The 72,089-nt window shown below is 39.2% G+C and overlaps 3 protein-coding genes across 6 annotated transcripts in view; 1 reads left to right on the forward strand and 2 right to left on the reverse strand.

Moving 5' to 3' along the window:
- Nucleotides 1-41,433: 41,433 nt before the first annotated feature.
- LOC130998848 (PRA1 family protein B3-like) lies at nt 41,434-42,473 on the reverse strand. The gene has a single exon (XM_057924251.1). It carries the CDS (start codon nt 42,333-42,335, stop codon nt 41,697-41,699), a length of 639 nt encoding a protein of 212 aa, XP_057780234.1. The 5' UTR covers nt 42,336-42,473; the 3' UTR covers nt 41,434-41,696.
- Nucleotides 42,474-44,910: 2,437 nt separating this feature from the next.
- LOC130997965 (uncharacterized) lies at nt 44,911-52,897 on the reverse strand. 2 transcript variants are annotated; one of them, XM_057923403.1, is made up of 10 exons: nt 52,787-52,897; nt 52,575-52,672; nt 50,371-50,568; nt 50,170-50,252; nt 49,247-49,300; nt 47,570-47,812; nt 47,416-47,478; nt 45,779-45,847; nt 45,623-45,668; nt 44,911-45,284 (listed from the first exon to the last, which is right to left on the reverse strand). In XM_057923403.1, exons 2-10 carry the CDS (start codon nt 52,606-52,608, stop codon nt 45,223-45,225), a joined length of 852 nt encoding a protein of 283 aa, XP_057779386.1. In that variant the 5' UTR covers nt 52,609-52,672; nt 52,787-52,897; the 3' UTR covers nt 44,911-45,222. The 2 variants fall into 2 exon arrangements, with proteins under 2 accessions (XP_057779386.1, XP_057779384.1); XM_057923401.1 differs by having other exon boundaries at nt 52,575-52,878.
- Nucleotides 52,898-70,683: 17,786 nt separating this feature from the next.
- LOC131002029 (uncharacterized) overlaps nt 70,684-72,089 on the forward strand; it is a 3,795-nt gene continuing 2,389 nt past the window's right edge. Inside the window, exons 1-2 of one of the 3 annotated variants that reach the window (XM_057928703.1) lie at nt 70,684-71,380; nt 72,071-72,089. The exon at nt 72,071-72,089 is cut by the window's right edge and continues 153 nt beyond it. In XM_057928703.1, coding sequence (XP_057784686.1) covers nt 71,045-71,380; nt 72,071-72,089 — 355 coding nt within the window. In that variant the 5' untranslated portion in view covers nt 70,684-71,044. Of the gene's footprint in view, nt 71,391-72,070 lie in introns of all 3 variants that reach the window. The other 2 variants (XM_057928704.1, XM_057928705.1) reach the window with 2 other exon arrangements.

Here is a 72,089-nt window from a genome sequence, read left to right on the forward strand (position 1 = left end):
AATATAGAATTAAGTACTAATTGAAGACACCTGAAATTTGTATATTCTACTCTCCCTGTCCCATTAATATTGTCCCAATTACTACATTTTACTTGTATCGTCTTATATTTTTTTAGCAAAAAAATAATTATTAAAAATATTATTAATGATGGACCCAACTCACTTTATATACTAATTAATTACACTTTTTTTAATCTTTGTGCCCAAAAGTAATATTGTCTCCGTCTCACAAAAACATGAACATTTGTAAATGACATATTAGTTTTAAGAAATATTAGATAAAAGTGTATTGTGAGTGAAAAATGTATCCATTTTATGAAAAGTAGAGACAAAAAATAAAGAGATTATGGTGAGACGATCCAAAATGACAAAATGTTCATATTTTTGTGAGATGAATGAAGTAGGTCATTACTAATAAGAAGGAGGGAGCATTAGATATTCTTTTTATTTGGTCATTATTAATTAGAAGAAAGAAAGTGAAAATGAAAGAAAAATCATAAGGACAAGTGGACAACATTGTCCTTTCAAACTAAAAATGAGTAATTTTTATAATAAATATTTTTTATCTTTTGATTTTTGAGGTACGTAAAAACTATCATTGACTATATTTGTAAAGACCACGGAATATTACAAAATTATAATAAATCTAGAATATTGTTGTTCTTGAAATCCCCTATATTGTTTATCGTTCTTTCATGTGCTTCTCAAATTTTTGGGGGTTATGAAAATGTAGACTTGTAGTTAGTATTATTTATTTGTAGAATTTATTAACTGGGGTTGTAGGAGTAATATAGCCTTATTATTATTATTATTATTATTATTATTATTATTATTATTATTATTAAGTAAATTTGTAGACTATGAATAGAATTACTCTTCGACAACATGTACTTTATTAAACAGTTAAATGGGCTAAACTGCTGTTTAGATTTGAAAATAAGTTATGTATTTTTGCTGCGAAGATTGTTTGGGCTAGCAAAAACAAATAAATATGGGTCCATCTTTGTATCACAACCACAAACTTAGAATTCAAATTATTCTAGACACGTATTAAATATCTAATGCACTTAACTTCCAATTCAAATTCACAAGTTCCTCAACAGGAATTTAAACTATCAAATGAATTTCCAAACTCATTCATTTATAGGTAATTAAAATTTATATCCTATTAAATCATGTCACATGGAAATTAATAATCAAATATTGAATTATACATTTTATTTTGTATTTGATTAAATCAAATATATTTTCAAAATTTAATACTAGATATGTATTTAATATTGGAATATATAAATTTATTGGGCAATGAAGAAGTGTGATATTGTTGGAAATATGGTTTTGGAAATATGGTTTTATGCCATATCTGAAAATTATTATTTAATTAAATATTTATTATTTAATTAAAATAATTATTGGATGTTAATCTACATCTCGAGTAGATCAACGTGATATACTTGAAGTCTCAAAACCGATTTCCGATGAGTGAGATATTGTATGTCAAAGTTTGGATGTTGAAGAGGGAAAATAAATGTTATCCCACATTGGAAAACATAGAGATGTTTTTCATGTATAAGAATAGCAAAGCACATGGAGTTGATAAATTGACTTGTGGGCTTGCTAGTGGGCTTGATCTAAGTACTAGCCTCGCGCACACACACACGCGCGCCGCCGCCGACGATCGATCGGACGGACGGACGGACGCCGCCGGACGGGCGGGTCGGGTCGGGTCGGGTCGGGTCGGGTACGGGCCGCGGCCAAGGACTTGGATCTTGGATCTTGGATCTTGGTGCTTTGGGGTGGTGTTTGGGGCCCAAACTATTTTTTGGACCAACTCCACTGGGCTTTTTATTTTTTGGCCCAACTAATTGTTTCCTGGCCCAGCCCACAACAACCCAGCCCACAGCAGCAGAAGAAGCAGTAGCAGTAGCAGAAGAAGACTAAGAAATACTGCATTCTGCCATTTCTACACACACATTCTCTGCACAGCACTTGTGCTCAGTTCTTGATCCTATTTAGTTCGCCGGAGCTCGCCGGATTGTGGTGCTACATCCGACGAGACGTAGTCGTTTTACCTTTGGGGAAGATACGCCAAACCGAAGAGCACTACCGGGGCGATAATCTTCTTGCGGGAAGAGATTCATCTCGACTCGACTTTGTTTATACGTATAATTTATTTATACAGTGTATTTCAGTTGTATCAAATTATTTGATTTGTAATTTCTCAAATTATTTACTTTGTAATATTTTCAATTATTTTGAGTCGTAATTTCTCAAAATAAATATTTTGTAATATCTCGATCGTGTACCCGGTTCTAACAATCGCATGAAGATTATTTCTCTGCCGTTGATACACGTTCGAGAAATGGCTCACACCGACGTCAATATGGATGGCTCCACCACCTCTGCAACCATCGGTTCAACCACGTCGTCAATATTTTCCTCGTTTGCATCAACGGGGGCTTCATCGTCAACATCTAGAACTATTGGTCTTGCCGAGAAACCATCAACGTTCTCAGGCAAGAACTTCAAATATTGGCAAGAGAAGATGCTATTCTACCTCACAACCGTGGGGTTTGCCGGATTCTTAATGGAGGATAAACCTCCAACCCCGAGTGAAGGGGAAGGGGAGACAAGCCAAGAAATTCGTGCCGGATATTTGAACTGGTGTCGCGGCGACTACTTGTGCCGTAACACCGTTCTCATGTCTCTGGACGAACGGCTCTACCGTGTTTTCAAGGTTCATGAAACCGCGAAACACTTGTGGGAGGCCCTTGATCTAAAGTATCAAGTGGACAAGGCGAATACTACCAAGTATGTCGTTGCCAAATGGTTGGAATATAAAATGGTTGACTCCCGACCATTGATGGACCAAGTGGAAGAGTTCCAAAATCTTTCACATGAGGTTCAAGCCGAAGGGATGCCCTTGGCGGATGCATTGCTCGTTGCAATCATCATAGAGAAATTACCTCCTAGTTGGAGGAAATTTCAAAACCTTTTGAAGCATGAGCGCTCGGAGATGTCCGTGCCGATATTGTTATCCAAGCTTCAAATGGAGGATCACGTGAGAAGTCGTGATCAAAAGGGAAAAGCTCCGATGGAGGCAAAGGCCAATCTCGCCGAGAAAGGCGGTCCCTCCAACAAACGTGGTCGCCCTAACCCTAATAATAAGGGTAAAGGGAAGCAAAGCGGTAGTCAACCATCAAAGTTTGATGGTGTATGTTATAATTGTGACAAAAAAGGTCACATGGCTAAGGATTGCCGGAAGCCAAAGCGGAAGAAAGCAAATGGCAACGTGAACAACGTCGAGAAGGACTTCGACGATTGGAACCACGATGACTTTGCTGCCATGATCTCCGAGGTGAATCATGTGGACAACCCGAACGCTTGGTTCGTGGATACCGGCGCTACCGTCCATATATGCATAAATCGTGAGTTGTTCCACAACTACAAGGAAGTGGAAAACAAAATGATAATGGAGGCTAGCGAGCGGACATCCCAAGTCCTTGGCATGGGAGATGTGATTCTTCAACTCACGTCGGGCGTGGAGATCACATTAAAAGACGTATTACACGTTCCAACTGTCCGAAAGAATTTAATTTCGGGCTTTAGGCTTACGAATAAGGATTTTGAATTGTTTTTCAAATCTGACTATGTTGTAATACGCAAGTGGGGAAAGTTCCTAGGGAAAGGCTATGCCTCCGAAGGACTTTTCAAACTTGGTGTAAGAGCTTGTAAGCCTGCCAAGGCTAAAATCAATAAAGATGCATCAACCTCTTCTGCTTACTTGATTGAGTGTTCTGATTTATGGCATTGTAGACTTGGACATGTTAATCTAAATGCTATAAAGAGATTAGTAAAAATGAATTTACTAAAAGTTGATGAATACAACTCACAAGTAAAATGTGAAGTTTGTGTTGAAGCCAAAATGGCTAAGTTACCGTTTAAATCGGTAGAAATGAGCACTCAACCATTGGAACTTATTCACACCGATGTTTGTGATTTAAAGTTCGTGCAAACTAGAGGTGGCAAGAAGTACTTTATCACCTTTATAGACGATTGCACAAAGTATTGTTACCTTTACTTATTGAAAAGTAAAGATGAGGCTATTGAAGCTTTTAGAAGATGGCTATTGAAGCTTTTAGAAACTTCAAAAATGAAGCCGAGAATCAACTTGGATGTCGAATTAAGATGGTTCGAAGTGATAGAGGTGGAGAATATGTAGCTCCGTTTGCTGAATTATGCAACGAAAGTGGTATAATCCATCAAATGACGGCTCCTTATTCACCACAATCTAACGGCGTTGCTGAACGCAAGAATCGAACTCTTAAGGAGATGATGAATGCCTTGTTGGTTAGTTCAGGGTTACCCCAGAACATGTGGGGGGAAGCTGTCTTAACGGCTAACTATATCTTGAACAAGATTCCACTCAAAGGGAAAGATGTAACTCCCTATGAGCTATGGAAAGGAAGGAAACCTTCGTATAAATACCTCAAAGTGTGGGGGTGTTTAGCCAAGGTAGAAGTGCCTTTACCAAAGCTAGTTACAATAGGACCTAAAACGGTGGATTGTATCTTCATTGGTCATGCACTTAATAGCAGTGCCTATCGTTTTATAGTGCACAGATCGGAGATACCTGATATACATGTTGGGACAACGATAGAATCAAGGAATGCTATATTCTTTGAAAATATCTATCCTAACAAGGATAAAGGTACATCGAACTCTAATGATGGAGTTGATGGTGATGCTACAGGTTCTAAACCTATGGAAGTAGCTAGTAATTCTACTCAAGTAGATGATGCCACGGGTTCTAATCATGTACCACCTAATAGGAAAAGACCAAGGTCTAAACCTATGGATGTAGAACCGAGACGTGGGGAACGAGTTAGAAAAGCGAATGTCTATGGACCGGATTATGTTGTCTTGATGCTAGATGGCGAACCGGTGACGATTAAAGAAGCTATGTCTGGCTCAGATGCAGCTCTCTGGAAAGAAGCCATCGATATTGAGATTGATTCCATTATGCAGAATCATACTTGGGTGTTAGTGGATCTACCACCTGGAAGTAAAGCTTTAGGATGCAAATGGATCCTAAAGAAGAAGTACAAATCTGATGGTACTATAGATAAGTACAAAGCCCGACTTGTCGTTCAAGGTTTCAGGCAGAAAGAAGGGTACGATTTCTTCGATACCTATTCACCTGTGACCAGACTAACATCTATTCGGATGCTTCTCGCTAATGCTGCCTTGCACAATCTCGAGATTCACCAAATGGATGTGAAAACTGCGTTCTTGTATGGCGAGTTGGAAGATGAAATATATATGAAGCAACCTGAAGGGTTTGTAGTACCTGGGCAAGAGCACAAAGTATGCAAACTTCAAAGGTCTTTATATGGGTTGAAGCAAGCACCGCTTCAATGGCATTTAAAATTTGACAGTGTATTGTTGTCAAATGGATTCAGAATCAATGAGTGCGATAAATGTGTCTACATTAAGAATTCTAATAACGGATATGTTATTATTTGTCTTTATGTAGACGACATGCTCATCATGGGAAGTAATTCCCGAGTGATTCAAGAAACCAAAGGCATGCTAAGTAAAAATTTTAGCATGAAAGATATGGGCTTAGCTGATGTTATCCTTGGAATTAAAATTCTAAGAAGACCTGATGGTATTACTATAACACAATCTCACTACGTTGAGAAAGTGTTAAAGAAATTCAACGCTTTTGACAAGCCAATAGCTAAGACACCATGGGAACCTAGTGTGCATTTGAGTGTACACAAGGGAGAACCTGTTGACGCGTTAGAATATGCGAAGATTATTGGGAGCTTATTGTATCTAACAAATTGCACTCGTCCCGATATAGCATGCTCGGTCAACAAGTTGAGCAGCTTTACAGCTAACCCTAGTAATGAACATTGGAAATCTCTTGAAAGGGTTTTGAGATATTTGAAATATACTCAAAACTATGCGATTCATTATACTAGGGAGCCCTCTGTACTTGAAGGGTACTGTGATGCAAATTGGATATCTGATGCCAAAGACTCGTTTTCAACGAGCGGTTATGTATTCACTGTGGGGGGTGGTGCTGTGTCTTGGAAATCCAAGAAGCAAACATGTATTGCTAGATCGACCATGGAATCAGAATTCATAGCTTTGGATAAAGCTGGTGAAGAAGCCGAGTGGCTTAAAAATTTCCTCGAGGATATTCCATGTTGGTCGAAACCTGTGTCGTCCGTAATAATTCATTGTGATAGTCAAGCTGCTATCGGACGAGCACAAAACCATTTGTATAACGGTAAGTCGAGACATATTCGTCGACGTCATAATACCGTGAGACATTTGATCACTAGTGGAGTTATCTCAATTGATTATATAAGATCAATTGATAACATAGCGGATCCTTTGACAAAAAGTATCCATCGAGATCAGATGTATAAACTGTTAGGGGGAATGGGTTTGAAGTCCACAAATTAAGGATAATCATAGTGGCAACCCAACCATGATGACTGGAGGATCCCAAGAACTTGGTTCAATGGGACAACTAAGCTATGAAAATCCGTGTGTTGAACACTCGAATTGCCTATTCCTTGTAGAACAGTGAGTGTTCGGAAACCTGCACGTGGTGAGGTTAAGTCTTTGACTTTTAATGACTCTAGAACTCCTCGAAGAGGACAAGTATAGCAGGATACTTGAGTTAAGAGTCACCTATGTAAGTGTGAAGTGGGGCCGCTTCGATTGAAACACTTATGAATCCAAAGAGGTGTTCCAAGGCCTGTAATGGACACAAACGTGAGAACGAATAAGGATTGAAGCAATATTGTGTCAATATTGTTGACTAAGTATACACCGAGGAGGACTAGTTCAAGGAACACAATCCACTAGGCCGCCGGTATACTCGATAACATTGACTATGGCAGGTTCAAAGCCACAAGCTACCTTTCCAAATGCAATGTTGTATCTTAAGAGGACTGAGCTAAGTGTTTGCATACTTTCGCATACTGATTTCTCACTCATGTGGGGGATTGTTGGAAATATGGTTTTGGAAATATGGTTTTATGCCATATCTGAAAATTATTATTTAATTAAATATTTATTATTTAATTAAAATAATTATTGGATGTTAATCTACATCTCGAGTAGATCAACGTGATATACTTGAAGTCTCAAAACCGATTTCCGATGAGTGAGATATTGTATGTCAAAGTTTGGATGTTGAAGAGGGAAAATAAATGCTATCCCACATTGGAAAACATAGAGATGTTTTTCATGTATAAGAATAGCAAAGCACATGGAGTTGATAAATTGACTTGTGGGCTTGCTAGTGGGCTTGATCTAAGTACTAGCCTCGCGCACACACACGCGCGCGCCGCCGCCGACGATCGATCGGACGGACGGACGACGACGTCGCCGCCGGACGGGCGGGTCGGGTACGGGCCGCGGCCAAGGACTTGGATCTTGGCAATTGGTGCTTTGGGTGGTGTTTGGGGCCCAAACTATTTTTGGACCAACTCCACTGGGCTTTTTATTTTTTGGCCCAACTAATTGTTTCCTGGCCCAGCCCACAACAACCCAGCCCACAGCAGCAGAAGAAGCAGTAGCAGCAGCAGAAGAAGCAGTAGCAGAAGCACGCCAGCTTCGACTTCTGCATGACAGCTTCAATTTTGCGGCTGAGTTCTTCAACGACTGTTGCCACCGGCCACTTCTTCAACCTTTACGGCTTCCAGCCGTCGGAGTAGAATTCAAGGTCTTGAATTCATACTTACCACATGCCTATAAATAGGCCTCTGGAGAGCTTGCAGAAGAAGACTAAGAAATACTGCATTCTGCCATTTCTACACACACATTCTCTGCACAACACTTGTGCTCAGTTCTTGATCCTATTTAGTTCACCGGAGCTCGCCGGATTGTGGTGCTACATCCGACGAGACGTAGTCGTTTTACCTTTGGGGAAGATACGCCAAACCGAAGAGCACTACCGGGGCGATAATCTTCTTGCGGGAAGAGATTCATCTCGACTCGACTTTGTTTATACGTATAATTTATTTATACAGTGTATTTCAGTTGTATCAAATTATTTGATTTGTAATTTCTCAAATTATTTACTTTGTAATATTTTCAATTATTTTGAGTCGTAATTTCTCAAAATAAATATTTTGTAATATCTCGATCGTGTACCCGGTTCTAACAATCGCAAGAAGATTATTTCTCTGCCGTTGATACACGTTCGAGAAATGGCTCACACCGACGTCAATATGGATGGCTCCACCACCTCTGCAACCATCGGTTCAACCACGTCGTCAATATTTTCCTCGTTTGCATCAACGGGGGCTTCATCGTCAACATCTAGAACTATTGGTCTTGCCGAGAAACCATCAACGTTCTCAGGCAAGAACTTCAAATATTGGCAAGAGAAGATGCTATTCTACCTCACAACCGTGGGGTTTGCCGGATTCTTAATGGAGGATAAACCTCCAACCCCGAGTGAAGGGGAAGGGGAGACAAGCCAAGAAATTCGTGCCGGATATTGGAACTGGTGTCGCGGCGACTACTTGTGCCGTAACACCGTTCTCATGTCTCTGGACGAACGGCTCTACCGTGTTTTCAAGGTTCATGAAACCGCGAAACACTTGTGGGAGGCCCTTGATCTAAAGTATCAAGTGGACAAGGCGAATACTACCAAGTATGTCGTTGCCAAATGGTTGGAATATAAAATGGTTGACTCCCGACCATTGATGGACCAAGTGGAAGAGTTCCAAAATCTTTCACATGAGGTTCAAGCCGAAGGGATGCCCTTGGCGGATGCATTGCTCGTTGCAATCATCATAGAGAAATTACCTCCTAGTTGGAGGAAATTTCAAAACCTTTTGAAGCATGAGCGCTCGGAGATGTCCGTGCCGATATTGTTATGCAAGCTTCAAATGGAGGATCACGTGAGAAGTCGTGATCAAAAGGGAAAAGCTCCGATGGAGGCAAAGGCCAATCTCGCCGAGAAAGGCGGTCCCTCCAACAAACGTGGTCGCCCTAACCCTAATAATAAGGGTAAAGGGAAGCAAAGCGGTAGTCAACCATCAAAGTTTGATGGTGTATGTTATAATTGTGACAAAAAAGGTCACATGGCTAAGGATTGCCGGAAGCCAAAGCGGAAGAAAGCAAATGGCAACGTGAACAACGTCGAGAAGGACTTCGACGATCGGAACCACGATGACTTTGCTGCCATGATCTCCGAGGTGAATCATGTGGACAACCCGAACGCTTGGTTCGTGGATACCGGCGCTACCGTCCATATATGCATAAATCGTGAGTTGTTCCACAACTACAAGGAAGTGGAAAACAAAACGATAATGGAGGCTAGCGAGCGGACATCCCAAGTCCTTGGCATGGGAGATGTGATTCTTCAACTCACGTCGGGCGTGGAGATCACATTAAAAGACGTATTACACGTTCCAACTGTCCGAAAGAATTTAATTTCGGGCTTTAGGCTTACGAATAAGGATTTTGAATTGTTTTTCAAATCTGACTATGTTGTAATACGCAAGTGGGGAAAGTTCCTAGGGAAAGGCTATGCCTCCGAAGGACTTTTCAAACTTGGTGTAAGAGCTTGTAAGCCTGCCAAGGCTAAAATCAATAAAGATGCATCAACCTCTTCTGCTTACTTGATTGAGTGTTCTGATTTATGGCATTGTAGACTTGGACATGTTAATCTAAATGCTATAAAGAGATTAGTAAAAATGAATTTACTAAAAGTTGATGAATACAACTCACAAGTAAAATGTGAAGTTTGTGTTGAAGCCAAAATGGCTAAGTTACCGTTTAAATCGGTAGAAATGAGCACTCAACCATTGGAACTTATTCACACCGATGTTTGTGATTTAAAGTTCGTGCAAACTAGAGGTGGCAAGAAGTACTTTATCACCTTTATAGACGATTGCACAAAGTATTGTTACCTTTACTTATTGAAAAGTAAAGATGTGGCTATTGAAGCTTTTAGAAGATGGCTATTGAAGCTTTTAGAAACTTCAAAAATGAAGCCGAGAATCAACTTGGATGTCGAATTAAGATGGTTCGAAGTGATAGAGGTGGAGAATATGTAGCTCCGTTTGCTGAATTATGCAACGAAAGTGGTATAATCCATCAAACGACGGCTCCTTATTCACCACAATCTAACGGCGTTGCTGAACGCAAGAATCGAACTCTTAAGGAGATGATGAATGCCTTGTTGATTAGTTCAGGATTACCCCAGAACATGTGGGGGGAAGCTGTCTTAACGGCTAACTATATCTTGAACAAGATTCCACTCAAAGGGAAAGATGTAACTCCCTATGAGCTATGGAAAGGAAGGAAACCTTCGTATAAATACCTTCAAAGTGTGGGGGTGTTTAGCCAAGGTAGAAGTGCCTTTACCAAAGCTAGTTACAATAGGACCTAAAACGGTGGATTGTATCTTCATTGGTCATGCACTTAATAGCAGTGCCTATCGTTTTATAGTGCACAGATCGGAGATACCTGATATACATGTTGGGACAACGATAGAATCAAGGAATGCTATATTCTTTGAAAATATCTATCCTAACAAGGATAAAGGTACATCGAACTCTAATGATGGAGTTGATGGTGATGCTACAGGTTCTAAACCTATGGAAGTAGCTAGTAATTCTACTCAAGTAGATGATGCCACGGGTTCTAATCATGTACCACCTAATAGGAAAAGACCAAGGTCTAAACCTATGGATGTAGAACCGAGACGTGGGGAACGAGTTAGAAAAGCTAATGTCTATGGACCGGATTATGTTGTCTTGATGCTAGATGGCGAACCGGTGACGATTAAAGAAGCTATGTCTGGCTCAGATGCAGCTCTCTGGAAAGAAGCCATCGATATTGAGATTGATTCCATTATGCAGAATCATACTTGGGTGTTAGTGGATCTACCACCTGGAAGTAAAGCTTTAGGATGCAAATGGATCCTAAAGAAGAAGTACAAATCTGATGGTACTATAGATAAGTACAAAGCCCGACTTGTCGTTCAAGGTTTCAGGCAGAAAGAAGGGTACGATTTCTTCGATACCTATTCACCTGTGACCAGACTAACATCTATTCAGGATGCTTCTCGCTAATGCTGCCTTGCACAATCTCGAGATTCACCAAATGGATGTGAAAACTGCGTTCTTGTATGGCGAGTTGGAAGATGAAATATATATGAAGCAACCTGAAGGGTTTGTAGTACCTGGGCAAGAGCACAAAGTATGCAAACTTCAAAGGTCTTTATATGGGTTGAAGCAAGCACCGCTTCAATGGCATTTAAAATTTGACAGTGTAATGTTGTCAAATGGATTCAGAATCAATGAGTGCGATAAATGTGTCTACATTAAGAATTCTAATAACGGATATGTTATTGTTTGTCTTTATGTAGACGACATGCTCATCATGGGAAGTAATTCCCGAGTGATTCAAGAAACCAAAGGCATGCTAAGTAAAAATTTTAGCATGAAAGATATGGGCTTAGCTGATGTTATCCTTGGAATTAAAATTCTAAGAAGACCTGATGGTATTACTATAACACAATCTCACTACGTTGAGAAAGTGTTAAAGAAATTCAACGCTTTTGACAAGCCAATAGCTAAGACACCATGGGAACCTAGTGTGCATTTGAGTGTACACAAGGGAGAACCTGTTGACGCGTTAGAATATGCGAAGATTATTGGGAGCTTATTGTATCTAACAAATTGCACTCGTCCCGATATAGCATGCTCGGTCAACAAGTTGAGCAGCTTTACAGCTAACCCTAGTAATGAACATTGGAAAGCTCTTGAAAGGGTTTTGAGATATTTGAAATATACTCAAAACTATGCGATTCATTATACTAGGGAGCCCTCTGTACTTGAAGGGTACTGTGATGCAAATTGGATATCTGATGCCAAAGACTCGTTTTCAACGAGCGGTTATGTATTCACTGTGGGGGGTGGTGCTGTGTCTTGGAAATCCAAGAAGCAAACATGTATTGCTAGATCGACCTATGGAATCAGAATTCATAGCTTTGGATAAAGCTGGTGAAGAAGCCGAGTGGCTTAAAAATTTCCTCGAGGATATTCCATGTTGGTCGAAACCTGTGTCGTCCGTAATAATTCATTGTGATAGTCAAGCTGCTATCGGACGAGCACAAAACCATTTGTATAACGGTAAGTCGAGACATATTCGTCGACGTCATAATACCGTGAGACATTTGATCACTAGTGGAGTTATCTCAATTGATTATATAAGATCAATTGATAACATAGCGGATCCTTTGACAAAAAGTATCCATCGAGATCAGATGTATAAACTGTTAGGGGGAATGGGTTTGAAGTCCACAAATTAAGGATAATCATAGTGGCAACCCAACCATGATGACTGGAGGATCCCAAGAACTTGGTTCAATGGGACAACTAAGCTATGAAAATCCGTGTGTTGAACACTCGAATTGCCTATTCCTTGTAGAACAGTGAGTGTTCGGAAACCTGCACGTGGTGAGGTTAAGTCTTTGACTTTTAATGACTCTAGAACTCCTCGAAGAGGACAAGTATAGCAGGATACTTGAGTTAAGAGTCACCTATGTAAGTGTGAAGTGGGGCCGCTTCGATTGAAACACTTATGAATCCAAAGAGGTGTTCCAAGGCCTGTAATGGACACAAACGTGAGAACGAATAAGGATTGAAGCAATATTGTGTCAATATTGTTGACTAAGTATACACCGAGGAGGACTAGTTCAAGGAACACAATCCACTAGGCCGCCGGTATACTCGATAACATTGACTATGGCAGGTTCAAAGCCACAAGCTACCTTTCCAAATGCAATGTTGTATCTTAAGAGGACTGAGCTAAGTGTTTGCATACTTTCGCATACTGATTTCTCACTCATGTGGGGGATTGTTGGAAATATGGTTTTGGAAATATGGTTTTATGCCATATCTGAAAATTATTATTTAATTAAATATTTATTATTTAATTAAAATAATTATTGGATGTTAATCTACATCTCGAGTAGATCAACGTGATATACTTGAAGTCTCAAAACCGATTTCCGATGAGTGAGATATTGTATGTCAAAGTTTGGATGTTGAAGAGGGAAAATAAATGCTATCCCACATTGGAAAACATAGAGATGTTTTTCATGTATAAGAATAGCAAAGCACATGGAGTTGATAAATTGACTTGTGGGCTTGCTAGTGGGCTTGATCTAAGTACTAGCCTCGCGCACACACACGCGCGCGCCGCCGCCGACGATCGATCGGACGGACGGACGACGACGTCGCCGCCGGACGGGCGGGTCGGGTACGGGCCGCGGCCAAGGACTTGGATCTTGGCAATTGGTGCTTTGGGGTGGTGTTTGGGGCCCAAACTATTTTTTGGACCAACTCCACTGGGCTTTTTATTTTTTGGCCCAACTAATTGTTTCCTGGCCCAGCCCACAACAACCCAGCCCACAGCAGCAGAAGAAGCAGTAGCAGCAGCAGAAGAAGCAGTAGCAGAAGCACGCCAGCTTCGACTTCTGCATGACAGCTTCAATTTTTGCGGCTGAGTTTCTTCAACGACTGTTGCCACCGGCCACTTCTTCAACCTTTACGGCTTCCAGCCGTCGGAGTAGAATTCAAGGTCTTGAATTCATACTTACCACATGCCTATAAATAGGCCTCTGGAGAGCTTGCAGAAGAAGACTAAGAAATACTGCATTCTGCCATTTCTACACACACATTCTCTGCACAACACTTGTGCTCAGTTCTTGATCCTATTTAGTTCGCCGGAGCTCGCCGGATTGTGGTGCTACATCCGACGAGACGTAGTCGTTTTACCTTTGGGGAAGATACGCCAAACCGAAGAGCACTACCGGGGCGATAATCTTCTTGCGGGAAGAGATTCATCTCGACTCGACTTTGTTTATACGTATAATTTATTTATACAGTGTATTTCAGTTGTATCAAATTATTTGATTTGTAATTTCTCAAATTATTTACTTTGTAATATTTTCAATTATTTTGAGTCGTAATTTCTCAAAATAAATATTTTGTAATATCTCGATCGTGTACCCGGTTCTAACAATCGCAAGAAGATTATTTCTCTGCCGTTGATACACGTTCGAGAAATGGCTCACACCGACGTCAATATGGATGGCTCCACCACCTCTGCAACCATCGGTTCAACCACGTCGTCAATATTTTCCTCGTTTGCATCAACGGGGGCTTCATCGTCAACATCTAGAACTATTGGTCTTGCCGAGAAACCATCAACGTTCTCAGGCAAGAACTTCAAATATTGGCAAGAGAAGATGCTATTCTACCTCACAACCGTGGGGTTTGCCGGATTCTTAATGGAGGATAAACCTCCAACCCCGAGTGAAGGGGAAGGGGAGACAAGCCAAGAAATTCGTGCCGGATATTTGAACTGGTGTCGCGGCGACTACTTGTGCCGTAACACCGTTCTCATGTCTCTGGACGAACGGCTCTACCGTGTTTTCAAGGTTCATGAAACCGCGAAACACTTGTGGGAGGCCCTTGATCTAAAGTATCAAGTGGACAAGGCGAATACTACCAAGTATGTCGTTGCCAAATGGTTGGAATATAAAATGGTTGACTCCCGACCATTGATGGACCAAGTGGAAGAGTTCCAAAATCTTTCACATGAGGTTCAAGCCGAAGGGATGCCCTTGGCGGATGCATTGCTCGTTGCAATCATCATAGAGAAATTACCTCCTAGTTGGAGGAAATTTCAAAACCTTTTGAAGCATGAGCGCTCGGAGATGTCCGTGCCGATATTGTTATCCAAGCTTCAAATGGAGGATCACGTGAGAAGTCGTGATCAAAAGGGAAAAGCTCCGATGGAGGCAAAGGCCAATCTCGCCGAGAAAGGCGGTCCCTCCAACAAACGTGGTCGCCCTAACCCTAATAATAAGGGTAAAGGGAAGCAAAGCGGTAGTCAACCATCAAAGTTTGATGGTGTATGTTATAATTGTGACAAAAAAGGTCACATGGCTAAGGATTGCCGGAAGCCAAAGCGGAAGAAAGCAAATGGCAACGTGAACAACGTCGAGAAGGACTTCGACGATCGGAACCACGATGACTTTGCTGCCATGATCTCCGAGGTGAATCATGTGGACAACCCGAACGCTTGGTTCGTGGATACCGGCGCTACCGTCCATATATGCATAAATCGTGAGTTGTTCCACAACTACAAGGAAGTGGAAAACAAAACGATAATGGAGGCTAGCGAGCGGACATCCCAAGTCCTTGGCATGGGAGATGTGATTCTTCAACTCACGTCGGGCGTGGAGATCACATTAAAAGACGTATTACACGTTCCAACTGTCCGAAAGAATTTAATTTCGGGCTTTAGGCTTACGAATAAGGATTTTGAATTGTTTTTCAAATCTGACTATGTTGTAATACGCAAGTGGGGAAAGTTCCTAGGGAAAGGCTATGCCTCCGAAGGACTTTTCAAACTTGGTGTAAGAGCTTGTAAGCCTGCCAAGGCTAAAATCAATAAAGATGCATCAACCTCTTCTGCTTACTTGATTGAGTGTTCTGATTTATGGCATTGTAGACTTGGACATGTTAATCTAAATGCTATAAAGAGATTAGTAAAAATGAATTTACTAAAAGTTGATGAATACAACTCACAAGTAAAATGTGAAGTTTGTGTTGAAGCCAAAATGGCTAAGTTACCGTTTAAATCGGTAGAAATGAGCACTCAACCATTGGAACTTATTCACACCGATGTTTGTGATTTAAAGTTCGTGCAAACTAGAGGTGGCAAGAAGTACTTTATCACCTTTATAGACGATTGCACAAAGTATTGTTACCTTTACTTATTGAAAAGTAAAGATGAGGCTATTGAAGCTTTTAGAAGATGGCTATTGAAGCTTTTAGAAACTTCAAAAATGAAGCCGAGAATCAACTTGGATGTCGAATTAAGATGGTTCGAAGTGATAGAGGTGGAGAATATGTAGCTCCGTTTGCTGAATTATGCAACGAAAGTGGTATAATCCATCAAACGACGGCTCCTTATTCACCACAATCTAACGGCGTTGCTGAACGCAAGAATCGAACTCTTAAGGAGATGATGAATGCCTTGTTGATTAGTTCAGGATTACCCCAGAACATGTGGGGGGAAGCTGTCTTAACGGCTAACTATATCTTGAACAAGATTCCACTCAAAGGGAAAGATGTAACTCCCTATGAGCTATGGAAAGGAAGGAAACCTTCGTATAAATACCTCAAAGTGTGGGGGTGTTTAGCCAAGGTAGAAGTGCCTTTACCAAAGCTAGTTACAATAGGACCTAAAACGGTGGATTGTATCTTCATTGGTCATGCACTTAATAGCAGTGCCTATCGTTTTATAGTGCACAGATCGGAGATACCTGATATACATGTTGGGACAACGATAGAATCAAGGAATGCTATATTCTTTGAAAATATCTATCCTAACAAGGATAAAGGTACATCGAACTCTAATGATGGAGTTGATGGTGATGCTACAGGTTCTAAACCTATGGAAGTAGCTAGTAATTCTACTCAAGTAGATGATGCCACGGGTTCTAATCATGTACCACCTAATAGGAAAAGACCAAGGTCTAAACCTATGGATGTAGAACCGAGACGTGGGGAACGAGTTAGAAAAGCTAATGTCTATGGACCGGATTATGTTGTCTTGATGCTAGATGGCGAACCGGTGACGATTAAAGAAGCTATGTCTGGCTCAGATGCAGCTCTCTGGAAAGAAGCCATCGATATTGAGATTGATTCCATTATGCAGAATCATACTTGGGTGTTAGTGGATCTACCACCTGGAAGTAAAGCTTTAGGATGCAAATGGATCCTAAAGAAGAAGTACAAATCTGATGGTACTATAGATAAGTACAAAGCCCGACTTGTCGTTCAAGGTTTCAGGCAGAAAGAAGGGTACGATTTCTTCGATACCTATTCACCTGTGACCAGACTAACATCTATTCGGATGCTTCTCGCTAATGCTGCCTTGCACAATCTCGAGATTCACCAAATGGATGTGAAAACTGCGTTCTTGTATGGCGAGTTGGAAGATGAAATATATATGAAGCAACCTGAAGGGTTTGTAGTACCTGGGCAAGAGCACAAAGTATGCAAACTTCAAAGGTCTTTATATGGGTTGAAGCAAGCACCGCTTCAATGGCATTTAAAATTTGACAGTGTAATGTTGTCAAATGGATTCAGAATCAATGAGTGCGATAAATGTGTCTACATTAAGAATTCTAATAACGGATATGTTATTGTTTGTCTTTATGTAGACGACATGCTCATCATGGGAAGTAATTCCCGAGTGATTCAAGAAACCAAAGGCATGCTAAGTAAAAATTTTAGCATGAAAGATATGGGCTTAGCTGATGTTATCCTTGGAATTAAAATTCTAAGAAGACCTGATGGTATTACTATAACACAATCTCACTACGTTGAGAAAGTGTTAAAGAAATTCAACGCTTTTGACAAGCCAATAGCTAAGACACCATGGGAACCTAGTGTGCATTTGAGTGTACACAAGGGAGAACCTGTTGACGCGTTAGAATATGCGAAGATTATTGGGAGCTTATTGTATCTAACAAATTGCACTCGTCCCGATATAGCATGCTCGGTCAACAAGTTGAGCAGCTTTACAGCTAACCCTAGTAATGAACATTGGAAAGCTCTTGAAAGGGTTTTGAGATATTTGAAATATACTCAAAACTATGCGATTCATTATACTAGGGAGCCCTCTGTACTTGAAGGGTACTGTGATGCAAATTGGATATCTGATGCCAAAGACTCGTTTTCAACGAGCGGTTATGTATTCACTGTGGGGGGTGGTGCTGTGTCTTGGAAATCCAAGAAGCAAACATGTATTGCTAGATCGACCATGGAATCAGAATTCATAGCTTTGGATAAAGCTGGTGAAGAAGCCGAGTGGCTTAAAAATTTCCTCGAGGATATTCCATGTTGGTCGAAACCTGTGTCGTCCGTAATAATTCATTGTGATAGTCAAGCTGCTATCGGACGAGCACAAAACCATTTGTATAACGGTAAGTCGAGACATATTCGTCGACGTCATAATACCGTGAGACATTTGATCACTAGTGGAGTTATCTCAATTGATTATATAAGATCAATTGATAACATAGCGGATCCTTTGACAAAAAGTATCCATCGAGATCAGATGTATAAACTGTTAGGGGGAATGGGTTTGAAGTCCACAAATTAAGGATAATCATAGTGGCAACCCAACCATGATGACTGGAGGATCCCAAGAACTTGGTTCAATGGGACAACTAAGCTATGAAAATCCGTGTGTTGAACACTCGAATTGCCTATTCCTTGTAGAACAGTGAGTGTTCGGAAACCTGCACGTGGTGAGGTTAAGTCTTTGACTTTTAATGACTCTAGAACTCCTCGAAGAGGACAAGTATAGCAGGATACTTGAGTTAAGAGTCACCTATGTAAGTGTGAAGTGGGGCCGCTTCGATTGAAACACTTATGAATCCAAAGAGGTGTTCCAAGGCCTGTAATGGACACAAACGTGAGAACGAATAAGGATTGAAGCAATATTGTGTCAATATTGTTGACTAAGTATACACCGAGGAGGACTAGTTCAAGGAACACAATCCACTAGGCCGCCGGTATACTCGATAACATTGACTATGGCAGGTTCAAAGCCACAAGCTACCTTTCCAAATGCAATGTTGTATCTTAAGAGGACTGAGCTAAGTGTTTGCATACTTTCGCATACTGATTTCTCACTCATGTGGGGGATTGTTGGAAATATGGTTTTGGAAATATGGTTTTATGCCATATCTGAAAATTATTATTTAATTAAATATTTATTATTTAATTAAAATAATTATTGGATGTTAATCTACATCTCGAGTAGATCAACGTGATATACTTGAAGTCTCAAAACCGATTTCCGATGAGTGAGATATTGTATGTCAAAGTTTGGATGTTGAAGAGGGAAAATAAATGCTATCCCACATTGGAAAACATAGAGATGTTTTTCATGTATAAGAATAGCAAAGCACATGGAGTTGATAAATTGACTTGTGGGCTTGCTAGTGGGCTTGATCTAAGTACTAGCCTCGCGCACACACACGCGCGCGCCGCCGCCGACGATCGATCGGACGGACGGACGACGACGTCGCCGCCGGACGGGCGGGTCGGGTACGGGCCGCGGCCAAGGACTTGGATCTTGGCAATTGGTGCTTTGGGGTGGTGTTTGGGGCCCAAACTATTTTTTGGACCAACTCCACTGGGCTTTTTATTTTTTGGCCCAACTAATTGTTTCCTGGCCCAGCCCACAACAACCCAGCCCACAGCAGCAGAAGAAGCAGTAGCAGCAGCAGAAGAAGCAGTAGCAGAAGCACGCCAGCTTCGACTTCTGCATGACAGCTTCAATTTTTGCGGCTGAGTTTCTTCAACGACTGTTGCCACCGGCCACTTCTTCAACCTTTACGGCTTCCAGCCGTCGGAGTAGAATTCAAGGTCTTGAATTCATACTTACCACATGCCTATAAATAGGCCTCTGGAGAGCTTGCAGAAGAAGACTAAGAAATACTGCATTCTGCCATTTCTACACACACATTCTCTGCACAACACTTGTGCTCAGTTCTTGATCCTATTTAGTTCGCCGGAGCTCGCCGGATTGTGGTGCTACATCCGACGAGACGTAGTCGTTTTACCTTTGGGGAAGATACGCCAAACCGAAGAGCACTACCGGGGCGATAATCTTCTTGCGGGAAGAGATTCATCTCGACTCGACTTTGTTTATACGTATAATTTATTTATACAGTGTATTTCAGTTGTATCAAATTATTTGATTTGTAATTTCTCAAATTATTTACTTTGTAATATTTTCAATTATTTTGAGTCGTAATTTCTCAAAATAAATATTTTGTAATATCTCGATCGTGTACCCGGTTCTAACAATCGCAAGAAGATTATTTCTCTGCCGTTGATACACGTTCGAGAAATGGCTCACACCGACGTCAATATGGATGGCTCCACCACCTCTGCAACCATCGGTTCAACCACGTCGTCAATATTTTCCTCGTTTGCATCAACGGGGGCTTCATCGTCAACATCTAGAACTATTGGTCTTGCCGAGAAACCATCAACGTTCTCAGGCAAGAACTTCAAATATTGGCAAGAGAAGATGCTATTCTACCTCACAACCGTGGGGTTTGCCGGATTCTTAATGGAGGATAAACCTCCAACCCCGAGTGAAGGGGAAGGGGAGACAAGCCAAGAAATTCGTGCCGGATATTTGAACTGGTGTCGCGGCGACTACTTGTGCCGTAACACCGTTCTCATGTCTCTGGACGAACGGCTCTACCGTGTTTTCAAGGTTCATGAAACCGCGAAACACTTGTGGGAGGCCCTTGATCTAAAGTATCAAGTGGACAAGGCGAATACTACCAAGTATGTCGTTGCCAAATGGTTGGAATATAAAATGGTTGACTCCCGACCATTGATGGACCAAGTGGAAGAGTTCCAAAATCTTTCACATGAGGTTCAAGCCGAAGGGATGCCCTTGGCGGATGCATTGCTCGTTGCAATCATCATAGAGAAATTACCTCCTAGTTGGAGGAAATTTCAAAACCTTTTGAAGCATGAGCGCTCGGAGATGTCCGTGCCGATATTGTTATCCAAGCTTCAAATGGAGGATCACGTGAGAAGTCGTGATCAAAAGGGAAAAGCTCCGATGGAGGCAAAGGCCAATCTCGCCGAGAAAGGCGGTCCCTCCAACAAACGTGGTCGCCCTAACCCTAATAATAAGGGTAAAGGGAAGCAAAGCGGTAGTCAACCATCAAAGTTTGATGGTGTATGTTATAATTGTGACAAAAAAGGTCACATGGCTAAGGATTGCCGGAAGCCAAAGCGGAAGAAAGCAAATGGCAACGTGAACAACGTCGAGAAGGACTTCGACGATCGGAACCACGATGACTTTGCTGCCATGATCTCCGAGGTGAATCATGTGGACAACCCGAACGCTTGGTTCGTGGATACCGGCGCTACCGTCCATATATGCATAAATCGTGAGTTGTTCCACAACTACAAGGAAGTGGAAAACAAAACGATAATGGAGGCTAGCGAGCGGACATCCCAAGTCCTTGGCATGGGAGATGTGATTCTTCAACTCACGTCGGGCGTGGAGATCACATTAAAAGACGTATTACACGTTCCAACTGTCCGAAAGAATTTAATTTCGGGCTTTAGGCTTACGAATAAGGATTTTGAATTGTTTTTCAAATCTGACTATGTTGTAATACGCAAGTGGGGAAAGTTCCTAGGGAAAGGCTATGCCTCCGAAGGACTTTTCAAACTTGGTGTAAGAGCTTGTAAGCCTGCCAAGGCTAAAATCAATAAAGATGCATCAACCTCTTCTGCTTACTTGATTGAGTGTTCTGATTTATGGCATTGTAGACTTGGACATGTTAATCTAAATGCTATAAAGAGATTAGTAAAAATGAATTTACTAAAAGTTGATGAATACAACTCACAAGTAAAATGTGAAGTTTGTGTTGAAGCCAAAATGGCTAAGTTACCGTTTAAATCGGTAGAAATGAGCACTCAACCATTGGAACTTATTCACACCGATGTTTGTGATTTAAAGTTCGTGCAAACTAGAGGTGGCAAGAAGTACTTTATCACCTTTATAGACGATTGCACAAAGTATTGTTACCTTTACTTATTGAAAAGTAAAGATGAGGCTATTGAAGCTTTTAGAAGATGGCTATTGAAGCTTTTAGAAACTTCAAAAATGAAGCCGAGAATCAACTTGGATGTCGAATTAAGATGGTTCGAAGTGATAGAGGTGGAGAATATGTAGCTCCGTTTGCTGAATTATGCAACGAAAGTGGTATAATCCATCAAACGACGGCTCCTTATTCACCACAATCTAACGGCGTTGCTGAACGCAAGAATCGAACTCTTAAGGAGATGATGAATGCCTTGTTGATTAGTTCAGGATTACCCCAGAACATGTGGGGGGAAGCTGTCTTAACGGCTAACTATATCTTGAACAAGATTCCACTCAAAGGGAAAGATGTAACTCCCTATGAGCTATGGAAAGGAAGGAAACCTTCGTATAAATACCTCAAAGTGTGGGGGTGTTTAGCCAAGGTAGAAGTGCCTTTACCAAAGCTAGTTACAATAGGACCTAAAACGGTGGATTGTATCTTCATTGGTCATGCACTTAATAGCAGTGCCTATCGTTTTATAGTGCACAGATCGGAGATACCTGATATACATGTTGGGACAACGATAGAATCAAGGAATGCTATATTCTTTGAAAATATCTATCCTAACAAGGATAAAGGTACATCGAACTCTAATGATGGAGTTGATGGTGATGCTACAGGTTCTAAACCTATGGAAGTAGCTAGTAATTCTACTCAAGTAGATGATGCCACGGGTTCTAATCATGTACCACCTAATAGGAAAAGACCAAGGTCTAAACCTATGGATGTAGAACCGAGACGTGGGGAACGAGTTAGAAAAGCTAATGTCTATGGACCGGATTATGTTGTCTTGATGCTAGATGGCGAACCGGTGACGATTAAAGAAGCTATGTCTGGCTCAGATGCAGCTCTCTGGAAAGAAGCCATCGATATTGAGATTGATTCCATTATGCAGAATCATACTTGGGTGTTAGTGGATCTACCACCTGGAAGTAAAGCTTTAGGATGCAAATGGATCCTAAAGAAGAAGTACAAATCTGATGGTACTATAGATAAGTACAAAGCCCGACTTGTCGTTCAAGGTTTCAGGCAGAAAGAAGGGTACGATTTCTTCGATACCTATTCACCTGTGACCAGACTAACATCTATTCGGATGCTTCTCGCTAATGCTGCCTTGCACAATCTCGAGATTCACCAAATGGATGTGAAAACTGCGTTCTTGTATGGCGAGTTGGAAGATGAAATATATATGAAGCAACCTGAAGGGTTTGTAGTACCTGGGCAAGAGCACAAAGTATGCAAACTTCAAAGGTCTTTATATGGGTTGAAGCAAGCACCGCTTCAATGGCATTTAAAATTTGACAGTGTAATGTTGTCAAATGGATTCAGAATCAATGAGTGCGATAAATGTGTCTACATTAAGAATTCTAATAACGGATATGTTATTGTTTGTCTTTATGTAGACGACATGCTCATCATGGGAAGTAATTCCCGAGTGATTCAAGAAACCAAAGGCATGCTAAGTAAAAATTTTAGCATGAAAGATATGGGCTTAGCTGATGTTATCCTTGGAATTAAAATTCTAAGAAGACCTGATGGTATTACTATAACACAATCTCACTACGTTGAGAAAGTGTTAAAGAAATTCAACGCTTTTGACAAGCCAATAGCTAAGACACCATGGGAACCTAGTGTGCATTTGAGTGTACACAAGGGAGAACCTGTTGACGCGTTAGAATATGCGAAGATTATTGGGAGCTTATTGTATCTAACAAATTGCACTCGTCCCGATATAGCATGCTCGGTCAACAAGTTGAGCAGCTTTACAGCTAACCCTAGTAATGAACATTGGAAAGCTCTTGAAAGGGTTTTGAGATATTTGAAATATACTCAAAACTATGCGATTCATTATACTAGGGAGCCCTCTGTACTTGAAGGGTACTGTGATGCAAATTGGATATCTGATGTCCAAAGACTCGTTTTCAACGAGCGGTTATGTATTCACTGTGGGGGGTGGTGCTGTGTCTTGGAAATCCAAGAAGCAAACATGTATTGCTAGATCGACCATGGAATCAGAATTCATAGCTTTGGATAAAGCTGGTGAAGAAGCCGAGTGGCTTAAAAATTTCCTCGAGGATATTCCATGTTGGTCGAAACCTGTGTCGTCCGTAATAATTCATTGTGATAGTCAAGCTGCTATCGGACGAGCACAAAACCATTTGTATAACGGTAAGTCGAGACTATATTCGTCGACGTCATAATACCGTGAGACATTTGATCACTAGTGGAGTTATCTCAATTGATTATATAAGATCAATTGATAACATAGCGGATCCTTTGACAAAAAGTATCCATCGAGATCAGATGTATAAACTGTTAGGGGGAATGGGTTTGAAGTCCACAAATTAAGGATAATCATAGTGGCAACCCAACCATGATGACTGGAGGATCCCAAGAACTTGGTTCAATGGGACAACTAAGCTATGAAAATCCGTGTGTTGAACACTCGAATTGCCTATTCCTTGTAGAACAGTGAGTGTTCGGAAACCTGCACGTGGTGAGGTTAAGTCTTTGACTTTTAATGACTCTAGAACTCCTCGAAGAGGACAAGTATAGCAGGATACTTGAGTTAAGAGTCACCTATGTAAGTGTGAAGTGGGGCCGCTTCGATTGAAACACTTATGAATCCAAAGAGGTGTTCCAAGGCCTGTAATGGACACAAACGTGAGAACGAATAAGGATTGAAGCAATATTGTGTCAATATTGTTGACTAAGTATACACCGAGGAGGACTAGTTCAAGGAACACAATCCACTAGGCCGCCGGTATACTCGATAACATTGACTATGGCAGGTTCAAAGCCACAAGCTACCTTTCCAAATGCAATGTTGTATCTTAAGAGGACTGAGCTAAGTGTTTGCATACTTTCGCATACTGATTTCTCACTCATGTGGGGGATTGTTGGAAATATGGTTTTGGAAATATGGTTTTATGCCATATCTGAAAATTATTATTTAATTAAATATTTATTATTTAATTAAAATAATTATTGGATGTTAATCTACATCTCGAGTAGATCAACGTGATATACTTGAAGTCTCAAAACCGATTTCCGATGAGTGAGATATTGTATGTCAAAGTTTGGATGTTGAAGAGGGAAAATAAATGCTATCCCACATTGGAAAACATAGAGATGTTTTTCATGTATAAGAATAGCAAAGCACATGGAGTTGATAAATTGACTTGTGGGCTTGCTAGTGGGCTTGATCTAAGTACTAGCCTCGCGCACACACACGCGCGCGCCGCCGCCGACGATCGATCGGACGGACGGACGACGACGTCGCCGCCGGACGGGCGGGTCGGGTACGGGCCGCGGCCAAGGACTTGGATCTTGGCAATTGGTGCTTTGGGGTGGTGTTTGGGGCCCAAACTATTTTTTGGACCAACTCCACTGGGCTTTTTATTTTTTGGCCCAACTAATTGTTTCCTGGCCCAGCCCACAACAACCCAGCCCACAGCAGCAGAAGAAGCAGTAGCAGCAGCAGAAGAAGCAGTAGCAGAAGCACGCCAGCTTCGACTTCTGCATGACAGCTTCAATTTTTGCGGCTGAGTTTCTTCAACGACTGCTGCCACCGGCCACTTCTTCAACCTTTACGGCTTCCAGCCGTCGGAGTAGAATTCAAGGTCTTGAATTCATACTTACCACATGCCTATAAATAGGCCTCTGGAGAGCTTGCAGAAGAAGACTAAGAAATACTGCATTCTGCCATTTCTACACACACATTCTCTGCACAACACTTGTGCTCAGTTCTTGATCCTATTTAGTTCGCCGGAGCTCGCCGGATTGTGGTGCTACATCCGACGAGACGTAGTCGTTTTACCTTTGGGGAAGATACGCCAAACCGAAGAGCACTACCGGGGCGATAATCTTCTTGCGGGAAGAGATTCATCTCGACTCGACTTTGTTTATACGTATAATTTATTTATACAATGTATTTCAGTTGTATCAAATTATTTGATTTGTAATTTCTCAAATTATTTACTTTGTAATATTTTCAATTATTTTGAGTCGTAATTTCTCAAAATAAATATTTTGTAATATCTCGATCGTGTACCCGGTTCTAACAATCGCAAAAAGATTATTTCTCTGCCGTTGATACACGTTCGAGAAATGGCTCACACCGACGTCAATATGGATGGCTCCACCACCTCTGCAACCATCGGTTCAATCACGTCGTCAATATTTTCCTCGTTTGCATCAACGGGGGCTTCATCGTCAACATCTAGAACTATTGGTCTTGCCGAGAAACCATCAACGTTCTCAGGCAAGAACTTCAAATATTGGCAAGAGAAGATGCTATTCTACCTCACAACCGTGGGGTTTGCCGGATTCTTAATGGAGGATAAACCTCCAACCCCGAGTGAAGGGGAAGGGGAGACAAGCCAAGAAATTTGTGCCGGATATTTGAACTGGTGTCGCGGCGACTACTTGTGCCGTAACACCGTTCTCATGTCTCTGGACGAACGGCTCTACCGTGTTTTCGAGGTTCATGAAACCGCGAAACACTTGTGGGAGGCCCTTGATCTAAAGTATCAAGTGGACAAGGCGAATACTACCAAGTATGTCGTTGCCAAATGGTTGGAATATAAAATGGTTGACTCCCGACCATTGATGGACCAAGTGGAAGAGTTCCAAAATCTTTCACATGAGGTTCAAGCCGAAGGGATGCCCTTGGCGGATGCATTGCTCGTTGCAATCATCATAGAGAAATTACCTCCTAGTTGGAGGAAATTTCAAAACCTTTTGAAGCATGAGCGCTCGGAGATGTCCGTGCCGATATTGTTATCCAAGCTTCAAATGGAGGATCACGTGAGAAGTCGTGATCAAAAGGGAAAAGCTCCGATGGAGGCAAAGGCCAATCTCGCCGAGAAAGGCGGTCCCTCCAACAAACGTGGTCGCCCTAACCCTAATAATAAGGGTAAAGGGAAGCAAAGCGGTAGTCAACCATCAAAGTTTGATGGTGTATGTTATAATTGTGACAAAAAAGGTCACATGGCTAAGGATTGCCGGAAGCCAAAGCGGAAGAAAGCAAATGGCAACGTGAACAACGTCGAGAAGGACTTCGACGATTGGAACCACGATGACTTTGCTGCCATGATCTCCGAGGTGAATCATGTGGACAACCCGAACGCTTGGTTCGTGGATACCGGCGCTACCGTCCATATATGCATAAATCGTGAGTTGTTCCACAACTACAAGGAAGTGGAAAACAAAACGATAATGGAGGCTAGCGAGCGGACATCCCAAGTCCTTGGCATGGGAGATGTGATTCTTCAACTCACGTCGGGCGTGGAGATCACATTAAAAGACGTATTACACGTTCCAACTGTCCGAAAGAATTTAATTTCGGGCTTTAGGCTTACGAATAAGGATTTTGAATTGTTTTTCAAATCTGACTATGTTGTAATACGCAAGTGGGGAAAGTTCCTAGGGAAAGGCTATGCCTCCGAAGGACTTTTCAAACTTGGTGTAAGAGCTTGTAAGCCTGCCAAGGCTAAAATCAATAAAGATGCATCAACCTCTTCTGCTTACTTGATTGAGTGTTCTGATTTATGGCATTGTAGACTTGGACATGTTAATCTAAATGCTATAAAGAGATTAGTAAAAATGAATTTACTAAAAGTTGATGAATACAACTCACAAGTAAAATGTGAAGTTTGTGTTGAAGCCAAAATGGCTAAGTTACCGTTTAAATCGGTAGAAATGAGCACTCAACCATTGGAACTTATTCACACCGATGTTTGTGATTTAAAGTTCGTGCAAACTAGAGGTGGCAAGAAGTACTTTATCACCTTTATAGACGATTGCACAAAGTATTGTTACCTTTACTTATTGAAAAGTAAAGATGAGGCTATTGAAGCTTTTAGAAGATGGCTATTGAAGCTTTTAGAAACTTCAAAAATGAAGCCGAGAATCAACTTGGATGTCGAATTAAGATGGTTCGAAGTGATAGAGGTGGAGAATATGTAGCTCCGTTTGCTGAATTATGCAACGAAAGTGGTATAATCCATCAAACGACGGCTCCTTATTCACCACAATCTAACGGCGTTGCTGAACGCAAGAATCGAACTCTTAAGGAGATGATGAATGCCTTGTTGATTAGTTCAGGATTACCCCAGAACATGTGGGGGGAAGCTGTCTTAACGGCTAACTATATCTTGAACAAGATTCCACTCAAAGGGAAAGATGTAACTCCCTATGAGCTATGGAAAGGAAGGAAACCTTCGTATAAATACCTCAAAGTGTGGGGGTGTTTAGCCAAGGTAGAAGTGCCTTTACCAAAGCTAGTTACAATAGGACCTAAAACGGTGGATTGTATCTTCATTGGTCATGCACTTAATAGCAGTGCCTATCGTTTTATAGTGCACAGATCGGAGATACCTGATATACATGTTGGGACAACGATAGAATCAAGGAATGTTATATTCTTTGAAAATATCTATCCTAACAAGGATAAAGGTACATCGAACTCTAATGATGGAGTTGATGGTGATGCTACAGGTTCTAAACCTATGGAAGTAGCTAGTAATTCTACTCAAGTAGATGATGCCACGGGTTCTAATCATGTACCACCTAATAGGAAAAGACGAAGGTCTAAACCTATGGATGTAGAACCGAGACGTGGGGAACGAGTTAGAAAAGCTAATGTCTATGGACCGGATTATGTTGTCTTGATGCTAGATGGCGAACCGGTGACGATTAAAGAAGCTATGTCTGACTCAGATGCAGCTCTCTGGAAAGAAGCCATCGATATTGAGATTGATTCCATTATGCAGAATCATACTTGGGTGTTAGTGGATCTACCACCTGGAAGTAAAGCTTTAGGATGCAAATGGATCCTAAAGAAGAAGTACAAATCTGATGGTACTATAGATAAGTACAAAGCCCGACTTGTCGTTCAAGGTTTCAGGCAGAAAGAAGGGTACGATTTCTTCGATACCTATTCACCTGTGACCAGACTAACATCTATTCGGATGCTTCTCGCTATTGCTGCCTTGCACAATCTCGAGATTCACCAAATGGATGTGAAAACTGCGTTCTTGTATGGCGAGTTGGAAGATGAAATATATATGAAGCAACCTGAAGGGTTTGTAGTACCTGGGCAAGAGCACAAAGTATGCAAACTTCAAAGGTCTTTATATGGGTTGAAGCAAGCACCGCTTCAATGGCATTTAAAATTTGACAGTGTAATGTTGTCAAATGGATTCAGAATCAATGAGTGCGATAAATGTGTCTACATTAAGAATTCTAATAACGGATATGTTATTGTTTGTCTTTATGTAGACGACATGCTCATCATGGGAAGTAATTCCCGAGTGATTCAAGAAACCAAAGGCATGCTAAGTAAAAATTTTAGCATGAAAGATATGGGCTTAGCTGATGTTATCCTTGGAATTAAAATTTTAAGAAGGCCTGATGGTATTACTATAACACAATCTCACTACGTTGAGAAAGTGTTAAAGAAATTCAACGCTTTTGACAAGCCAATAGCTAAGACACCATGGGAACCTAGTGTGCATTTGAGCGTACACAAGGGAGAACCTGTTGACGCGTTAGAATATGCGAAGATTATTGGGAGCTTATTGTATCTAACAAATTGCACTCGTCCCGATATAGCATGCTCGGTCAACAAGTTGAGCAGCTTTACAGCTAACCCTAGTAATGAACATTGGAAAGCTCTTGAATGGGTTTTGAGATATTTGAAATATACTCAAAACTATGCGATTCATTATACTAGGGAGCCCTCTGTACTTGAAGGGTACTGTGATGCAAATTGGATATCTGATGCCAAAGACTCGTTTTCAACGAGCGGTTATGTATTCACTGTGGGGGGTGGTGCTGTGTCTTGGAAATCCAAGAAGCAAACATGTATTGCTAGATCGACCATGGAATCAGAATTCATAGCTTTGGATAAAGCTGGTGAAGAAGCCGAGTGGCTTAAAAATTTCCTCGAGGATATTCCATGTTGGTCGAAACCTGTGTCGTCCGTAATAATTCATTGTGATAGTCAAGCTGCTATCGGACGAGCACAAAACCATTTGTATAACGGTAAGTCGAGACATATTCGTCGACGTCATAATACCGTGAGACATTTGATCACTAGTGGAGTTATCTCAATTGATTATATAAGATCAATTGATAACATAGCGGATCCTTTGACAAAAAGTATCCATCGAGATCAGATGTATAAACTGTTAGGGGGAATGGGTTTGAAGTCCACAAATTAAGGATAATCATAGTGGCAACCCAACCATGATGACTGGAGGATCCCAAGAACTTGGTTCAATGGGACAACTAAGCTATGAAAATCCGTGTGTTGAACACTCGAATTGCCTATTCCTTGTAGAACAGTGAGTGTTCGGAAACCTGCACGTGGTGAGGTTAAGTCTTTGACTTTTAATGACTCTAGAACTCCTCGAAGAGGACAAGTATAGCAGGATACTTGAGTTAAGAGTCACCTATGTAAGTGTGAAGTGGGGCCGCTTCGATTGAAACACTTATGAATCCAAAGAGGTGTTCCAAGGCCTGTAATGGACACAAACGTGAGAACGAATAAGGATTGAAGCAATATTGTGTCAATATTGTTGACTAAGTATACACCGAGGAGGACTAGTTCAAGGAACACAATCCACTAGGCCGCCGGTATACTCGATAACATTGACTATGGCAGGTTCAAAGCCACAAGCTACCTTTCCAAATGCAATGTTGTATCTTAAGAGGACTGAGCTAAGTGTTTGCATACTTTCGCATACTGATTTCTCACTCATGTGGGGGATTGTTGGAAATATGGTTTTGGAAATATGGTTTTATGCCATATCTGAAAATTATTATTTAATTAAATATTTATTATTTAATTAAAATAATTATTGGATGTTAATCTACATCTCGAGTAGATCAACGTGATATACTTGAAGTCTCAAAACCGATTTCCGATGAGTGAGATATTGTATGTCAAAGTTTGGATGTTGAAGAGGGAAAATAAATGCTATCCCACATTGGAAAACATAGAGATGTTTTTCATGTATAAGAATAGCAAAGCACATGGAGTTGATAAATTGACTTGTGGGCTTGCTAGTGGGCTTGATCTAAGTACTAGCCTCGCGCACACACACGCGCGCGCCGCCGCCGACGATCGATCGGACGGACGGACGACGACGTCGCCGCCGGACGGGCGGGTCGGGTACGGGCCGCGGCCAAGGACTTGGATCTTGGCAATTGGTGCTTTGGGGTGGTGTTTGGGGCCCAAACTATTTTTTGGACCAACTCCACTGGGCTTTTTATTTTTTGGCCCAACTAATTGTTTCCTGGCCCAGCCCACAACAACCCAGCCCACAGCAGCAGAAGAAGCAGTAGCAGCAGCAGAAGAAGCAGTAGCAGAAGCACGCCAGCTTCGACTTCTGCATGACAGCTTCAATTTTTGCGGCTGAGTTTCTTCAACGACTGCTGCCACCGGCCACTTCTTCAACCTTTACGGCTTCCAGCCGTCGGAGTAGAATTCAAGGTCTTGAATTCATACTTACCACATGCCTATAAATAGGCCTCTGGAGAGCTTGCAGAAGAAGACTAAGAAATACTGCATTCTGCCATTTCTACACACACATTCTCTGCACAACACTTGTGCTCAGTTCTTGATCCTATTTAGTTCGCCGGAGCTCGCCGGATTGTGGTGCTACATCCGACGAGACGTAGTCGTTTTACCTTTGGGGAAGATACGCCAAACCGAAGAGCACTACCGGGGCGATAATCTTCTTGCGGGAAGAGATTCATCTCGACTCAACTTTGTTTATACGTATAATTTATTTATACAGTGTATTTCAGTTGTATCAAATTATTTGATTTGTAATTTCTCAAATTATTTACTTTGTAATATTTTCAATTATTTTGAGTCGTAATTTCTCAAAATAAATATTTTGTAATATCTCGATCGTGTACCCGGTTCTAACAATCGCAAGAAGATTATTTCTCTGCCGTTGATACACGTTCGAGAAATGGCTCACACCGACGTCGATATGGATGGCTCCACCACCTCTGCAACCATCGGTTCAATCACGTCGTCAATATTTTCCTCGTTTGCATCAACGGGGGCTTCATCGTCAACATCTAGAACTATTGGTCTTGCCGAGAAACCATCAACGTTCTCAGGCAAGAACTTCAAATATTGGCAAGAGAAGATGCTATTCTACCTCACAACCGTGGGGTTTGCCGGATTCTTAATGGAGGATAAACCTCCAACCCCGAGTGAAGGGGAAGGGCAGACAAGCCAAGAAATTTGTGCCGGATATTTGAACTGGTGTCGCGGCGACTACTTGTGCCGTAATACCGTTCTCATGTCTCTGGACGAACGGCTCTACCGTGTTTTCAAGGTTCATGAAACCGTGAAACACTTGTGGGAGGCCCTTGATCTAAAGTATCAAGTGGACAAGGCGAATACTACCAAGTATGTCGTTGCCAAATGGTTGGAATATAAAATGGTTGACTCCCGACCATTGATGGACCAAGTGGAAGAGTTCCAAAATCTTTCACATGAGGTTCAAGTCGAAGGGATGCCCTTGGCGGATGCATTGCTCGTTGCAATCATCATAGAGAAATTACCTCCTAGTTGGAGGAAATTTCAAAACCTTTTGAAGCATGAGCGCTCGGAGATGTCCGTGCCGATATTGTTATCCAAGCTTCAAATGGAGGATCACGTGAGAAGTCGTGATCAAAAGGGAAAAGCTCCGATGGAGGCAAAGGCCAATCTCGCCGAGAAAGGCGGTCCCTCCAACAAACGTGGTCGCCCTAACCCTAATAATAAGGGTAAAGGGAAGCAAAGCGGTAGTCAACCATCAAAGTTTGATGGTGTATGTTATAATTGTGACAAAAAAGGTCACATGGCTAAGGATTGCCGGAAGCCAAAGCGGAAGAAAGCAAATGGCAACGTGAACAACGTCGAGAAGGACTTCGACGATTGGAACCACGATGACTTTGCTGCCATGATCTCCGAGGTGAATCATGTGGACAACCCGAACGCTTGGTTCGTGGATACCGGCGCTACCGTCCATATATGCATAAATCGTGAGTTGTTCCACAACTACAAGGAAGTGGAAAACAAAACGATAATGGAGGCTAGCGAGCGGACATCCCAAGTCCTTGGCATGGGAGATGTGATTCTTCAACTCACGTCGGGCGTGGAGATCACATTAAAAGACGTATTACACGTTCCAACTGTCCGAAAGAATTTAATTTCGGGCTTTAGGCTTACGAATAAGGATTTTGAATTGTTTTTCAAATCTGACTATGTTGTAATACGCAAGTGGGGAAAGTTCCTAGGGAAAGGCTATGCCTCCGAAGGACTTTTCAAACTTGGTGTAAGAGCTTGTAAGCCTGCCAAGGCTAAAATCAATAAAGATGCATCAACCTCTTCTGCTTACTTGATTGAGTGTTCTGATTTATGGCATTGTAGACTTGGACATGTTAATCTAAATGCTATAAAGAGATTAGCAAAAATGAATTTACTAAAAGTTGATGAATACAACTCACAAGTAAAATGTGAAGTTTGTGTTGAAGCCAAAATGGCTAAGTTACCGTTTAAATCGGTAGAAATGAGCACTCAACCATTGGAACTTATTCACACCGATGTTTGTGATTTAAAGTTCGTGCAAACTAGAGGTGGCAAGAAGTACTTTATCACCTTTATAGACGATTGCACAAAGTATTGTTACCTTTACTTATTGAAAAGTAAAGATGAGGCTATTGAAGCTTTTAGAAGATGGCTATTGAAGCTTTTAGAAACTTCAAAAATGAAGCCGAGAATCAACTTGGATGTCGAATTAAGATGGTTCGAAGTGATAGAGGTGGAGAATATGTAGCTCCGTTTGCTGAATTATGCAACGAAAGTGGTATAATCCATCAAACGACGGCTCCTTATTCACCACAATCTAACGGCGTTGCTGAACGCAAGAATCGAACTCTTAAGGAGATGATGAATGCCTTGTTGATTAGTTCAGGATTACCCCAGAACATGTGGGGGGAAGCTGTCTTAACGGCTAACTATATCTTGAACAAGATTCCACTCAAAGGGAAAGATGTAACTCCCTATGAGCTATGGAAAGGAAGGAAACCTTCGTATAAATACCTCAAAGTGTGGGGGTGTTTAGCCAAGGTAGAAGTGCCTTTACCAAAGCTAGTTACAATAGGACCTAAAACGGTGGATTGTATCTTCATTGGTCATGCACTTAATAGCAGTGCCTATCGTTTTATAGTGCACAGATCGGAGATACCTGATATACATGTTGGGACAACGATAGAATCAAGGAATGCTATATTCTTTGAAAATATCTATCCTAACAAGGATAAAGGTACATCGAACTCTAATGATGGAGTTGATGGTGATGCTACAGGTTCTAAACCTATGGAAGTAGCTAGTAATTCTACTCAAGTAGATGATGCCACGGGTTCTAATCATGTACCACCTAATAGGAAAAGACGAAGGTCTAAACCTATGGATGTAGAACCGAGACGTGGGGAACGAGTTAGAAAAGCTAATGTCTATGGACCGGATTATGTTGTCTTGATGCTAGATGGCGAACCGGTGACGATTAAAGAAGCTATGTCTGGCTCAGATGCAGCTCTCTGGAAAGAAGCCATCGATATTGAGATTGATTCCATTATGCAGAATCATACTTGGGTGTTAGTGGATCTACCACCTGGAAGTAAAGCTTTAGGATGCAAATGGATCCTAAAGAAGAAGTACAAATCTGATGGTACTATAGATAAGTACAAAGCCCGACTTGTCGTTCAAGGTTTCAGGCAGAAAGAAGGGTACGATTTCTTCGATACCTATTCACCTGTGACCAGACTAACATCTATTCAGATGCTTCTCGCTATTGCTGCCTTGCACTATCTCGAGATTCACCAAATGGATGTGAAAACTGCGTTCTTGTATGGCGAGTTGGAAGATGAAATATATATGAAGCAACCTGAAGGGTTTGTAGTACCTGGGCAAGAGCACAAAGTATGCAAACTTCAAAGGTCTTTATATGGGTTGAAGCAAGCACCGCTTCAATGGCATTTAAAATTTGACAGTGTAATGTTGTCAAATGGATTCAGAATCAATGAGTGCGATAAATGTGTCTACATTAAGAATTCTAATAACGGATATGTTATTGTTTGTCTTTATGTAGACGACATGCTCATCATGGGAAGTAATTCCCGAGTGATTCAAGAAACCAAAGGCATGCTAAGTAAAAATTTTAGCAAGAAAGATATGGGCTTAGCTGATGTTATCCTTGGAATTAAAATTCTAAGAAGACCTGATGGTATTACTATAACACAATCTCACTACGTTGAGAAAGTGTTAAAGAAATTCAACGCTTTTGACAAGCCAATAGCTAAGACACCATGGGAACCTAGTGTGCATTTGAGTGTACACAAGGGAGAACCTGTTGACGCGTTAGAATATGCGAAGATTATTGGGAGCTTATTGTATCTAACAAATTGCACTCGTCCCGATATAGCATGCTCGGTCAACAAGTTGAGCAGCTTTACAGCTAACCCTAGTAATGAACATTGGAAAGCTCTTGAAAGGGTTTTGAGATATTTGAAATATACTCAAAACTATGCGATTCATTATACTAGGGAGCCCTCTGTACTTGAAGGGTACTGTGATGCAAATTGGATATCTGATGCCAAAGACTCGTTTTCAACGAGCGGTTATGTATTCACTGTGGGGGGTGGTGCTGTGTCTTGGAAATCCAAGAAGCAAACATGTATTGCTAGATCGACCATGGAATCAGAATTCATAGCTTTGGATAAAGCTGGTGAAGAAGCCGAGTGGCTTAAAAATTTCCTCGAGGATATTCCATGTTGGTCGAAACCTGTGTCGTCCGTAATAATTCATTGTGATAGTCAAGCTGCTATCGGACGAGCACAAAACCATTTGTATAACGGTAAGTCGAGACATATTCGTCGACGTCATAATACCGTGAGACATTTGATCACTAGTGGAGTTATCTCAATTGATTATATAAGATCAATTGATAACATAGCGGATCCTTTGACAAAAAGTATCCATCGAGATCAGATGTATAAACTGTTAGGGGGAATGGGTTTGAAGTCCACAAATTAAGGATAATCATAGTGGCAACCCAACCATGATGACTGGAGGATCCCAAGAACTTGGTTCAATGGGACAACTAAGCTATGAAAATCCGTGTGTTGAACACTCGAATTGCCTATTCCTTGTAGAACAGTGAGTGTTCGGAAACCTGCACGTGGTGAGGTTAAGTCTTTGACTTTTAATGACTCTAGAACTCCTCGAAGAGGACAAGTATAGCAGGATACTTGAGTTAAGAGTCACCTATGTAAGTGTGAAGTGGGGCCGCTTCGATTGAAACACTTATGAATCCAAAGAGGTGTTCCAAGGCCTGTAATGGACACAAACGTGAGAACGAATAAGGATTGAAGCAATATTGTGTCAATATTGTTGACTAAGTATACACCGAGGAGGACTAGTTCAAGGAACACAATCCACTAGGCCGCCGGTATACTCGATAACATTGACTATGGCAGGTTCAAAGCCACAAGCTACCTTTCCAAATGCAATGTTGTATCTTAAGAGGACTGAGCTAAGTGTTTGCATACTTTCGCATACTGATTTCTCACTCATGTGGGGGATTGTTGGAAATATGGTTTTGGAAATATGGTTTTATGCCATATCTGAAAATTATTATTTAATTAAATATTTATTATTTAATTAAAATAATTATTGGATGTTAATCTACATCTCGAGTAGATCAACGTGATATACTTGAAGTCTCAAAACCGATTTCCGATGAGTGAGATATTGTATGTCAAAGTTTAGATGTTGAAGAGGGAAAATAAATGCTATCCCACATTGGAAAACATAGAGATGTTTTTCATGTATAAGAATAGCAAAGCACATGGAGTTGATAAATTGACTTGTGGGCTTGCTAGTGGGCTTGATCTAAGTACTAGCCTCGCGCACACACGCGCGCGCCGCCGCCGACGATCGATCGGACGGACGGACGACGACGTCGCCGCCGGACGGGCGGGTCGGGTACGGGCCGCGGCCAAGGACTTGGATCTTGGCAATTGGTGCTTTGGGGTGGTGTTTGGGGGCCAAACTATTTTTTGGACCAACTCCACTGGGCTTTTTATTTTTTGGCCCAACTAATTGTTTCCTGGCCCAGCCCACAACAACCCAGCCCACAGCAGCAGAAGAAGCAGTAGCAGCAGCAGAAGAAGCAGTAGCAGAAGCACGCCAGCTTCGACTTCTGCATGACAGCTTCAATTTTTGCGGCTGAGTTTCTTCAACGACAGCTGCCACCGGCCACTTCTTCAACCTTTACGGCTTCCAGCCGTCGGAGTAGAATTCAAGGTCTTGAATTCATACTTACCACATGCCTATAAATAGGCCTCTGGAGAGCTTGCAGAAGAAGACTAAGAAATACTGCATTCTGCCATTTCTACACACACATTCTCTGCACAACACTTGTGCTCAGTTCTTGATCCTATTTAGTTCGCCGGAGCTCGCCGGATTGTGGTGCTACATCCGACGAGACGTAGTCGTTTTACCTTTGGGGAAGATACGCCAAACCGAAGAGCACTACCGGGGCGATAATCTTCTTGCGGGAAGAGATTCATCTCGACTCGACTTTGTTTATACGTATAATTTATTTATACAGTGTATTTCAGTTGTATCAAATTATTTGATTTGTAATTTCTCAAATTATTTACTTTGTAATATTTTCAATTATTTTGAGTCGTAATTTCTCAAAATAAATATTTTGTAATATCTCGATCGTGTACCCGGTTCTAACAGATATATCAAAAGTTGCACGAAAGTATATAATCAAAAAGATGATGCCACCTCGATCAAGGCTTGAAACCTACGAACGCAGGTCTAAAAGTCCAACTATAAGCTGCCTAAATTAACTTTCCCTACAACTATAAACATGAGATTCACGAGGCTCATTATCACACCCCATTTGATAATCAAGGTATTCTAGAGATAGTAGCTTCGATCCCTCATTGCTACTACCAATTAATCACGGAAATGATGAGGGTTTGAGAAAACTCTTCCTACTCATGTCATCTACGATACGAGAAGAACAAATTGCTTCGAATCCACATTGCTAACCTTCAGCATGGTCTAAGGATCAAGAACATATATATATGTCTCCCCCAATCCAAGAATTTCAAGAAACACTCGAGAAGAATAGAGGGCTAAATAGAAATTACAATCTACGTATAAATACATTTCAATTTACAATTTTTTATTTTTTGTACTTTATCGAATTGAATAAAAAAACTGTGTTTACAAGGGTGCAATCCCAAAATTCATGGGGACAATTTTTGAGGTAATTCGACTTTAAAAAAATAAAAATACATAACGCATACAATTGCACTGAACATATAAGTAAATTGTGCTACGATAACACTAATGTATCAAATTAAAAATTTAAACATACACTCAACAATATCGCGATGTACAATGCATACAAATTATTGCATTGAAAATATTGTAGGGAATTGGTTTTGTATTGACCAATGTTTGGCTAATTTTCGAGTGCCGAAAATATTTAATTTAGCAGAATTAAATGGCACATGATCGATCTACGTTTCCAGTAGATGATCGTAGTATATTTATTTACTCAAAATCGATTTTCGGTGAGTGAGAAATAATTAATTAAAGTTGGGTACTTGAAGGAGGGAGTTACAACGTAATTACCGTCATTATTGGACAGGAGGAAGTTTCAACGTTACTGCCGTCATTACTGGACGGGAGGGAGTTACTTGGTAACTACCGTCATTATTAGACGGGACGAAGTTACCGTAACTCCCCAGCAACACTTAAATTCCATCAATAGGAATTAATATTGCAGGCTCCCCCATAAAGTGGACTGTGCCTATAAATAGGACAGCCACTCCATGCGTCCAATACTTAGAATAATCCTGCATTCACGCTTTCAATCTGCGCTCATATATATAGTCCAGAGCTCTGTCCTCACCTAGTTCCAATTCGCCGGAGCTCGTTGGTCTGCGGTGCTGCTACCCACGAGACGAAGCCGTTTTATCTTTGGAGACAACACGCCATACCGTGAGCACTATCGAGGCGTATCTCGTCTTGCGGATAGAGGATCTTCCTCGATTCAGTTGTTTTCTGGTTCTTTACTTCATTGTAATTTCAATACAATTTTTCCTTGTAATCTGATCTTCTACACTTCTACTACATTGTAAACGCTTGCAAGCTTGTATTTCCAACAAATATAAGTTATTGCACTGTGATAACATTGAAGATCAACCTGAACTAAGAAAAAAAAATTGTTAAGGGATATGCTGAATTCCTTAAAATAAATCAATTATATCTCAAATTTGCAAAAATTAACCCATTAAAATTAACTTTAATCCGCGCCCATTGAACAAATCTACGAATAAGATTAACTAATTTGTAATCCGTCGAATTTTGGCGGGATATCTCTTTACACTCTTAATTTGTAAGTAGAAATTATAAGAATAACTTTATATTTAGATAGGATCCTGCTATCTGAAATGATTGGTCGTGATGGAGCATGACGATGAATCAAAACAACGATGTTAATATAATTCAGTCATCCACATCCGTATAAAATCTATGTAATCCTACTCATCTCAAATATAGTTAAAAAGTGATTTTATTAATTGTTAATTTAGTCTCAATCTTGTATAACATTACTTACAAAGTACCAAATTCCGTTTGAATTTATAAATATAATTATTACAATAGTTAAATATTCATCGCAATAAAAACATAAGCATTAATAATATATAGTATAAATACTCATTAATTACACATTCTCATCTCAAATCTGCTTAATAATCTCATTGACTTACAGAACTCATTTGAATTTATAAAAATAAGTTGTTATAATAATTGATTATCTGTCTCAATAAACTATTTTTTTTAGTATCAATACTCATTTGCCATTTTAATTCGCTCCACGAAAAATTTGACACAATTCCACAAAAAAATTATCACTTCCATTTATAGTAGTAAAGTCTACACAACTCTATTTACATTTAAAATGAGGATCTTACTCCCCTAACAATTTCATTCACATTTTAATAAAACTCGTTTCGTCTACAATATGACAAATATTGCTAAAGTCTTTGAGAAAAAAGGATACTCCCTTTCGAGCAATGTTTGCTGCTCTTCTGTGGGCGACATGGTTTGCTCGCAATTGTTTCATTTTTAGGGACAAACAGTTAGGATTTGAGGAGTGTGGGCCCAAGCTATTTGGAAGAAAAATTCACAACAAACTGGTAAGGTCCTTGACGCAAGATGAAAATCAATTGCGGTGAATCAGAGAATCGGTGTTGGGGTTGCACTTGCTGATGATATCTTGTGCTGTTACACAACACATTCTTTCACACTTTCTGGCTTGCGAAAATGGATTTAGGGAAAGCTTTATACCAGACCAGAGGTTGCTTAATCTTGTGTCTGATTTATCGTTATCTTGGATGAAATTCGAGCTCAAGTTGACCAAAATTACTCGTGTTTCTCTTATCTGTTGCCAGATGTCTTGAGCCCCCTTTAAATTAACGAATTTCCTTATGGTTCTCAAAAAAGAAAAGTTACCTCTTACTAAATTGAAATTAATATTATCGTTGAACTCAAATACTAAAGGTCAACTGAAACAAAGAATTTCCTGCCAAAGCTATGAATTAAACCACAACCCACCGAAATATCAACCACAAAAAGGGCAGAATTTGGGCAACTTCAATTCCTCTAATCACTTTCATGTACACATGCAAGCTCTCTGATTAATTTCAGAAAAAAAATATTGTTTCATATGGGCATACGAGGTTAGCAAGTTTCTAATACGATCAACCTGAATTCAACCCTTAAGCTTCAATGATATAGGTAAACCACAAACAACATAAACTTGAGGTCTGGTTATCACGAACTCAAATCACAAAGCTTACTAGTCGACAACAAAGCCTCCCCTGTGGCTGGATCTCATAATCCAGCTCCAAATACAAGCCTGCTAAATTCACTTCAACATGCTGATACAATACCTACAATACTTGCTCATATACTCGGTTGAGCTAGAATACTTTTTTTTCTTCAAGGGTGTGTTCTCTTTGATGGAAAATGGTGGAAAACATATATTTTCACTCGTTTTCCACTCTTTTTACATGTTCTATATGGTGGACAGTGTTACATGTTCTTATCCCTTCTCTTATCATAATAAATTTATGACCAAAGAAAACACACCATAATAGAAAAAGAACCTTGACTAATAACATCCAATTTATCGTTTCTGCAGACAAGAATTATGTGTAGTAATAGTAATACTATAAAACTAGATATTTGGGGAGCTCTATTTACATGAATATTGAAATTAGATGAGTCACACTTTAGGGTTTCATTAGAGAACTACTGCCCAAAAGCCCAACAAGTAGTTCAAACTGCCTGCAGTTTTTGGAGCTAATGTACAACTAAGATCCCTCGTTGAACGTCCTTAAATGGAAGAACAACTTTGTGTAAATCAAACATAGCATCATTTAGTGTTTCACACAAATGATTCTCTACATAGCTAGTCTAACAAGATCAAGCATACCAAAATCATTGCATATACAATTCTCCAAACAAAAAAAGGAAAATAATATTAATAACTAAATTTCTAAACAATAACTGAACATATCCCACACGGGAATGGCTCGAATTTGCAGGAGATTCAAGAATGTATCATACATTTTAGATCTTGTATAAAAAGATAAAAAAGAAATATATCCAAAATAGAACACAATTCCTCTACGGCCGTTGAGGGGGCAAATAATACAACTTAGACGAACTAAAACTCAATTGAATTCGAGAACCCTAACTACAATCGCGTACCTTCGGGGTCCAGTAATATTACAAATCAGATCCGGCAAGATCCAATCACACACGCGTAGCAACCGCTGGAGCAGCCGCTGCGGCCGCAGAGGAGGCGGCACCACCTAGAAACGACATAAATCCCGTAGTAATCGGCTCCTGCTCATCCAAAAACAGATCCTCAGGCATGCGGAAGGCGCCGTGCGTGCAAACCACGGCGAGGCCAACAAGCAAGGCGGATATGAGCAGCGATCCCACGCTAGTGAGGAACACCACAACTATAGTGGACACCACCAGAATCCCCAAAATCTCGCGATCCGAGAAGGTGCGGCCCCCAACCACAACCGGCTGGTCGGAGGGGCGGAACAGGTAGAGGAAGAGCCACGCGGCGAGGAGTGATAGCAAGACGAGGAGAGAGAAAGGGTGCGACAGGAGCGAGAAGGCGAGGGAGAGGGAGATTAGGAAAATGTAGTTGACGCGGAAGTAGGAGAAGTTTTTGCGGATGCGGGAGGCGGCTTCGGCGATGGTATCGGGGCGGTTGAAGGCGGAGCGGTCGATGAGCTCCAACCAGGGGCGGCGCTGCGCGAGGCCGTTGCGGACGGAGGAATTGAGGCGGGCAAGAAAGGCGCGGAACGCGGGGGTGGCGATGGGAGGCTGGGATTCAGATGAGGTATTGGAGATCGGGAGAGTCGACGCGGTGGCCATAGCTGATTTAGAGAGAGGAAATTTCGGGAGGGTTTGATTGGCTGATCTAGAGAGAGAAAATTCAGTAGTATAGTATGGTTGCTACTTTGCGTTTAGTGTCACTGATATTGCATTTCTTTTATTTTTTTCATTTCATTCTATTTAATTTTTGTTAACCTGTGTTTTTTTTTTTTCTTTTAGGGAAAATTAGCAAATAGTCATCTATCATACAATTCTCTAGCCCGTTTACCTCCCTATCTTTTGATTTTGGGCTATTAGCCCCTCAACATGTCATAAAGAGTGCAAAATACCCCCTATTTTTAACGGACACTTAATACCGTTAAGTATTTTTCATTTTTTTTTCTTACTATAAGCATATAATTTTTTTTAAATTTAAATTTAAATGTTTGTAATATTTTTTTAAATAAAATCATTTTTGAATACACACACACTTTCACTGCGTTCTTGTAACAATTAAAGTTGGATGAGATTTAATATACATATATATTATAAACAAAAAAATAAATCGTACCAATTAATATATAGTATATAAAAATAAAACATAACAAAGATAACCTTGTATTAATTAAAAACCCAAAAGCATACACGATATATGGAAGTAGAAATAATTCGAGAGACAAAGATAATCTTATAGGAGTACTAATTAAGAACGTAGTGAAAGTGTGTGTATTCAAAAATGATTTTATATAAAAAAAATATTACAAATATTTAAATTTAAATTAAAAAAAATTATATGCTTATAGTAAGAAATATTAGTAAGAAATTAAAAAAATGAAAAATACTTAACGGTGTTAAATGTCCGTTAAGAGCAGGGGACATTTTGCACTCTTTATGATATATGTTGAGGGGCTAACAGTCTAAAATCAAAAGATAGAGAGGTAAACGTGTTAGGGGGTTGTATGATAGGGGGCTATTTGTTACTTCTCCCTTTCTTTTATAACAAGGAATTCATTAAATGTGCGTTTACTTTGATAATTAAAAAAAAAAAACTATATTTATTATGATAATTTTTTTATCAAACATGATGGAATATAAAAACAAGCATCATAACATCATACATATGCTAACTTGACTCAAACAAATAATTCTGAAAAAAAGTTACACTTAAAAAATTTGATTAACACTTTAGCTTTGTTTCAAATAGATACCGATTATGACTGAGAGCTCCAATGGAGACTCCATAGGTCATTTTAGAAACTAGAAATTACAAGGTTCAACTTCCAATTTGAATCAATTAAAACGGAGTTTTAACAAAGAAGTTATGCCTCCCCACAAATGGCCTTTTGATAAGAGATTTTCTGAAAATTCAAGCTTTTTTTCGTTTTCTTTTTTTAAATTTGGACTCGGTTAAAGGGCTGTTCTCAAAGATCCATATCCCCCTATCCTAATGTCCTCAAAAGGTGTACGATTTAGGAGATATTCAAATTTAAAAAAAGTGCTAATATTGGGCTTCAAATCGTCAGATCTAAAACAAATAATTCTGAAAAAAAGTTACACTTAAAAAAGGTTTTAATTTACACAATCATGTTGTTTCTTTATAATAATACATCCCATCATTTGGGATAATTGTTTTCTTTCTTTCTTTTTTAATGATAAATTTACAGTAACACACTCTAAAGTAACCGTCAAGTTAGAAGTCAGCACTAACTTTCAGCTCAAATGTTGGCATGCCAGCGTTAAACTAGTGAAAGGTATCTTCCAATTTAAGTAAATCAAATCCAGGGACATTTCTTGTATATGGGGTTGCTTACGAATTTCTTCGGAATTAGCGATTGCAATTTGGATATATTCGAGAAGAGTTAGCCATAGACTTGGTGCTTGGACCTTGGTGATTGGTAGTACTTCTTTTATGGGAGGTAGTAAAAAGTAGTTTCGAACTCTTTTGTAATAATATAATTTTTGGTGGGTCGACTCTGAATCTCTGATGATTAGAAACTGATGCACTAAACTAGAGTCGTTGGAAAATATATATGTATATGTATATTTTTATAAATTATACTATAAATAAATAAAGATTGTGTAGGCCGTGGACTGGGCCTTTGTGATCTTGTCTGTTTCAATAAAGCTTTTGCTTGCTACACAGGTTTGGATATCTTGGAAGCTTTCATATGTTTGGCGAAATTTTATGTTGGAGATGCTCAGTTGGAAGCTAGGAGATGGATAAAATTTGATAAACATCTTTCTCTTGAAAGGCCTTACAAGGGGAGAAAGCTGTGCTATACTTTTATAAGTCAATGTGGAACAGAGTGGCTTCAACATATAGTGTACTCGAGCCATGAAGGATGCATGGCTTCTTCATATCTCTTTGAGAAAGGTGGTCTGTAACTTCTTCATCATCAAGGACTCGAACTTCATGTTACCATTGTCTGGGAGCTTAAATATTTAGAATTTTGCCAAATACTAATAATTTTCAGAGAAATCTGTAGTATATTAATAATACTATCGAAAAAACAAGTAAATTAGTTTTAAAAAACCAGATGTTCCCATCCCCACTCGCTTAGGGCCTTTGGGTGAAGGAATTCACCGGCTGAGTTGGGGATCATTTGCCGAAAGCTCAAAATGTTTAAACTCAACGTTTATGTTGGATTAAATCCCATTCATCTTTTTAATTTTACACGAGTGCAAACACATAACAGTCACCGCAGATACAAATAAAACTACTAACAAAAATATCAGATTACTAAATAGAATCCATACTAGAAGTAAGAGGAGTAATTATCTGCTGCTTCAGACTTGATCCTCTTTCTCACACCAACTGCCGAGCAATAAAACTTACATAACCAAAAATTAAAAGGAAAAAAGAAACGAAACTGCATCTCGTGATTTTGCAAAGGCGTAGCGAAGGTCAATGCTTCAGCGGATGTGTTGGCAGCCATTTCAGGCGACATTACTTGATACTGTGAAAAGATGGCAATACAGCAATGAGGGGATCTCCGTAACCAACGGCTTCTGTAAACAAGTTCAAATATAACTATGTAAGGACTAAGCAGTTATATTAAATAACCAAGAGAGCAAATAGAATAAATTTGCGCCGCCTAATAGGAATTTAGGGAGCGGATGAAACATGTGATCGCTCCCCATATCGCATGTATAGATCAATTAGTTGAATTTTTGTTACTAATAAAGCAGTTTTCTTTCCTCTAATTTGGTTTTGTTATCGCTTTTGGAAAAGCTATCTACTACATAAAGAAGAATTTTAGTAAAGTAGGAAAGCCAGAGACTAATGGAGAAAATTTTCACATAAATGGAAACGTAAATTGGAAGAAAAATATCCTAGGTTTTTATACCTCCATCGTTGAAAAGAAGCTTTAAAACTTCTCCAGCCACATCCGACTGTTCAATGGTTATCCCACGTGATCATGAAAGAAGATGGAAAGTCATTAGAATAGAGTCTAATCTCCAAGGCCGGGCAAAAATATAACAGAGTCGAAAGTAAGACTCACTTTGACAGGGAGTTCAGTGCCAAACTGATCCAAGAAGCCTATCACCTGTCCCTCCTTGATCACGTCACCCTACAAGTAAGCAAAAGCACAAGAATAATATATTACACCAATGCACATTGTATCATTTTGTGTACATGAATTCCAATAAAATGGAACCAGTATCATAAAGAAAGCAACCTCGCTAATTAAGTAAGGAACATCAACCTAATAATTAAGGAACCCTGTATATATCGGGAGATTATAATGTAAAACTCAGTAGAAAGTAGCCCTCATGCGCATAGGAGAAGAAGTGATACCAATAAAAAGCCTAAGCTAACAAATGACTAATGATAGAACTGATATGACCTATCCTGACACAAGACAGACTAAAAAATCTGAAAGAAGTTGTCATTCTCTCCACAATATCAGGGCATTATTTTATATGAAGTCATAAAATCAGAGCTAACTTCTGTTGTTTTGTATAAAATAAAAATTTTGGGAGTATACAGACAGAACGTATCATTTGTAAGAGTCACAACATGTAATCATATTTCACGCATAAGGGAACATTATCATCTTATTGAGGACAAGAAAGTAATCTTGCTTTCTTAGTTCAGGTATCAGGAGTTTAGTGTGCAGGCAAACGGGAAACATATTTCAGATGGAGCAATGAAGTAGGTGATTCTTGATCTAAACAAAATAATATATACATATATATATATATATATATCTCAATTTAAAATGAGAACTGAGAACACTGCACTGACGTATAAAGTTACTGTATTCACTATGCAATTAACTACACTCGGAAAAAATGAATATATATATATATATATATATATATATATATATATATATACTCCCTCCGTCCCTGAAATGGCTTCCTCTTTGGGGACGGCACGGGTTTTAATAAAAAGTTGTAAAGTGTATTGATAGTGGAGAAAAAGTGATATAATTATTATTGAAAGTTGTGAAAAGTGTTATAATTAGTATTGGGAGTGGTGAAAAGTGAAAAGTAAGAATAAATAAAGTATTATTAGTGGTGGGGTAGGTTTCCAAAAATGGAAAGAAAGAAATAGGAAGTTATTTGGGGGACGTCCCAAAATGGAAAAAGAGGAAGTTATTTTAGGGACGGAGGGAGTATATATATTCACTCCCTTCAGGATTCGAACCCAGGTGGTGCATTCATCCATCAAGATGATGCATCCACCGTAGATCTTCATGATCTAGGGGTTGAGAATGGTTCTCCGTTCTTATTTTAAATCTTTGTTCTCATTTGAACCTCTCCCTATATATATATATATATATATATATATATATATATGTACTCAAACTCTCTTTTACACAAGGAAGATCTTGGGTGTCCCAAAAGGGACAAACAAAAGATATGCATCCATGATCCATCATAATCACAGAGACCTTTGTGAATATTTAAGGTGCAGAAAATGATACGTGAAAGGAGTAACAAAGATTAGCAATTTTAGAAATGATGTGCGAATAAATGTAATTCCAATGCCTTTTACTAAAAGCTCTAAGCCTCTAATCATTCCCCATCTCTGGACAATAAGGTCCACAGCACTCTCCACCAAGCAGAAAGAGAGGAAAGATTATAATTAATAACAGGAACACATGAAGGAAAGTTCCTCACAAGGTAGTACCTCTTTACATGCAGGTGGTTGCTTCTTTCCTTTTAGAGTCCTGGCTCTTCTAAATGAACCAACCTATCATGGACAAGAGAGAGAGAGCTATGGAAGTTTGTTCCTAACTTGTAGATATTAGCAAAGAACTAATTGAAGGTCACAGAATACATACCGTGGGTGATGATACTATAACATACCCACTGGATCCAGAAGCCTCCAGGGCTGCCAATTTGGCTGCCTTCTCAACAGAGACATTTGTAAATGGACTCACTTTCTCTGCAGAAGATTTAGATGGGGGTGGAGGAGGAACAACAGGTTTACTTGGAGCAGAAGATGCTGTTTCATGAGGAACAACAGGTGCGGGTATTGCCGGGCCATCAATATTCCGCTTCATGTGGATCTCAAAGGCTCCTAACTGTTATATGATGGTGGGAGAAATCCATACAAAATCATGTCAAAAGCATGGATCAGTGAAATCAATAGCAGTCAGCTAATAGTTCTGCAAGTTACTCCAAATATTGTTGCTTAAATGAACAATTTCTCTCTCGTCACTAAATATTGTTTTTCCTTGTGTGCATGCATAATAGTCCAATGTTCAAGATGTGGTGGAGTTTCTGATAGCTAGGTTATCTGAATGAATAAAATATCATCAAGCTAACTTTTGGTCAATTTCCGAGCTTTCTTATTATTTTATGTGCGGTTCAAAGTCTTCACAGTAATGGATTGTATACAACTAGGAAATGAAAGCAAATAAGAACTTCATTGCACTGCAAGAAGTAAACAGGAAGCTGCTAGGAGAGCGCAACTGCTAAAACTAGCACCCCACCCAGAAAGATGCGAGGAGGGATTCCACCTTTGAGAATATGCCTCAATTTTGACAGCAGCATCATGCTGCAATTTGCACAAGCCAAGACACAAAAGAGGGCCATACAATGGCAGTAGTATGGCACAAACAAGCTTTGGGTCACTCAATAGCAAAATCCCCAAGTATAAACTATCCTCAAGTTTTTACTATACATTTAAGGAGTTTTGCAAAGCATCTCAATCTAATTCTGACATATTCTAAGGGAGCGTTTACTTTACATGATTGATAAGATGGGTGATTGAGTATTTTTATCCTCAATAGTATGATTTCTCCAATCCCACCCTTTTGATGGGATAAGAATCAAGCAAAACTAGCTCAAATGATATATATAATCAAGAGACTTTGGATATCCAAAAATTTCAATCCATCAAAGTAAACAAGCGATTAGCCTTATTATTTTTATCTATCAAGGCTAATCCTTCAAAGTAAATGCCCCCTAATTGAATAGGAAGAAAAATTCAAGATGGAAGAAGTGAAGAGAATACAAGAAGATAAGGTTGAAGATCAACTCAACAAACGGAACTAGTACCATCTTAAGAGTTCTTTAAATTTTAATCACTATATTTATGACTAAATTTAGCTCTCTTTAAGTTATATCATAAAAAAGACTTCTGCTTCCAGCTTCTAAGGACATGATGCAGCTCTGTGATTGTTAGAATTCTTTTTTTGCAATTAATTGATGTCCATAATTTGTTTTGTTTTTAAGATTAATGTTGAATTTGTCTTGATTAAAAAATACAATAAAAGTAGATGGTTTGAAATCTAACTTAAAATTGAGAAGTGAAAAATTGAATTTTCCCAAGACTGAAATGTATTGGGATTATCGTAAAACAGAGATATCTATCAAATTCATCTAACATCTGCTCCCACTGAATTTTAAATGAGTCGCAAGCTTTTAGAAATTATAAAATTTGCTAGTCCAGTAAAAGAAGTCAGAGATAGTAACTGGATTGAAGAGCCAGCTTATATAGAAAGATTATCTACCTTGACTTTCAGCTCAGCGATCTTCGTCTCATCACAAACTTCTGTCAGCAGGGCCTGAAAAAGAACATACATTAATATTTTTTAAAGTAAATAGAGCAATAATCCAAGATACTCGCTTAAAACTGTGATATGCCAAAGAACAGTAAAAGGAAGAAATTCACAACCACCTGCTAAATCCAAGAAAACGCTTTATATGGCATTCAGGGATTCTATGAATGATGAATGTGGTGAATCACAGCTAAAGGGAGTACATCTTTGTGGAGTGCTATCAATTACCAAAAAGTATATTCTCAGTTATTTTTTAGGTTAATGATAGAAGATCTACATAGAGATATAGAATTATAATCACATGAGCTTTTCTGAAAAAGCTAAACAATGACTCTTATCGGCGATAAGCTACGGTGATTAATGTGATGTACTACAGTTTATACTCCTGGTTTTCCACCATGTGAGATTCAACTGTTAGCAACCCTCGCACTTCTAATACTTCATCAATGACCATAAGAGGCTCAACTCTGATTTACCACATATGAGCAAATATAAGACCTTGCACACAGCTTTTGAGTCCGCAAATCAGTTCTTTCATATTCAACACCTACTGCCTAACACTAATAAACAATAATCATTTGGGTACACAATCTGTTCTTAACAGCTGTAGCTAATTAAAGTTCATCAGTACTGTGTACTTTTATGATTACCAATCACAAAGTCAAAGGTTTGTGAGCAAAAAAAGTGTTTGTATCTCAAACGTTTCTCCTATTGAAGGAAACACCGAACTATAAATCAATTTGAGTATTGAAGAACGAAGGAGGGGCTGCAGGAAAAGTTACTGAATCTACTAATCTATGGTTGATTCTGCATTAACAAATAAAGCATTTTGAGAGAAAAATATGAATGAAACAAGATGAAATCCGAAATAACACCTCAAAACCAGTGGGAAAAGTTGCACTTATTGGTGTTTTTTTCTCTAGTGCACCATTTGACAGAACAGCTCCGTTAGGATCACCTGCAGTGGAAGTAGACATGATATGATTTCAAACACTAATAATTACAAAAAGAACTAAATTTATTATGTACTCAAGACATCTGTTGTTCAATAGCAATGGAGAATAATGACAACCCACCTTTGGCTTTGGCTGAAATAGTAGCTTCAGAGGTCTTTGCACATGAAACAAGTAGTGCCCCATGTCTTTTTCTAGATGAAAGATTCTTTCCACCACAGGCAGGCAGTTTACTTAGGCCACAGTAAGCAGCACCATTCATTGTAACCATGCCAGGTCTTTGAAGAACAAACTTAAGAAGGGAATTTGTGCCAACCGCATCTGAAAGCACAATGTCATCAAATAGCTGCTTTATATATGATTGAGCAATTTATATGTAAGAAAAACTGCTGTTTTGGCAAGATATGAAGTTTGAATTTATTTCGGACCAATTTACAATCTTACATAGACCACATATCTACATGATGAATCAACAGTTGAGTCTGCTGAAAACCTAATCCCTCCAGGCAAGGTTGAGAGTATCAGTACTTGCACAAAAATTGGTATCTTATTTTTTGGGAAATATTGATTGATTATCAGTATCGGTCAAAATATATTTAGAAAAAAAGTCCTATTTGCTCAATATTTGTCTTATTTATATTACTTAACTGACTAACTTTCTTTCTTTTTTCTGGAGTGGAACAAACAAACACATATTGAAATTGATATAAATCCAAACCTCAATGGAAATTTCCTTACCCCACTGTTAATCATAGTGACCAAGAACATATGAAAGTATTGCGAATATCATGAAAATTTCCGGATACATTAATACTTGCCTTCAGGGCATACATACTTATTTTCATCCCTATGCATGCATTTCTCATGAATAGGTGTTGTAAAAATCTATTCCAACCTAATTTTCTGTTAGAACCACAAAAAAGCAAAAGGAAACTTGAAATAAGCCATACTATGATGTGGTTTTTTTTACCAACAACTAGGATTCTTAGCCGCCTGCCAGAGAAACCCACCCTCTTCTCCAGCAGGATGTTTGCCAGCAGAACCCATATCACAATAGTATCTAAGGACATCTTTCTATGTGCTTTTCACTTAAACTGGTACTATTATTCAAGAAAATTCTGAACCTTGAGGCACACAATCGTACTCCCTCCATCCCAACTAACTTGATCAATATTCCTTTTTGGGCCGTCCCAACTAACTTGATCAATTTCCTTATATGGAAAGACCTTTTCACTTTATTACCAAAAAGAAATTGATCAACTTAGGTGGGACGGATTGAGTATATCACCAATACCTATTTTACACAGTGGACCATCAGAAAAATGTCAAAACGAGTCATCATTGTGGAAAAACATTTCTAAGGAATGTACCCAAAGGAAATTGACCAACTGTGAGGGTACAAAAATTTGAGAGCTGCACTGCTTACACAGATACCGTGTTACTTGAATAGTTGAATATATATTTCATAGGCAAATATGATATAAAAGAGTGAAAAAAAGGTTGGATTACTTTATAGAGCCCAAGTTACTAGCAGTTTTGCAATAGTTAATATTATGACCACTCAATCAAAAATTGATATCAAGAATACGAGTAAGATGTAGTAAAATCTAAGACAATTGAGTAAAAACGAGATTAGATTAATAAGAAGAGGCGCATGATAGCAATTTTGCTTGGTTAAATAATGTGACCACTCAATTCAACAGTTTCCAAGATCATAATATTTTTATAATAGAACATCAAAACATGAAGGACAACTATGAACTCGGCACACAAATAGGTTATTCTGATCAGGATATTCTTTCTGCTTCATGAATCCTTCGCAGCAAATTTCATTACAAGCATGATGATCGAACCAAAACTGGCTACAAAAAATAGATACATACAGAGTGCATAGTTCACACAAAGTTAAAAACCTGCTGCTTCATTCTTTCCTCTTCCAAATTCGTAGTGTGACATAAACTATTCCGGTGCTAAGATGTTATAAATAATTACCACCCATACTTATCATTTCTAAATTTACATCATTTTGCATCTGTGTCAGCTCACAATAAGAAAACGAAACAACAGCACTCCCAGATAACTAGCAACATGTAAAAATTTACAGAGAAAATAGAAATAAAGGCCTGTGTTCTAATCACAGCACAAACTAATCTTAAACTAATACAATGTCCGCTAAACAGCAAAACAATTTCAAACAAATAGATCATAAAACGCAGAGTCAATGCATTTTCAGATCATGCGAACTATACAACCAAACACACAAATGCGTGCATATCTGAAAACACAAATTGAACCACACAAACACAAGATGAAGAGTAAACGCTAACATTCGAAGGAGCGGAGAACAGCGGCGGACTCCATGGTGCTCAACTTCCAATAACCGCAGAGATCCAACAGGAAATCGAAGCTCAAGAGAGCTAATTTTCTGCGTGTACAGCGAGAAATGAGAAATGAGAAGGCGACGGGTATTACAATGTGAGCTTAGTGAGTAATGAGAGACAGTGAGTTGGTGAGTGTTTGTTAAGTAGTTCGTTTATACTTCGTAATTTCCGCCCCCTTTCTTCAGTTTCTCCACCCGCTCAGATCCCTCTATGTTTCCTTTGCTAATCTCTCTGCCTTTCATCCAATTATCCTGCGCTTTCATTTTTAATACTTTGCTTATTTGAAAATTAAAACTTCAATAAGTATTTTAGAACTCTCTAATTGTTCTTCATAAAAATAAAAAGACTCGGCATGTTTGTTTGTTAGGAAAGTAATATGAATTGGCCCAGGAAAATGATTCCATGAAAAATGAATCCTAATAGATTCATTATCCAGTGTTTGGAAATATCAAAACTAATTATTAGGATTCTGGATTGTATCATTAAATAAATATATTTAATTAATATATGTAAGAATTAAAGTGATATTTCCCCTTAATTTTATAGCAACAACAAAGTACATTATTAAGATTAACTAAATGATTTATAATTCTAAAATTAAATTCATTTTTTTTCTTAGATAATAATAATAATAATAATAATAATAATAATAATAATAATAATAATAATAATAATAATAATAATAAGTATGATTCATAATTCTAAGAATTAAATTATGATTTCTTAAAATAATTCATGAATTAATTAATTAATTAATTAATTAATAATAATAATAATAATAACAATAATAATAATAATAAAAATAATAATAATAATAATAATAATAAGTATGATTCATAATTCTAAAAATTAAATTATGATTTTCTTAAAATAATAATAATAATAATAATAATAATAATAATTTTCATTTTATAAAAAAATAATATTGGATATATATGTAAGTAAGAATCCTAAGAATGAGAAAAAAAAATACCTAAGAAAAGCTAGGAATGAGAATCCTGAAAAGTTGTACTACTTTCCTTGTTTTTAGGATTCTGATTACTTTCTCTATCTGACAAAAATTTAACCAAACACATGAATTTAACATTTTGGAATCAGATTACTTTCCCAGGACAGAATCCGTGCCAAACAAACATGCCCTTAGGCCCAGTTTGATAGGTAAGTTAAGGGCTTATTAGGTGTTTAATAGAGTTTTTTTTATGTTTGATAAGTAAGTAAAATTAAGTGGAAGGTCCGAAGTTGGACGCTGGCCCGAGGCTAAATCATTGTTCCTCAAAGGAATTACAACTGGGAATCACCCTTGGTTTGTGAAGCTCAAAGCTACGGTAAGCCTTGTTAATTTTTTTGTTCACACAATTGCCCCCAATTCCCATCACCACAACCACCACCACCACCACCATGCCCTAGTCGACATCGTCGTTTCTCACTGACGTTCGCCGGCTGTCAGTAGTTGCAACGATGGCGGTATTAAATATGGGCAAGGGAACTAGGGCTATTTTCGATTTTGAGGTTTGGGAACTAGGAAAATTGGTTGAGAGGGTTGCTTGGTTGAGAAATTGACCGAGGCATCTAGAGGCGGCGCCCTCATCCGGACACAGCCTCGCCGGAGCCGTTCACGGAGGTGCACTGATCGGAAGAGTGAGGGAGAGAGAGAGAATCGAGAGTGGCTTCTTCTTCAGAGATGGTCGCCATGGATTTCTTCTTCTTCACGACCAGAGAGAGAGAATAGTTTGGCTGCCACAGGCCCACGACGGTGGTTTTTCTTCTTCACGGCGTGACACTGCTTCAATCGAAATTGGTTGAAAAAAATCCAACCTTTTTGAGGCCTGGCACGACTTTGGAGAGACTGATGAAGAGTTGGCTTGGTTTCTCTCTCCTCTTACTCTCGGCAACGACGTGATCCATGGCTTGTGCAGGAGTTCTTGTTGCTGCATAAGAATTAACCCTTTTTTGTGAGTAAGGATAGTATATGTCGTTGCTGTTGGAATCATCCTTTGTGGAAGACGAGAAATGTGTAATTTCAAAGGTTAGAGAGTAGTCAAGATTTATGGAGCTTTAATCCATTTGTGGTGAATTTGAGCTATCAAAATAGATCAATTTTGGGGTTGCTGCAATAGAATTTGATGAAGAATTGTTGTTGTTGTCGGAAATTTGGGGTTTGATGCTTCTTCCATTTGAGTGGATCTCTGGGAAAAATTGGCTTCAGATCAAAGATCTCATCATAATAATCCATAAGATCTCTAGGTATTTTGGTCATTTCATGCTCTTAACTTGGTATTGGTTTTGGATATCAAACACTGAACATCTATTTACATGCTTTTGCAAAGGTTCTACCAAATGCACAACCTACATAACATAACAAGCCCAACCAAGTTACGTTTCATTAGGTTTGTGTAGATGGACTTATCTCAACTTAGTTTTCAAACACACCCTTATTGTTGTTTGTTTAGAAAAGGGTTATTAGCCGTAAATACACAATTTTTTTTTACATTTTTTTGAAATTTAATATGACTTAGCTCACAAGTACATAAATTTAACGTTTTTTCTGATTTTTAATACTGATAAGAAAAAACTCAAATTTATTGTCGACGTGGATGCCAGAATACATATTTCACTCTAAATAAATTCAATCTGAAACAGTTAAAAACTACGAATAGTTAGACAATGCTGAAATATAGCATAAATTGTGTAAACAAAAACCAATAATTAGAGTTTTTTCTTGTCGGTATCAAAAATAAAAAAAGACGTTAAGTTCTTGTTGACTCAACTAGAAACACCTCTAAGTTGACTTGCAATAGAACAAGGACATCCTAACGATGGTAAGTTGACCCAATGTCATCTCTCAAGGAAGATCTTTAAGGGCAATTAATTATGTCACACGAAAACAGTAAACTAAGGATTATTAACTAAAACTTGGAAAGTAAACTTAACTTGAATTTAAACTTAACTAGAAACTTAAACTTAAAATTATCTAGGCGAATTAAACTATAAAACCCTAGGCAAGAATTAAACGCATAAAAGTAAAGGAACTTGGAATTTAAATACTAACTAGGAATTTAAATACTTGTAATTTAAAAGCTTCTAATCTAATCTAGATAGGCAGAAACGAAATTGCATAATTTAAAGGAAAGCATCATAAAAACGCATAAACTAAATTGCATAATTAAAAGTGCAGAATTTAAATAGCAGAATTTAAAGAAACGCATGTAAAAGCAAATAAGTAAACTTGATTAAGAAATACCATAAAATCGTCTCGAGAAGCAATCTGTCACGTAATTACAACTCTAAACAAAAAACTAATCAAAAACATGAATTGAAAGAACTATACTAAACTAACTAAGAACATGAATCAAAACTAAGACTAAGAAAGCAATAAACCTAAGCCTTCGGCTGCCTAGCGGAAACTAAAGATTAGGGCAATGAGAGAATATATTACAATGAAAAGTATGGCCCTATTTATAGACTTCAATTCAATCTTGATCACTTTCAAACTTGTCATGTAAAGTTGGACTCTAAAGGAAATAGAATCGTGTAAGAGAAGGTAAGTCCATCAAAATCGTGCTCTGCAAGTTATCTCCATTCTGGCGAAAATCGTAGCTCTGCAACATTAGCGAACTCTGGAAACTCGGCTCTGCAAAGTATAGTGCAGAGTTGAAAGTCAGCTCTGCAAAGTTCAGATCTGGCAAGTAGTGCAGAGCTGAAAGTCAGCTCTGCATAAGTTGACTCTGCATATGTTGACTCTGTCAAGTTTACTCTGGCGCGTAGTCAGCTCTGTCGAGTTTAGCTATGCTCTGATTTAGCTCTGCTCTGACATGTTTGTTCTGCTCTACTAGGGAAGTTCAGCTTTGAAAATTTCGGCTCTGACTCTGCAAGTCAGCTCTGCTCTGCTACAAAGCTATCCTCGCAGCTCTGCTCTGCTCTGCAACGGGCTTTTCTACTCTGGCACGGGCTTTTCAGCTCTGCAGCGGGCTTTTTAGCTTTGCACACCAGAGTACGCCTAAAAACACCATTCTAACCCAAAATCTCCAAAATTACACTCTTCCAACTATAAAACCTAAATCTCCTGCAAAGCATAAAACAAGCCATAAAACGCACCAATTTTCAGAAGATTTAACTTAAAATATGCACATGCAAACCCCTTAAATTAGAACAATTAAGCATAAATCACTTGTATTTGTGAGCAGAAAATAAAAGTCATCTTAAATTTCATAAAATACAAAAAGTTTGTGCATTTACAGCCCAATATCCCTTTAGAAAATTATTAGTTTGCTTTGTGTGAGTGAGATTAATCTTCAAAGCCCCAATGAAGAGGCAATACCCTAATGTAGTCAAAACCGTGTAGTAATAGGAAATTTTAAGAATAAAACAATGGGAAAAGTAGTTTTTTAGTGTTAATATGGCTTTAATATTCTTACTAATATTTTTTTTTCCTCGAAAATGTAATAAAAGATACTCTCTCCGTCCCATTCATCTTGAGATATTTTTCTTTTTGGGCGTCCCACCTATCTTGAGACATTTCCTTACCTTTTATTCACATTTTTAACTTTTTTACATGCACACAAAACATTACTTTCTTAATTTTCGTGCAAAAAAAAAAGGTCTCAAGATAGTTGGGACAGATAGAGTAAAAAAAAACAACATTCAACCATCCTCTTCCCTGACATTATCTCAAACATCATTTTTCCCAACATTACTGGCGGTATCCCGAAAATGATATTTTCCGGCACCTTGTGATTTTTTGGGATTTTTCAACTAGTTTCTGATGATTTTTCGACAAGTAAATATTTTCAATGAAAATGCATGTTGTTATTATGATTATTGAGTTATGGGTTGTTATGTTGTTCTTGCTTACATGGAAAAAAATACATGCATACACACAAAAATAAATCATTACACATTTTGTCGAAGAATACACGAAAATTTTAAAGTATACACAATTTTTGAAGAATTTGCATGTAAACATTTGTGTGTAACAATGAAATTTGAACTTTACGCACTTTATCGACAAATTTTCATGTAATAGTGCAATTTGATCTGTTATACACTTAAGCGATAAATTTTCACATAACAGTGCAATGTTAACTATTACACGAAATTCAAATTTGCGCGGTGCGGTCTGGGTGGTTGTGGGCTGGCGCGACGGAAGGGGCCACCAGAGGTCTGGACTACTGCGGGCTACAGCGTCGCGCGACGCTATCTGGGTGGCTGCGGGCCGGTGGCAAACTTCGGTAGGAGTGGCATCGCGTGTGGCGTTTCGCCAGAGGTCTCGCAGAGTCGCAGTTGCTGATCTGGACTAGGGGAGGCGAGGCGAGTTTTGGTCTGGGGTGGGGAAAGGCGCTGCATGACTGTGACTGTAAGAATAAGAGGTAAATGAGAATATGAGATGACTTATGAAATTAGGGTTAGGAAAATTCAAAAGCAAAAAATAATATATACATTTATATATATATATATATATATATATATATATATATATATATATATATTATTGGTCGATTTGGTTTTCGATCGACCAAATCTGGAAAAATCGAATCGGCAGAGAAAATCGAATTTTCTAAAAAAATGGGCTGAACCGACCGACAATAACAAAAAAAATGATCGATTCGACCTATTTTTGTCAGTTTTTTCGGTCAGCTCAATTTCTACACACCCCTACTCAAACTCAATTATTAGCCAAAAAAATTAAATTAAATGCTGAATAAATTATTATATATCATAATAAATAAATAAATAAATAAATAAATAAATATTGACCCTTCTAAAATTTCAAATCTGAAAGACTTGAAGAGACAACTTTGCCTAGAGAGAAAAGTTGACCCAGGTGTACCATACAATCGGGTTAGATTTGACCCGATTCTAAATACATAATATATAAAATATCCGTGTTTTATTTAACATCAGAACACTTAGGAGGTGATTGGTATGGTGGAATGAAGGTGAGAATAAAATGGTGATTCCTACCTTCATTCCATTCCTTTGTTTGGTATATTTTTTTGCTAGGAATCACCATGTTATTTGGAATCACCATTCCTACATCTATGAAAATCACTATTCCTTCCACCTACCATGATATTAGCCATTCCATTCCATTCTGAATCATTCTAAATTTATGTTTTGACATGTATATTTGTATGAAACATGCATTATTTATTATTATTATTATTATTATTATTATTATTATTATTATTATTATTATTATTATTTACTCAAAATATAAAAAATATTTTTTAAAAAAATAAAATATTATCAACTTAATATAAGCAATAGTATAATATATGGATTGAAATTGATGCAAATCATGCAACATATTACACGTCATATACATGGATTGATATTTAATAAAATAAAATAATTTCATTCCATTCATAAACTATATTTCTAGCTATGAATCATAAGAATGAATATCAAACAAAGAACCACAATTTCATTCCTTTGGTATTCCTTGTACATACCAAGCATAAGAATCACCTAAGGTTTATCATTCCATTCTCATCCTCACTTTAGTGATGAGACTCGGGTTCGATCCCCATTGGGAGCGAATTTGGTGTTTGGAGAGATAAGGTGGGCTTGGTGATTTCTTGGAGTGTTTGGGGTACTAACTGTTAACTTCTAATATTACTTTGTCCGATCAAAAAAAAAAAAATCATTCCATTCTCATCTTCATTCTATTCCTACTTCTATTCCATTCCACCTTCATTCAATTCCATCTTACCAATCACCTTAGTTCATTTGGTTTGAACCCGCACCTTATATGTAAGACTTGCGGGTTCGAAACCTGTTGGTGGCAAGTGACGAGATTTTCTCTGATTTCTGGTTAGTTGCTTTCTTTTACTTTTCTTTTCAATTTCTTTCTTTTGCCTTTCAGTTTTATTTTTCTTTATTTTTTCTTTTCAGTTTTTTTTTACTACGGTTTTTTTTCTTTCTTTTCAGTTTTTATTTTTTACTTTTTTTACTGTAGTTTCTTTTCTTTATTTTTCTTACTAAATTAAACTATCTACATTAATAAATGATACTGTATTTATATTTGAATGACACATTTAATTATGTATGATGATATTATTTTTCTTATTAAATTATATTATCTACATTAATTATTGATACTATATTTATATTTGAATAACACTTTTAATATATATAAATAATATTATTTTCTTATTCAATGACACTATCTGCATTAATAAGCTTTTTTCTTTGACACAATTTCTCTTAATAAAAAAATATTATATGCATTAATAAATGACACTATAAGGAATGATACTATCATGTTATATAAATGACACTATTTTGTTTTACAAATAACATTATATAGAAATGACATTAAATGACAATATTATGTTATACAAATGACATTATGTGTAAATGACAATATCATGTTATATAAATGACACTATTCTATTTTACAAATAACACTATCATGTTATATAAATAACACTATTATGTTCTACAAATGATACTATATGCAAATGACACTAATACTATCATGTTATATAAATAACACTATTATATTCTACAAATGATACTATACTAATACTATCATGTTATATAAATAATATTAAACACTTTTATGTTCTACAAATGACACTAACATTATATTGAAATGACACTAACATTATTATGTTATATAAATAATACTATCGTGTTCTACAAACAACACTATATAGAAATGACACTAACACTATTTGATAGCGAGCAGCGTCCTTGGAGGGTTTACACACGCGGAGCGCGTGCAGTTGTTGATTATTAATTATTTCTGGAGTTCTGGAGTCTTGGGTTTTATTTTATCTAAAAGTTAGTTTTATTATTCAGTTAGCCAAGCCCACGTATGCATGGGCTTTACAGATTAGAGATTTATTATATAAAGTTGTGTAATCCCTAGTTACTGGATTATCTAGAAAATTATAGTCAGGAACAAAAGTTTTTCGTAGGCCTCTTCTGAGGAGTTATCTATTCAGTTACGTATTGGTTTTCTATTTTTCAATCATTTTTACTCTATCAAATTGGTCTGACCTGCCGGATCCAAAACGATGGTGATGAGCACTCGGAGTAACGAACAACGATTGGAGGGATTAGAGAAGATGGTTGAGAACTTGTCTGGTGCGGTATAGGAATTGCGAGCGGCCCAGGCAATGGCGGAATCGCGAAACGCTTCGGTGGACGCCAGGCACGCATCAATGGAGGCAAAACTTGATGCCTTGGTGAAAAAGTTACTGGTCGAAATTCCACACGAGGACGATTCAGGAGAAGGCAGTCACGAGACAGTTGACCAAACCAACCCTCTTCAGGTTCTCCAGAAGATGGACCTACCCAGTTTCGACGGAACCGATGCCTTGGCATGGTTGGTGCGAGCAGAACAATATTTTCTCGTACATGAGATAGCTCTGATTGCTATGTCTGGACCAGTAATGTCGTGGGTTCAACTGTTATTGCGTCGCTGTCCTACACCGGCGTGGTCTCGATTTTCAAATGAATTGCTAGTTCGCTTCGGAGATGGTACTGCCATCAATGGCTTTGAAGCTCTGAGTATGATAAAACTGTAACAACCCGCTCTTTTATTATATTTAAACCCAGTAATTATTTATTATTTAAATTCAACTTATGACACTGGATTATATTCTAATTAAGCAGGATTATTATTTTATTACCAAGTCAGTAGCTTCGCGTAAATAAAACCGCGATGAGAATTATTGAGTAAGCCAATAAATTATTTGTTTCAGATTCATAACTGACTTAGTTAAGTCATGTTATTTATTAATCACAATAGAATTATTTTTCTATTATTATTTCTTGAGTCGTGATTTATTCCGGTTTATGAAGAATTAAATCTACGGATTTAATTTAGAATTTATTCTAGCTAAGAAAGGAAGCAGATATCGAGTAGTTTCATAAACACGCGATATTAACAAAACCCGGTAGTTGGATTTTATTTAAAAAAAATGCAATACAATATTACAGATATAGAAATTCCAAGACAAGAATTATTGCTTCTGTTTATACTTCACTTTACAAACCCCTATTTTTCTATCTATCTACCAACACTTAAAAAAAAAAAAGGAATAGTGTATGTGTGTGAAAGAAATCTGCAGCTATCCCTTAAGCGCATGCTCAGCCATCTATTCTGGACATTTTTTTGACTCCAGCTCCACGCCTGTGTAATATTCTTCTTTGACTCCAGCTCCAGCAGCATATTTGCAAAATTTTCACACCCGAACACCTTCATTTGGTTTCAGATTTCAGCAGCTATTAATCCTCATCTCATACCCATTCCACACTTAAACGTTTTCATCATTCTCTGCCAAAGAAATTTTCAAGTATCAGTTAATTCTTGCTTCATTCAACACCAACGAGCAGTTCATTCAACAACCAACACAAACATTCAAGGTATTGATTCTATCTCAAATATCCATTCCAGTAAAGCATTCATACCAAAGCATGATCAGTTTCACTATGATAGAAAACATGACTTCGCATAATGAACTTAGCAAAGTTACACTCTTTATAGTGCAAACACCAATAACTCTTATGCAAAGCAAGAACAGGCTGCACTCTTTCACCACTAGGAAAATAAGAATTGTGGAAGATGTACCCCTAGGCTGCCTTTGTTCGTATGTTGCTAAGACAAATACAGTAAAACCCCAAACTCCAAACCACACGCCATTTTCATAGTAGAGAAGAAACTACGCTAAGGATGAAGGAAGAAGAGAGAACTTAGCTTTTAGACAACGAGGGACGCGGCCCTGTTCAGTCGGGCCGAGAGACGACGAGTGGGCGGCGACTCGTGGGTGAAGCAGCAGGCGTTCACCGGTTTCCCAATGACAGCGGCGCGACGAAGCTCGCTGGTCCTCCATTTTCAGCAACGGCAAAGGCAGCGGCTATCTCCAGATTTCGGAGTGACAGGGGCGTTGGGGAGGACGACGCGACGATGGAGCTCTCACCGGCTTCGGAACTCGGAGAAACGCTGGAAACGGCGGACTCCCCGGCTCGCCATTAACCGAACAGCAGTCGGCGGTTTCAGGCGAGAAGCTCGCCTTGGTGCTCCACGAACAGCAGCAGCCGCGACTCCGGGCGAGCAGCAGCAGTTCCAGGCGGCTGAGCGGGATGGCGCGGCCGAAGGCCTAGCGCCGCTGGTCGCGACCCATACCAGAGCAGAACAGCAGCAGTCAGCGGCAGCAGCTCCACGCGGCGGCCTCGCTGGCGACCGGATTTCGGAGCTCTGCAACTCCAGGCCGCGACGCCGTGAACAGCAGCAGTCGGGGCGAATTCCTCGGCGACGGCTGGAACGTCCAGAGGGCGGAGCGGCGATGATTTCAGCCTCGCCGGAACCGTTGGCGGTGGAACTCGTGAGGGGGCGGCTGATCGAGCGAGAGAGAGATAGAGATGTTGAGCAGTGTTCGAATCTTGAGAATTTAGAGAGATGATGAGCAGTGTTCACTTCTTAATAATTGAGAGAAAGAGAGAGTGTTCAGCTTTAAAAAAAAAAAGAGAGGAACCGAATTATAATGAGAGAAAAGTATTTTACTTTAATAAAGATAGAGAGAAAGAGACGTGAGAGATAGGCGTGATTTGTGATAGAAAATAGAGAGGGACCGAGATTGAAGGAGAAGGAACGCGATGTTGAATTTTGTTGGGCCAATCCTTGGCTAAAGCTTATTTTTATTGTTTTGGGCTTTCTTTTGGGCTCCCATTATTTATTTAATAGGCTTCAAATTTATATAAATGGGCTTCTATTATTGGGTTAATAATGGGTTTCGAATTTATATTACTTGGGCTCCTACGATTTAATTGATTAAGTCCAATGAAATTTATTTATTTAACCAATAAGAATAATTATTCTAGGCCTCTTTATTAATCCTAATTATTTTAAGGGTGATGATGGGCTCACTTATTGGGCTTCATGATTTTATTATCTTGGGCCTCATTTGTTGGGCTCTAGAAATTAATTGATGTTGGGCCTAATATTATTAATGCACTGGGCTTCGAATTTATTCTTTTGGGCTCGAATTAAATTCCTTTTGGGCCTTGATTATTTTATTTTAATTGGGTCGTCATAATTATTCTATTAAATTTAATTAGAGAAGATTTTAAGACTTACTAATTATTAATTAGTAAGTGAATTAGATTATTTTAAGATGAGTAGATTATTAAAGATTAATAATCCGACCTCATAAGACGAGATTTAATTCCTTAAATAGGATTAGCATCTCATAATTTAATTAAAGGAATATGAGTCATGCATAATCATTTCACGCATCCTCATTTATTGAGATTTTTTCGAGAATTAGAATCTTATTTTATTTTCTCGGATTAAAGGTCAAGCACCAGAGTTAGAGCTAAACCGTGAGTCTGCTATTCAGGTAGGCTTTCTACGTATAAACTAAAATTATATATTAGAATTGTTAAGACTTTATGCTTATGAATTTAAATGATATTGTAAATGCCTAAATGCTTTATGTTTTATTATTAATTGCCTATCTGATGTTAATCGAATTCGGATTCTGGATGGGACCGCAAATCCCTTCGGAATTAGTGTACACCTTGTGATCGTGAGTCATCTAGCGGGTTGGCCGATCATAGTGTCCGTAGAGGGAGGCCTCCCTCTCGGCACGAGTTACTGATATGGTGATTAATGATATAAAATACCTGCGCGGGTTATTGATGAAAGAAATGATATTGTGTTTGGTAAATACGAGTCTTTAAAGGAAAACCCTCGTATCTTACTACTGTTGAAAGGCTTGACAATAAAATATTATGCATGTATGTAAATTTCGGCAAGTGTCCACTAAGTACTTTTGTACTTAGCCCTGCATGTATTTTTAAATGTGCAGGTTGAGCTGTGATCGAGGATGTAGTGTGCAAGCGGAGCTTTTGTCGATCTAGGATGATTACCTCAGAGTAGAGTATATGTCTTCATACATATACTCAAATTGTTATTCCGCTGCGAACACTGATTATGTTAAGATATTATGTCATTTGTCAAACAATATGTATTATTTTAATAATGTACTCAAACTCATTGAACACCCATTTCTGGATAATATTATGTACGGTCCTCTTGTGGCCTTCTTTGATATCTAGATATTTCAATTGATTTCCTTATACAAGTCGAGTCATCAAGAAATCGAATATGCCCCTTTCTAAATCCCGCTCCTAAATCCCCTCCCTTAGTCGCGGTTTCCCCGAATTTGCTATCCTTAGCAAGTGCGGTCGTGACAAAAACAGATCGGGTCCTCAGAGAAATATATCACAGCATTTGAAAGCAGGATTTCTCAACTTCCAGATCTCACCGATGAACAAATGCTGGGATGGTTCTTAGGTGGATTAAAAAAATCGATTCGGATACAAATTCAACATCCTGCTGTCACAAATTATGCAACTGCTGTCCAAATGGTTCGGCAAGTAGACCCACCGCCAGGCCCTCAAAGCTACTCAACGTGACCCAATTACGTTGCGACCTCTGTGAACCGCGCGCTTTTGCCTCCACATTCCTCACTTATAAACCCTCAACCGCAGCGGACACCGGCGATCTCCTCTGGCGCACGGGACTTTCGTCGATATCGCAACATGTCCGAAGAAACTTATCAGAAGCATAGGGCCGCTGGAACTTGCTTTCGATGTGGTGGAAAATTTGGCCCAACTCACAGATGTCCCCCAAAAACCTTGCATGTTCTTGTCAGTGGAACAGATGATGACTTTGTTGACGAAGAAGGACAAGTGACAGAATTAAGTTTAGAAGAAATAGACGTTGAAGAGCAGCAATTCACCGAGCAGCCACAGCTATCAGCACTGTCATCCCGTGGAATTGAGGGACCCCAAACAATGAAGTTGTTTGGGTCAGTAGAGGGAACACGAGTGTTGTTAATGGTTGACAGCGGAGCAAGTCATTGCTTCGTGTCTGATCGTGTCGTGAAGTTAAACTGGACTATTGAACCCACTGCAAGCTTTCCAGTGGTACTGGGAGATGGAACTCGTGTCCGAGCAAGAGGAGTCTGTCAAAATGTTCCCGTTCAGATTGAGTCTGAAACTTTCTTTATCTCTTGCTATGTTTTTCCCCTTAGCAGCGTGGACTTAATCCTTGGTGTAACATGGCTGGCCACGTTGGGCGATGTGAAGGCTAATTGGAAAAATTTAACCATGGAGTTTATGGTTGAGGGACGACAAAAGTGCCTACGGGGCGATCCGACGCTCACACGAAAAGCCTGCACAATTCAAGAGATAAGAGCACTTAAATTGGAGGACAAATGTTGGGTTTTGTGGTCCATGGATGGTAGGGATTCACTTAGTCAATTTGGGGTAGCGGAAGATTTATCTAAGTCTGCCCGAAACGAGTTGGAGGCCGTGATAATAGCGTTTCCTGCAGTGAGCACACCGGCGATAGAGCTACCCCCTGAGCGCGCGACTGATCATCACATTGTGCTGCAGCTAGGATCCCAACCAGTATCAGTCCGACCATATCGCTATAATCATATACAGAAGGACGAGATAGAACGCTTGGTTGGTGAGATGTTGTCAGCAGGCATTATCCAACCGAGTACGAGCCCGTACTCTAGTCCAGTGCTTTTGGTTCGCAAGAAAGACGGATTGTGGCATTTTTGTGTGGATTATCGTGAGCTTAATAAGCTCATTGTCCCGGATAAGTACCCCATTCCAGTAATTCAAGAGCTCGTAGATGAACTGCATGGGGCGCTATGGTTCAGTAAATTGGACTTTCGTGCAGGATATCACCAGATACGTGTAGCTCGTGAGGATGTGCCCAAAACCGCTTTTCGCACTCATTCGGGCCACTACGAGTTTTTGGTTATGCCCTTTGGACTAACAAATGCTCCAGCCACTTTCCAAAACTTGATGAACGATATCTTTCGCCCTTTTCTCAGGAGGTTTGTGCTTGTATTTTTTGATGATATATTAATCTACAGCCGCTCTTGGCAGGAACATTTGCAACACCTCCGCCAGGTCTTACAGCTTATTAACCCCAAGAAATGCTCATTGGGACGTCAGGAGGTAGAATATTTGGGACACATAGTCTCAAGTCACAGAGTGAGTATGAACCCGGCCAAGGTCTCAGCGGTCCTGCGATGGCCGACGCCGACTAATGTTCGAAGGCTGCGTGGATTCTTGGGACTCACGGGATACTATCGCCGTTTTATTAAGAATTATGGGAAGATTGCAGTCCCATTGACAGCATTACTAAAGAAGGAAGTTCCACGTCCATGGGCATGGTCTTATGAGGCAGCAAAGGCTTTTCAGGAGCTCAAGTGTACCTTAACTTCCGCCCCAGTATTACGTATGCCCGATTTCTCAAAGGAATTTGTAGCGGAGTGTGATGCATCTGGATTGGGCGTGGGGGCAGTGCTTATGCAAGATAAGCAACCAATTGCCTATTTTAGTAAGCATCTTTCTTCAAATTCATTGTCTAAGTCAGCTTACGAAAAAGAACTTATGGCGTTGGTATTAGCGGTCCAGCACTGGCGCCATTATTTGCTTGGTCGACGTTTCACCATTCGGACTGATCAGCGCAGTTTACGGCATCTGTTGACTCAGTCGTTAACTACACCTGCACAATAGAACTGGACTGCCAAGTTACTGGGGTACGATTTCGATATCGTATATAAGGCAGGGGGCTTAAATCGTGCGGCCGATGCTTTATCACGCCGCTGTGAAGATGGTGAGCTGACAGCCATTTCGTTTCCGCAATAGATGGACTGGTCAGCATTGCAACAAGAAATTGGGGCAGATTCGGGCTTAGCCAAAATCATGGATGCATTGAAGAAGGGGCAGAACGGGCCGAAGCACTACTCTATGGTGCATGAGACCTTACTTTATAAAGGCCGTTTGGTTATTCCAGCTTCGTCAGCTTGGGTCCCAAAGTTAATTGCTGAGTTTCATTCGACACCTTCAGGCGGACATGCGGGGGCTTATCGCACATATAGGCGTTTAGCTGCCAATGTTTATTGGCCTGGTATGATGAAGCACGTCTCTTTATTTGTGGCGGCTTGTATCGTTTGTCAGAAGAGTAAGTATGAGACGAAGTCCCCAGCTGGATTGCTTTATCCATTACCGATTCCATCTCATGTATGGGATGACATCAGCCTGGATTTCGTATCAGGGTTGCCGCGCTCTGGTGGAATTGATTGTGTTCTGGTGGTAGTGGATCGTCTCTCAAAGTACGGGCATTTTCTACCCCTACGCCACCCCTTTACTGCCAAAACAGTAGCTGAGATTTTCATAAAGGAAATAGTCCGACTCCATGGCATTCCGAGCTCGATTGTATCCGATCATGATCCTATTTTCCTTAGCTCATTTTGGAGAGAACTATTTCGTATGGCGGGTACTACTCTCAAGATGAGTTCTGCCTATCACCCCGAGACGGACGGACAAACTGAAGTTCTTAATCGCTGCCTGGAAACTTATCTACGCTGTTTTTCTTCGGATAGGCCTAAGCAGTGGAGTCGGTGGCTGTCATGGGCCGAGTATTGTTATAACACGGGATTTCATTCAGCAGCAAGAACCACACCTTTTGAGGTGGTTTATGGTCGTCCACCGCCGACTTTAAGTCGTTTCTTGCCAGGAGAAATGAGAGTACAGGCTCTTGCTGAGTCCTTGCGCTCTCAAGATGAGGTTTTGGAGCACTTGAGGTTCCATCTCGAGCGCGCCCAACAACGAATGGTTTGGGAGGCAAATAAACATCGGCGAGATGTGGTGTTACAGATTGGTGATCTGGTCTATTTGAAATTTCGACCGTACCGCCAATCGTCTCTATTCCAAGGCACTAACCGCAAGCTGGCACCTCATTTTTTTAGGCCTTTCGAGGTAGAAGCTCGTGTGGGCACTGTGGCATATCGTTTAAAGCTACCGCCAAGTTCCCGCGTGCACCCGATTTTCCATGTTTCACTGCTCAGGAAGGCAATCGGAGCGGCCAATGCACAGCCGGATCTTCCAGATGAGTTGTTGTCTGTCGACCCGGCTTACCTTCTAAAAACAGTTTTGGATCAACGAACTATGGATAGAAAGGGTTGTCAGGTTTCCCAGGTTTTGATTAAGTGGAAGGGGTTGGATTCTGAGGAGGCAACGTGGATGGATTCAGCTGACATGCGTGGGCAGTTCCCTTTCTTCAGCCTTGAGGACAAGGCTGTTTCGACCGGTGGAGCAGTTGATAGCGAGCAGCGTCCTTGGAGGGTTTACACACGCGGAGCGCGTGCAGTTGTTGATTATTAATTATTTCTGGAGTTCTGGAGTCTTAGGTTTTATTTTATTTAAAAGTTAGTTTTATTATTCAGTTAGCCAGGCCCACGTATGCATGGGCTTTACAGATTAGGGTTTTATTATATAAAGTTGTCTAATCCCTAGTTACCGGATTATCTAGAAAATTATAGTTAGGAACGAAAGTTTTCCGTAGGCCTCTTCTGAGGAGTTATCTATTCAGTTACGTATTGGTTTTCTGTCTTTCAATCATCTTTACTCTATCACTATTATAAAGAACATTTTTCCGCTCTACAAATGACACTAACACTATATAGTTCTACAAATGACACTGTATGAAAAATAACACTAACACTATCATAAATGACATTATATACTTGTTATAAAAATAACATTATATAGTTCTACAAATGACACTAACACTACTATAAATGACGCTATGATCTTATATAAATAACATCAACACTATTCGGTTTTATAAATAACACTATTATGTTATAAAAATAACACTATATTATTTTACAAATAATACTATATGAAAATGACACTAACACTATTATAAATGATACTATATACTTGTTATAAAAATAACACTATCATATTATATAAATAACACTATCATGTTATATTAATGGAATCGGAATAAAACAGATCATAACAAATTGATACCTTAATTTAAATTAGTTCAATTTCAATATGAGAAAATGATTTCAGCCGATTGGATTGGAAAATAGAAAATCAATGTTTAATCGTTGGATCAAAACCAAATACATCATTTATATTATTTTATTGAGTCAATAATATTTTATTTTCTCTGATTAATTAGATTTGTTGAGGCTGAAATGTCTACAGAAAAAAGAAGGGGTTGTCCAAACTTGGCATTTGGAAAAGAGATACTAACATGTGCTTTATCAAACAATTCAATTCCCATAAATACAAAGTTAATTTATCCATTCACCTCAATCTTTGAACAAAATTTCCCATCTTTAACGTCCATCACGTTATCAATTCAACTTGGAATTCTCGAAAATTTTGTGAAAAATGATGGGACAACAGCAGGATCTAACCCTTCAAGCAATTCTGGTGGCCATCGCCAGTAACATCCATCACGTTATCAATTCAACTTGGAATTCTCGAAAATACTTGGAATTCTCGAAAATTTTGTGAAAAATAATGGGCGAACAAAATTTCCCATCTTTAACATCCATCACGTTATCAATCCAACTTAGAATTCTCGGAAATTTTGTGAAAAATGATGGGACAACAGCAGGATCTAACCCTTCAAGCAATTCTAGTGGCCATCGCCAGTAACATCCATCACGTTATCAATTCAACTTGGAATTCTCGGAAATACTTGGAATTCTCGAAGTTATCAATTCAACTTGGAATTCTCGGAAATACTTGGAATTCTCGAAAATTTTGTGAAAAATGATGGGGCCGCAACAACACCAGGATCTCACCCTTCAAGCAATTCTGGTGGCCATCGCGAGCTTCTTTGTGGGGGGTATAATCCTTATTAGAAATGGATATTGGGTACATTCCTCCCTTAAAAGACATTATAAGGTATAAGGGAGAGGGTTGCCTCACCGTGGCATCCAATGTGGGACACTTCAATACACCCCCGCACGCGCAGCGTGGACTATCCCAAACGCCATCTATTGACAACGATGTTGGAGGGGGGGCCTCATTGGATCAACGATATTGGGGGCATCATTGGATTGGGTTGGCTCTGATACCATGTTAGAAATAAATATTGAGCTCATTCCTCCCTTAAAAGGTCTTTTAAGGGAGAGGGTTGTCTCACCATATAAAGTGGCTCATGCCAGTATCTCCAATCCAATGTGGGACACTTCAATAATCCTCGCCTCAATCCTCATCATCTGCAATAGTGAATCAAAGCAGAGCCGGCAGCGCTCATCAATCCTGCTGATCATCGGCGACGGCAGCTTCGGGCTGGTGTACAAGGCCCAGCTGAACTCCGGCGCGTGGTGGCCGTGAAGAAGCTCTCCCCGGACGCCTTCAGGGGAGGAGGGAGAGAGAGAGCTAAGAAAAGAGAGAAAGGGGTGGGGAAAGGGTGAAGAACCAAGGAAATGGGAGGAGGACCGAGGATTTCAACGATTTTTACAGGAGATTTTGTGATAGAAAAAAGCCAAAGGTGAAAATTTCACAACGTCCAAAACTTACCGGAATCGTTTAATACGCTTTCGAGCACAAAGTCGGAGATGACACCAATTCCTCCAATCAAACTCTTTTTACCCTTTGTTATTACAAGGGTAATATCGACATTTCATCCACAACTACCACCTTTCTGGCATGTTGTCACACAGCTTCTGCAACATTTTTTTTCTTCTTTTGATGGAAAACTTCTGCAACATTTAACAGAAAAGTACAAGTATTTTGCGTTCCTTCCCACTATAGTCTGTTCTACGTTGATCTCCATTTCTTTCAGAAAAATCTGCAACGTCCAATCTCAGTTGTGTGCAGCGATTTTATCCTTTCTCTCACACACATTCATAAACGCGAAACTCTTCTCCGTTTTTGCTTGTTTGAAGTCCGAGGTGAAAATCGGTACTTTTTTTTTCCCATTTTTCCGTTTATGTTTGAATGATGGTGAAGATTAGAAAACATACAAACAATTTTAGTAGTATTGGTGTTATGTTGAATGCAATTTCTGTTTGAGGTTGGTTTTATTGATTCATCGTTGATTAATGCTCATGCTGACTCTGTTCGTTTCGCTCCCTGCGATTCTCGCGCTTTATTTATTGCTTGTGTTGACTATCATATGTTTACGACGTGTGGGTTTAATGTATGCTTCTAAACTTTTGAGTACTGTCAATATTGAGTTTTGTGCTTTATGCAATTATGCTTAGTTTAGTTCTTACTCGACGCTTTATCAACTAAGGCAAAGTGCATCACCCAGTCTTTTCTTGTGTCGTTGGAGTTGGTGACATATATGTTGGCTTTTCTTATCGCATAAAAGGCATCAACTATTGGCTTAACTTCTAGGAGTCTTCGTCCCCTGTTGCTGCGTTAATACTAGAACTTTTTGAGTTCAATTACCCAAGCCTAAATGAGAGTCTTCTCCTTTGAATTATTGATGGTTCGTGCCATTTCCAATGGGAAAGAAGTGCAGTGAAAGATCTCTATAGACTGAGATTGTTTGCGTGTGTGATTAACTTGTTGTTTCTTCACGCAATTATTCTATAGTTCACTTCAGTTATTCTCAAATAAATGCTTCAACTCTGTAGATGGGGGCGGGCAGAAAAA

Source organism: Salvia miltiorrhiza, chromosome 8, assembly GCF_028751815.1.
Source record: "Salvia miltiorrhiza cultivar Shanhuang (shh) chromosome 8, IMPLAD_Smil_shh, whole genome shotgun sequence".
Classification (NCBI taxonomy): domain Eukaryota; kingdom Viridiplantae; phylum Streptophyta; class Magnoliopsida; order Lamiales; family Lamiaceae; genus Salvia; species Salvia miltiorrhiza.

Bases quoted from the DNA above. Each gene is read 5' to 3' on its own strand.
- LOC130998848 (XM_057924251.1), bottom strand. From the start codon at position 42,335: ATGGCCACCGCGTCGACTCTCCCGATCTCCAATACCTCATCTGAATCC.
- LOC130997965 (XM_057923403.1), bottom strand. From the start codon at position 52,608: ATGGAGTCCGCCGCTGTTCTCCGCTCCTTCGAAT. The intron at 47,813-49,246 runs GTAGATAATCTT...ATCATATAACAG, and splicing joins TCGCTGAGCTGAAAGTCAAG to TTAGGAGCCTTTGAGATCCA. The intron at 47,479-47,569 runs GTATGTATTCTG...TGTCCATGATAG, and splicing joins TTATAGTATCATCACCCACG to GTTGGTTCATTTAGAAGAGC.